This window comes from Microtus oregoni, unplaced genomic scaffold, assembly GCF_018167655.1.
Source record: "Microtus oregoni isolate MIOR12 unplaced genomic scaffold, Mior012 000047F_ref0000412, whole genome shotgun sequence".
In the NCBI taxonomy this organism is placed as follows: domain Eukaryota; kingdom Metazoa; phylum Chordata; class Mammalia; order Rodentia; family Cricetidae; genus Microtus; species Microtus oregoni.
Genome location: NW_024543221.1, coordinates 9,414,981 through 9,487,069, shown reverse-complemented (window position 1 = coordinate 9,487,069; position 72,089 = coordinate 9,414,981).

Genomic DNA, 72,089 nt, shown 5'->3' with positions numbered 1-72,089 from the left:
ACGGACACAGTGTGTGGCTGGGAGGACTGGACCTCAAGAAACCACAACTGTGGGCAATGCAAAGTCAGGGACCTGATGAGAATCCTTCACCCAGCAGAGATCGTTAGTTGGCTTTCCATGTGGGTGTCATCATGGGGCATCTGAGATCCAGAAGTGCCATGTTGCTGTAAAACCAACAGGGTGAGAAGTCGGTGGGAAGTCAGTGGAGGGAGAGGGAGGTTCCTCAACTAATCATTTCTGAGTAAATTCTAGTCCACAGAACTTTGGTTCCAGGCTGCTTTGTCCTGTTGAGTGGGGAAACAAAGAACAAAGCAATTCAACCACCCCCATTCCAAACCACTCACTGGCTAACTGGAGAGAGAAATGGGGGGATCTGAATACCCCTGAGCCTTTCCTGTCTCTCAGGGATACACAGCCCAAGAGGACCCAGACAGACATGTAGATTATGTAGATTGACAGAAGTAATGAGCTACAGCTCAAATTCATAATCCTCCCACCTCCATTCCTTTTTTTAACATATATTTTTATGAGAGAAAGAGAGACAAGAAAGAAAGAAAGAAAGAAAGAAAGAAAGAAAAAAAGAAAAAAAGAGAGAGAAAGAACATATGTGCTGGTAACATTGGTTCTGGGAACTGAACTCAGGTCCTCTGGAAGAGCCAGCTCTCTCAAACACTGAACTTCACTCCATCCCCCTGCTTCAGCTTCCTAAATGCTAGATGCTTGTCAGCCTGTGTCACCACCCCAAACCTCCTTTTTTCCCTTACATTTTTTTCTTTTTATTGTGTTCCTTTGGTTTTCTTATTAATCTTCTTCTACAGTGAGAAATTTATAATTTTTCTTTTAAGTCGGCCTCGACTTGCCACCTTCCTCCTGTTTCCTCCCTCTTCATTTTCCCAATATTTTCAATTTGCTTTTGCTTCCCCATTTCTTGCCTTTTCCTTGCTTTTTTAATCATCTTGCATAACTTTCTGGGTTAAGATATTTCTGTCCGCATTATGCCTGCTGTCAGAGAGCTGTCCCTCAGATGGATGGCATAATGTTGCCGGTGGATGGTGTCTTCGCCAGGGTTATTATTGCTGTGATGAAACATCCTGACAGAAAGCAAGCTGGGCAGGGAAGGGTGTGTCCGGCTTACACTTCAGTTCACTGTCAAAGGAAGTCAGGTCAGGAACCCGGAGGCAGGAGCTGACGCAGAAGCCTTGGGGGGCCGCTGGCTTACTTCCCATGGTCTGCTCAGCCTGCTTTCTGACAGAACCCAAGGATGGTACTGCCCACAGTGGACAGGGCCCTCCCCCATCAATCACTAATTAAGAAAATGCTCTACAGGCTTGCCTACAGCCTGATCTGATGGGGGCATTTTCTCAACTGAGGCTCCCTCCTCTCCAATGGCTTTAGCTTGTATCAAGTGGTCATAAACTTCCCAGCACAGCTGGCTTGCACAGCTGACCCAGGAAAGAAAAAAACCCACTGTCAAAAGGGAGAGGCAGAACTGAGAAAGAATTAAATGTTAGAAAGATAACAAATGAACAGGAATCAGCTTCTAGCTTTCAACAATAACCTGCAATGTAAGTAATCCTAACCCTCCAATTTAAAAACATCTAGACTGGCTGTTCAGGGTAAAAGCATTGTTCAAGAGTTGACGCCCTGGAAGAGACACACTTCTTGGCTAAGCAATACTGAAAACAAAAGCTTGGAAAATTGCACCCTAAACAAATAGAGCCCAAGAGGAAAGGGGAGTAACGCACTCATGTTCAGAGCAGCCCTCATGTCAAAACCAGTCAGAGACGAATAAGGTCACTGCATTCGGGCAAAGGCACAAGCGCATCGAGAACACATAAATGACATAGTGCCATTGTATTCCTGGTTCAGGAACTTAGTTCAGCAATATATCTGGCTCGGAAGGGAATAGGACATAGCATGAGGGGAGGGAAGAGTGAGGGGCAGAGGACTTTAACCGGGAAGGGGAGGGAAGGTAGTACAGGAGAACGATGAGAACACTAAGGATGTGCGGAAAAGCCATGGAAGAATAACAGAAAAAAATCCTGTTTTTATAAGCTTACTTTAAAATATATACATATAACATACATATGTGCATATGTACATACACATAGCTCAAATAAAGTTACACTACTCAGGGTGATAATGCTGCCCTCGAGAGCCATATGGCTTCCTAACAAAAACCCTAGTTCTCAGCCTGGGAAACCTACCTTTGAGATGCTGGCCAAGGGGTCCACGAGGTCTCCAAAACAATACAGACTATTGCCATTTCCCTTGGTCACCTTCCAGAACTTAAACTATTGTTGAAGACACCACATACTTGACACCTGGGACTTGGAAGAACTGAGCTTGAATTGACCTAGAAGTCTCTTCCCTAGGCTAGCTCTCACAGAAACAGAAGGAACTATGTAAGCTGTCAAGGGAGAAAAAAAGCAATCAATAGTCCCATCCAGCTGTAAAACTTATGAATAAAATGATGGCAGACCCAATGGTCCAATGGTGGCACTTCTGTCTCGGGGGTAACCAACAGCTGTCCAGTTGGACCTAAAGCCCAACCAATAGGAGGAAATGCATATCTGGTATGACAAACCTAGCTACCAGTGACTGTTAAAGTCACAGACTCGAGAGGAGAGTCTACTATGCCATTTTCCTAACCAATATAATTTTTAACTATATCCTAGATGCTATCCTCATCCCCATGGGCAAGTGGCTCTCACCCTTATCAAAGAAGCTTCTTTTACAGCAGATGGGGTCCAGTAGAGATCCACAGTTGGTTAAAATTCAGAATAAGGAACCATGAGGTGCCCAGCTCCTACCCCTAAGTCTCAGGGAACATCACAGGAGGAGTGGAAAGATTTTCAAGAGCCGAAGGATCAGGACACCGATTTTATAGTCTTTTCTAGACATGACAGAAAGCTACACCCATGAAATTTCAACAAATGGTTGCCTACACAATACCTACATAATGGCAATACCAGTAGACGTGTTGATTTCAATGGGGAAATTTCACAAGGCCCTACCCTTAGATCAAAGCTACTGGCAGTCATGGGCACTTGGAAGGGGAAAATCAGTTTTCTCCAGAGATGAGCACCCCCTCCCACTGGTTACCTAATCCCAAGAGGTCAGCTCTAAGTACATGTACATACAAGCAATGCTAAATAGACTCAGTAGGCTATGTGTGTGTGTGTGTATGCACTCACATAGATATATCTATATATGCATATATAGAGATATATATCTATACATGTGTGCACATATAGCAATAGTAATTAAAAAATAAGAGGTCATGAATTTGAGGGGAAGACTGGTAGGTAGGAATGACGTAGATGTAGAACTCATGTATGAAATTCTCAAAAAAAAATTAAAAAAGTAAAGAGGGTAACCATGGTCGAAGTACATTAAATAGCTATAGGATGATGTCATAATAAAACCCATTACTTTATACAGATATTTTAAAAGTCTGTTTTTAAAAGGATATAACTCTACGTATATTTCACAGCTCTAGAGGCAGTAGGAGAATAGAGTCAACAAATGAGACGGACTAAAGGCTTATACAATAACCAGATTTACATCAGTTTATAGAGCATTCTACAACATAACACATCTTAGACCATAAATCAAATCTCGGAGCGGAAGAACTGGGGCTGGAGAGATGGGTTAGATGGTAAGAGGCACTTGTTGCTCTTTCAGGGGACCCGGGATTGCTTCCCAGCACCCAGCTCACCCAGCTCACAGCCATCTATGTTATCTTTCTGATATGTTATCTGACCTTCTTTGGTATCAGGCATAGACACACATGCAGGCAAAACATCCACACACATAAAATAGAAATAAATTTTAAACTTTTTTCTAATTGAAGTAATGTCTTGCATCTTATGATATTACAATGGAATGAAACTAAAAATCAATGCCGAGAGGGACCCTCCAAACAATAAAGCCACAGGACATTGAACAATGCATTTTCAGGTAAGTGAGTCACTGGAGAAACGGAAGGGGGAAAATTCATTTAATCAATCAAAAATGAAAATGCAATATATCAGAGACTGTGGGATATAGCAAAGACAGTTCTAAGGAAAATGTATAACTATGATTGTAAAAAGTAGGGGTTGTGAGAAGGCTCACTGGGAAAGAGCACTGGCTTGCTGCTAAGCCTGACACCCTGAGTTCAATCCCCAGGACCCATATGTGGAAAGAGAACAGATTCTTGGAAGTTGTTTTCTAACTACCATCCATAGATCACATACGCATGTGCACACACACACATACACACACACACACACACACACACACTCACACTCACAAGCACGTGAACATTAAATAAATCTAAGAATATAATCACAGAGATCTTAAATGAGAAAAATAATGATGTTATAGGTTTTAGAAAAGCAAGACAAATCCAAAATAAAGAAAAATATAAGAGCTGAGAATCTAAAAGAACAGTGCAAAGGACCCGCAAGACAAAGCTAGTTCCCAGAAGACAAAGCATGGTGGGCTTGGTGTGCACACCTTTAATCCCTGAACTTGAGGGGCAGTGGCAGGCTGGTCTCTGTGAGCCTAAGGCTAGCCTGTTCTATATAGTGAGTTTCAGGTCAGCCAAGGATACATAGTAAGATGCTGTCTCAAAAAAAAAAAAAAAAACAAGAAGAAGAAGAAGAAAAAAATAAACAAGATTGATACAGACTTAGCCAAATCAACCAAAAGAAAGTGAAATACAATCTAAATCAACAGAATCAGAGGAAATTACAACAGAAGCCTCTGTAGTACAGAGGGTTCATTATGGGATATTTTGATATCTTACCCTCCAATAATAAAACCTAAAAGAAATTGATAGATTTCTAGACATAAATAACTTAATAAAATTGATCTAAAAATACACTTCAAAAAAGGCAAATAGATAAATAACAAGTTATGAGGTTGATGTGGTAACATGAAATGTTTTCCCAATAAAGAAAAACCCAGGATTGGTGGGACTGACTGATGAATTTTTCTCAAATAATAAAGAATAGCTAACACAATAGTTCCTGAAACTATTCCATAAAAGAGAAAGAAAGTTTCCAAACACATCCTTCCTTGTAAACCAGTATTGCCCTAATCCCAAAGCCAGATATAGGCACAACCAGATCAAGTCCTCTGATGAACATAGATACAAAAGTTCTCAACAAAATATTTGAAAGCTGAACTCAATGATACATTTAAAAGATCATAATCAAGTTGGCATCATTCCTGGAATGCAGGAATGGGTTAGCCTATATAGCTCAATAAATGTAATACAGCCTATAAACAGAATCACATGGTCATCTCAACTGATGCAGAAAGAGTACTGGCAAAATTAAATATCCTGCCATTTAAAAGGCCCTAAGGAAATCAGACAACGCACTTCGATATAATAAAGGCTGTATAAGACAAACTCGCTGTCAACATCAAACTAAAGAGAAAACCCTGCAAGAATTTCCTCTAAAATTGAGAACAAGATAAGGACGTACACTCTTGGGGCTCTTATTCAACATAAAACTCCAATATCATATTTCAGCCATATTACTTACTCAACAGAAAGAAAGCAAAATGGGGAAATAATTCAAATTCTCCCTATTGGCTGACAATACAATCCTATGTTAACTAGACAGTAACTACCAGGAAAGTCTTAGGTCTGATACCTTCAGTCAGGTATGTGGGATATGACATAAATATGCAGGAATCGTCAGTTCCCTGGGACTTGGCAACAAAACTGCTAAGACAACAAGAAAACCAATACATTCATGACTGTATCAAAAAGAGAAAACTCTAGGGAGAAAGCCTAAAAGAAAGAAGTGAGACACTTACACAGAGAAATGGAAGAAGACACTAGAAGATGGAGATACTGCCCACGGTCATGGGTTGTCAAAATTAAGACTGTGCAAGTAGCTGTATTATCTAAAGCAATGACCTATACACTCAGTACAATCCCCGTCAAAATCCCGCTGACATTCCTAAGAGAATTATAAAAGCTATCTACAATTTACATGGAAGCATCAAGAATCTTGACTAGCCAAAGCAATGACTAGAACATTATGGCTAAGGAGCAATGCTGGGGTTATTACTGATTCAAATTATACTACGGAGCCATCGTAGCCAAGACAGCATGATACTGGCACAAAAATACATATGTAGACAGAAACCCACACAGCTAAATACATGTTTTTCAAAAAATGGTACTGAGACAGATGGGTATGCATTTGCAAAGAAAGATATGAGAGAGGGAAGGGAGGAGAAAAAAAGCAAAAATATACTACATCCCTGCTTCCTTGGTCCAAGCTACAATAAAGTAGAGGCAGCCACCCCTCTGTGGTGTTCTCTCTCTCTCTCTCTCTCTCTCTCTCTCTCTCTCTCTCTCTCAACCTACCTAAGCACTGACAAGTTGGTATGCACCTCTTTACCCTCTCTTCTCACATCCCAGGAACTCCAAAGCTTCATCTTCCACATAAGATATCTGCAGAACACAACTAGACTGGATCAGTAAGGCATCCTGAGAAAAGAAGCTGGATTAGAAAAACTGCAAGATCATGGCTGTCTTTGTGCAAAGAGAAACAAATCTGAATTTGGTAGAAGTGAAGATTTCCTGGCTTGTTACTGCAGCAAAGATCTTTTGTCTTGATTCCAATCTCATGGATTCCTTAAACAGTTACTTATAGTGTACTATATCCCACGTAATATTTTTATGTAGGCTATAAAACAGTGAAAAGGAAGTCTGTATGGGACATAATACATACTAGTGGGAAACAATTTACCTGCCATAAAAGAAAGGCCGGAATTCTAAGAGGTTGATTTACCCTAGAAGGGGATCATGTGGTATATGTAAGGTAGGGCTATGAGAACGGGAAAGGGCAAGCTTGGGAACGAGGAAGTGAGTCTGCACTTGGCACCCAAATGTGAAGACCAAAGTTCAGAGCCCCAGAACCCATCTGAATGTTAGGTGGTCCAACTATAATTTCAGGCCCAGGAGGTGCAGACGGGATCCTCAGAGCAAGCTGGACAGCAAGAATAACCATACAGGAGGATCTGGGTTTTCTCGTAAGAGCCTGCCTCATTGCAAGACCAACAGAGCATGACCCTCAGCTTCAATTCTGGACTTCAACATTCATGTGCATGCACACACACACACACACACACACACACACACACACACACGTACTCACACACAAGTGCACCACACATATGCAAAAACATGCATATGCACACGTGGGTTCATCACACACAGACATACACCACAAAAACATAAACTGGAAGAAGGAAAAAGTCAAGCTTCTCTTGAGTTCCTCGGTAGCCTCGCAAGTCCTGAGCTCCAGCTAGTGGCTCTGTTTTGGAAAATTGTGGAACCTTTAGGATTCAGATGCTCCCTGGATGAAGTGGGTCCTTGGGGAAGCAGGTCTCAAGGTTTTATTTCCTGGCCCTATGTTCTGCCTGCTGTGCTTGTTATCAGCACACAGTGTGATCGGCCACTTTGTGCTTCTGCCACAATCCCTTCTTTGCAATGGGCTGTGTCACCCAAACTATAAGCTAAGGTAAACACTCACCTCCCCTGGGGCTTCTTGTCGGGTATTTGGGCACAGCAATGAGAAAAGTATCTAAACACCCATTATGAGCCAGGGCATCTGTGAGGTCCAGGGATTGAGAAATAATTAGCAATATTTCAGACCTGGGCCAGCTGAGCTCAAAGCAAGGGGAGATAGTTGTTAACCAAATATAAAATCCTTGGTGGCTGCTAAATGTCTTATTAAACCTTAAACTCAGCTTGACCCGGGGTAGATGCCCAATAAGTGTCTACAAAATATACTAGGAGCCGCACTGCATCATTGCCCTCCACTTGCCAGGAAAGCCAAGAGACCAGCTCACATGTCCATACAGCCCCGCTCTCACCATCTGAGCCCTCGCTTAGCGAGGCCTGGCCTCTGACTTTCTGCAGCAATCCCAGAACATGGGGCTCCCCGAAAGCCACCAACGAAAAACTGTTCTCTTGTAGTGTGGGCATCAAAGCCCAAGCTGGGACTGAACCTGCACGCCAGGTCGAACATCTCACGAAGGGCAGGGCTAGCGGCCCTAGGGTTAAAACGCAGTTGGCAGCCTCCATTGGAAACGCAGCCAGTCTACAGTGTTTGCCACAAGTCCCTGCAGCTTATTGCAAGGAGGCCTGAGGACTCGACTTTAAGGCCTCTAACACTGTCTTCACCCTGGAGGGATGACACTGAACCAGACACATCTGGAAGAAAGGTCACACCAACGCATCTGTTAAGGGTTGGCATTTCCTGTGGCTGTACCCTCACCTTAGCGCTCTTGTGCCCATCTCACCCTGACCCTTGGCACTGTTCCACCAATCCTGATGCCTCTCCCCTGCTGGGACTCTTGGTTTCCGGTGGAGCAGAACCTATAAAGAGTGGCCGGCAAATTCTACTGTTAGGAACTAAGAAATGGAGTTGAGATGACAGCTAGCTTACCAGCACAGCCTAGAGTGAGGCTGACCCTCACACACACACCCATGGCCTCCAACTTTCCTAGGTAGTGTAGGAAGCTCTGGGTGTGTTCTAGCCCCAAAATTGTCCATCCTGAGATCTGTTGGGGAGATAGAGTTCTGACTTCCCCCATTAGACCATGCGTCTACTACTAATTGATCTTTAGAGCCTTCTCCCCACGCGCCCCTGCTGTCACTGCTCTGCCTCCCTTTTTCCTTGGCTTGTCAGTAGCCAATTAAAATAGATTCCAGGGGTCTGGAGAGATGGGTCAGTGGTTAAGAGCACTGGCTGCTCTTCCAGAGGACTTGTGCTGGATTCCCAACATCCACATGGCAGCTCACAACAGCTGATAACTCCAATCCCAGCGGACCCAATGCCCTCTTCTGACCTCTGCAGACACTGCACAAATGTGATATATAGACATACATTCAGACAAAACACTTGTACACATTAAATAAATAATAAATAAATAAATAAGTGCCAAGCATTGCATGGTGGTGCCCACCTATAATCCCAGCACTCTGGGTGCAGGAGGGTCAGAAGTTCAAAGTCATTTTTGGAATTCAAGACCAGTTTATTTCTTTTTAAATATTTTAAAAGGCAATAGATGGTATTCAGCTGGGCATGGTGATCCATGCCTGCAGTCACATCAACTGGGAGATTGTGGCAGGAACATGACAAGTTCAAGACCCGCCTGGACTCTGTAGTGAGTATGCGCACACATGCAAACACACATGCACGTGTATTTAAAATGACCACTGTGAGCTACCAGACACACACACACACCCTTATCCTTGGGCAAATTCTTTTTACTTAGCTAATAGCTTTGGCCAGAAAACAGCCGTATGAAACCTAACACAAGGCACCACGAGGTATAGCAATCTTTTTCTGTTAGATGTATAGCTTGCCCCGTTCCTCACCCCAGCAGTTGGAGGTGGGTATTAACTGACCCTCAGATAAGCATCAGGAACCAGTTGCTTCTCACCACTAATCTATTTTTGGAGCTAACTGCAAAAGAAACACGGGCTCAGTCATGACTCCCTTTAAAACAACATCTGTGGGGCCTCCATCTCCACCACCCCCATCCCTTGCTTGTTTCTTTCTTGCTCACCAACTCCCACCCTGCCTTTCACTTTAGCCCTAAAAAGAAACCGGCTTGTTTTTCTTTTCTTCATCCCTTCCCCACCCCAAATCGTAGCACAACAAACCGCATCTTACCTATGTGGAAAGCTCAGGAATGTTTTCCTTTTGATATTAAAACGTCCTCCCCCTAATTAAGTAAACACTAGCCATGCCACAGAGCCCGTTTGTTATTATAGAGCCCAGAGGAGCACAAACCCAAGGTATTTCCAGGTTGTTTCGCAAAGGAACCCCAGGCTCTGGCTCCACACCAGGAAGAGATGTAAACACAGTTGGGTGTGCCAGGATGCGAACCATGGAGGCACGCTTACTGGGCAGCCGCAGCACGGAAAGGTTTCACGAAACTGCAGATCTTTCCACAAGTGGCCATGGGATTTTCCATCGTCGCCTCCCCCACAGGACCCGAGATCAAACATGGTGTCCCTAACAGTTCTAGCCACAACAGACAGGCTTTTGAAGTTGCCTCAACAAGGGCACGAAATTACAATGGTGAAAGGGCCGTTCACCTGAATACACACCTCACCCATGTTCTTCAAGAGCTGTGACATTCTCGGGCTCAGCTCCACAACAAGGCGGAAACAGGGACAATACACACGATTGCTTTCAGATGCATTTCTTTTCCTTGATATGTGTGGGTGTTCCCATGCAAATGCATTCGGCTGCACACACAGGTGCACATGAATGCGGCTGCACATAGCCAGACGCAGCCTCGAACATCCTTCTGCAGGAGCCAGCCACCCTGTTTTCTAAAGCAGGGTCCCTCTTTTGCCTAGAGCCTGTAGTGCTGGAAGCTTGCTGGTCTGTGAGCCCCAGAGTCATGCCTGTCTCTACCTCCTTGGAACTGGGATGACAAGCATGCACCTCCGTGTCCGACTTTTTTCCATGGGCTCAAGGAGTCAAGATTGAGCCCTCGATGTTTGTATTACTGACTGGGGTTTCTTCCCAACTCTCATCCAGGTTTCAATACAGACAGGTGATGTGATGGTCCAAGATGAACTTGCAGCCTGCAGAACATGCATCCTTGGGTAAAGCCATTTCGTTTTTGTTTTCAGATGGGTCAAAAGCAATATGCATGCGGTACTACTGTGTGTGTGATTTGTTTAATGGCAAAGGGAGAGCTCTTTCACTTCTTTCTCCATTCCCCTAGAAAGAGAGAGAAAAAGAGAGGGGGAGAAAGAGAGAGAGAGAGAAATTTTCTTAATCTTTAAGAGTATCCAAGAGGACTAAGAAACAAGAAGGTCCCCCTGGGAGAATCTCCTGTGGTACCCATCATGATTTAGTCAATCATTAATGAAAACAACAGAAACTCCCCCAAGGCTTCCATCCTTCCCTGGGTTCTGAGTTACTTCTGTCCATGGCATCCAAGGGCAAGTTAATTTTATTAAGAACATTTTTAGAAAGCTAGAATGTCAGAACCTGACACTACTCCCTTTCCCGTCCTCTATTCTTGGTAACATCATTAAATATTGGCCGGGCCCAAAGGCAGGTTGCATCTTTTTTCAATCTAACAGCCATCCCGTGGATAGCATTTGTTTTTCATTGCTGCCAAGGAGGCAATCTGGCTCTCGTTTCCTTTGAAGAAGAGCCCGTTAGGATGAGTCAGGTCTACATGAGGAATAATTAGGTCAAATAAATGAGCCCTTCCAGCTGCCTATGGCATCACTCAACACCCCCACGGTGAGATGAAGGAGGCGATGCTGGAGCAAACACATAGCTTATCTACTGTGAGGTATTCTCAACATGTTCTCAAGACTGTTGCGGCCCCTCTCTCTGCATCTGGAAAAGTGAAAACCGATCCATAAAAATCTTGAGGCATTCCCATCGCCTCCCTATGCTATAAGAGAAAGTTTCTCTCTCTTGAGGAAATACAAACCGGTTGACAGACCTAGGGCAGCCTTCTGCCTTCTGCACCCTGTTCTCCATGGATTCCCAGATGCCTTAACCTGAACTGTCATGTCCACTGGCCACGGAAAAAGGAAATTTGAGGATGTCGTGGTTGCATGCCAGCTCTCATCGGTATTCCACTCAATCTGATGGCTGTAGCTCATTTCTCAGGCCAGCATCTGCCCTGCTGCTACTCAGGGAGTCCCAGACTCTCAGGGAGCTCACCAGACCACTGTCACACAGATTAAAAAATTAAAGACCTCCCCTTCCCAAATGCGGGGAAGAGGAAATGGAAAGACCATTTCATTCACTTGTATATTCTCTCTCTCTCTCTCTCTCTCTCTCTCTCTCTCTCTCTCTCCCCCCTCAAAATTCTGCATGGTATTATGCAGTATGTGTGTTCGCTGGAATTAGAAGGTGTTTTAGGACAAGTCTTCAAAATAACACACACACCCCATACCTGGGGCCCATGTCCCTCCACGGGCTTCAGGCTGGAGTGAGTAATACTGTTAGCAGCTCCCCCACCCACGCCCCCACCATTTGTACCCTCTAACGCTCCTTTACCCGACAACTGACGGATAAATTTTCTTTTGTAAGATAAGAATACTTGACCTTTTCCCTCCTAAATCTACCCTTGGTCAAGAAAAAAAAAGGGGGGGGTGACATCTCTGTGCCTTTGCAACATGGGAAAATAGTATCTAAAGTTTGACAACTGCCCTCCGACTGCTTTGAAAATCACTCAGCATGTGCTGGTCCACCCCAAACAGATAGACAAGTTGCACCACAATGGGAATGCCTTTCCTCAGTCTTTGACCAGACACAGAAGTGATTCCCCTCGTAAATGTATTCATGCTGCTTGTCCTACTCCTGAGCAGTTTCCAAAGAATTATCCGGTGAGCTCAGTTGCCTAGGAGAATGTATCGCGTGCATTCAGATAGATAGTTGCACCCTTGCAAACCATTAGGTAAACTTAAAGAACAAATTAGACCCCATATCCCACTCCCACACCCGTCTCCTATGCACCACTGCAGCCATGGGATTTTTCCCAGTGGGGTTGAAGCCCGGCTTTCAGAGCAGAGCCCCACTGCCACCACCAAGGCCTGGGTGTATAACTCATAAGAACAATCAGTGACGTTTGTTTTTCAGTTACTTGCATCTGGTGGCTACCTTGTGAATGCCGAGCCAGCAGCAGGAAGGGTGAGGGTCTGGGTAAGTACATGGGGGGGGGGGGGGGGGAACTAAGATGAAAGAGCTGATGGGCCAAAAGGAATCAAAGGCCTCCCAGGAGCTGAGTGCCAGGCAAGGGCTGGGAATCTCTTAGCAACTACTGTCTGTCTGTCTGTCTGTGTGTATGTCTCTCTCTCTCTCTTTCTCTCTCTCTTCTCTCTCCATTTCTGCTCCTCTCGGTACTTTGCAAATGCTGATAGCTTTTAAACAGTCCACCTCTTATCAGAATCAGAGCAAATTCTCCTTGACTTCAATTTTTTCCATTGGGCATTAGATTTAGAGCAAAATTGAGAAGTAAATTTATTTCCCACTTGCTCTGGGCTCTTAAACACGAGCCTCTCGCACTATCAGTGTGCTCTGGGCAAGGCTACACTGATGCTTCATTGTCACCAGGGTTCATAGACCAGAGTTCACTCTTGCTGCTGTGTGGTCTATGGGTTCCTAGGCATTTGTTTTCCCAGTCCTGGGGATTTAACTCCTTTCCATATGTTAGGTAAACTCTCTACCTCTCAACCACATCCCAAGCCCCCATTTTTGTAGGACTTGACAAATGTAGGATGATATACAGGTGCTGCTGTATCCTGGAGAATTTCCATCAGCCGAAAATTGTTGGGGTGTGTTTGGCATTATACAGACTTGAACATCCTAGCAGCATAATACATGGGGGAGGTGTGGACAATGGAGCCGGCAGTGAGAATCACCTATAGGTGAAGGTCAGTAGGTCAGTCACCCTCTGAGTTTCTCTTTTCCCCTCTGTCAAGCCAGGATAATTGCACTTATCTCAGATAACTTGAGTATGAACAATGTTTTTAGAAAGGAGACAGCAAAAGTTAGCACAGTGGGCAGAGTATCTGTCACAATAAACACCAGCTTGTTCCCTCCGTCCTCAATGTATATACAGTCATAAGATCAATACATCTTGAACTAGTCGAGATATCACTACTCATCTTACTGTGTGTGTGTTCATGCACACACAGACACAATACATGAGCGGTACGTGTGGAGGTCAGAGGTCAAAAACGAGAGCCTTCCCCTATCATTTCCCACCTTATCTTTTTAAAACAGAATTTTTCTCACTGAACTTGGAGCTGACTCGGCCACACTGGCTGGCCGGTAACCCAGGGATCCCTCTGTCGCTACTCCCCAAGGCTGGGGTAACAAATGCAGGCCACTATGCCCAGCTCTTATGGGGGTGCTGGAGATTAAGTTCATTTCTTTATTGTAGTGATATTTCCTTTGTATTTTAATAAATAAAGCTTGCCTGAAGATCAGAGAGTAAAACAGCCACCCTGGTCAGTCTTACAGACCAGGCAGTGGCAACACGCGTTTTTAATCCCAGTAGCCACACTAGTTTGCCATAGAAACCAGGTAGTAGTGCTCACCTTTAGTCCCAGTACTGAAGAGGAATATAAGATGTGAGGAGACAGCTCTAAGACACAGACTCGTTCTGAGATTCCTGGAGGCAGGATCGCCATTTGCAACTGAGGTAGAAGTAAGAGCCAGCGGATGGCTGCTTTGCTTTTCTGACCTTCAGGTTGAACCCCAATATCTACCTCTGGGTTTTTAATTAATTGTGCTACACTTCATACTTACACACCAAGCACTCTTCTGACTGAGCCATTTCCTTGTCTCTGTCTTGTGTTATTTATCTATACATGTTAAACAATACCAACTACAAGCCCAGCTACTCACAAGTATATTTAGACACCAAACACCAAAGCAATAATATGTCAATTATAAAGATAAGTATTCCGCAAAATACGACCCAAGTTTAGGAGGTTACTCAGGGAACATAACAATGAGATGATTTCTAATGGCATATTGCTATACTCTTAGATCAGAGCCTCACTCAACCCTCACCATAGAAGCTTCTTCTTGCAGTTGAAGAGAATTAACACAGAGGCCCACAACGGAAGGTGGGTGAGAGACTTTGAAACACTCAATGGGATGTCTTTATCACCCCCGCCCCATCTCCTCATTGCTCAATACTCATCCTACATGGGATGTCTTTATCACCCCCGCCCCCATCTCCTCATTGCTCAATACTCATCCTACATGGGATGTCTTTATCACCCCCGCCCCCATCTCCTCAGGGCTCAATACTCATCCTACATGGGATGTCTTTATCACCCCCGCCCCATCTCCTCATTGCTCAATACTCATCCTACATGGGATGTCTTTATCACCCCCGCCCCCATCTCCTCAGGGCTCAATACTCATCCTACATGGGGTGTCTTTATCACCCCCGCCCCCATCTCCTCATTGCTCAATACTCATCCTACATGGGATGTCTTTATCACCCCCGCCCCCATCTCCTCATTGCTCAATACTCATCCTACATGGGATGTCTTTATCACCCCCGCCCCCATCTCCTCAGGGCTCAATACTCATCCTACATGGGATGTCTTTATCACCCCCGCCCCCATCTCCTCATTGCTCAATACTCATCCTACATGGGATGTCTTTATAACCCCCGCCCCATCTCCTCAGGGCTCAATACTCATCCTACATAGGATGTCTTTATCACCCCCGCCCCCATCTCCTCATTGCTCAATACTCATCCTAAATGGGACGTCTTTATCACCCCCGCCCCCATCTCCTCATTGCTCAATACTCATCCTACATGGGATGTCTTTATCACCCCCGCCCCCATCTCCTCATTGCTCAATACTCATCCTACATGGGGTGTCTTTATCACCCCCGCCCCCATCTCCTCAGGGCTCAATACTCATCCTACATGGGATGTCTTTATCACCCCCGCCCCATCTCCTCATTGCTCAATACTCATCCTACATGGGATGTCTTTATCACCCCCGCCCCATCTCCTCAGGGCTCAATACTCATCCTACATGGGGTATCTTTATCACCCCCGCCCCCATCTCCTCATTGCTCAATACTCATCCTACATGGGATGTCTTTATCACCCCCGCCCCCATCTCCTCATTGCTCAATACTCATCCTACATGGGATGTCTTTATCACCCCCGCCCCATCTCCTCAGGGCTCAATACTCATCCTACATGGGATGTCTTTATCACCCCCGCCCCCATCTCCTCATTGCTCAATACTCATCCTACATGGGATGTCTTTATCACCCCCGCCCCCATCTCCTCATTGCTCAATACTCATCCTACATGGGATGTCTTTATCACCCCCGCCCCATCTCCTCAGGGCTCAATACTCATCCTACATGGGATGTCTTTATCACCCCCGCCCCCATCTCCTCATTGCTCAATACTCATCCTACATGGGATGTCTTTATCACCCCCACCCCCATCTCCTCAGGGCTCAATACTCATCCTACATGGGATGTCTTTATCACCCCCGCCCCCATCTCCTCATTGCTCAATACTCATCCTACATGGGATGTCTTTATCACCCCCGCCCCATCTCCTCAGGGCTCAATACTCATCCTACATAGGATGTCTTTATCACCCCCGCCCCCATCTCCTCAGGGCTCAATACTCATCCTAAATGGGACGTCTTTATCACCCCCGCCCCCATCTCCTCATTGCTCAATACTCATCCTACATGGGATGTCTTTATCACCCCCGCCCCCATCTCCTCAGGGCTCAATACTCATCCTAAATGGGACGTCTTTATCACCCCCGCCCCCATCTCCTCAGGGCTCAGTGATCTATGAGAAAGAAAAGGCAGAAATATTATAAGAGACAGAGGTGGTGGCTCCAAAGAAAACAGTGTCTTCCAACATGAGAGGACTTATGCAGGTATGAAATCACAGAGACTGTGTGTGACTGCACACACAAGACCAGCACAGATTCAAGTCAGACGAGGTCCCAGCACTGAGACAAGGAAGCAGACACGGGCTCCCATCCCTAACTAAGAAGTTATCTGTAATTGATGCCTGCTGGCAAAAGGAAATCAGTTTTCTCCAGTGGAGTGTCACTGGGTATTTATCAACCCACTCCAGGGCAGGCCCCATGCCCAGGAGAAGTTAGCCAACACAAATGAACTTTATGGGCTGTTTTAGGTTTTGGTTGTTGTTGTTGGGGTGGCAGGGGGACTTCGGAGGGCTTTTTAGCTTTTTTGTCTTACTGGTCTTTTGTGATTTTTTTAATTTAATTTTTGATTTTGTGTTTCAGGATTGGTTTTGTTGTTGTTGCTTGATTCTTTGTTTTAGAAATAGAGAAAGAGAAAGAACAAAGTTGAGTGTGTAGTGGGGTGGGAAGAAGCTGGAAGAACCTGGGGAAGGAGAAAACCTGATCAAAATATATTGCAGAGAAAACATTTTTAGATAAAACAAAAATATTGGAACATTAGAAATGATGGAGGGAGATTTTCCCCAGAGAACCCTCCCCATTCGTATGCAAATGCCAGCTAGTTCCCTCCCCATCCCTGTGGGGGTCTCTGCGGGGTCTACAGTCTATGGTAACCCTTCAAAAGGGTTGAGTTGGAAGTAATTTACAAATCCAAAGCGAAGAGTTGCTCAATAGTAGACCAAGGCAGCTAAGGAGTGATGTCCTCATAAAAGGACAAAGCACCGCCAGTCCCTCAGGTCCAGCATTCCCCAGTGTGGGCCATGCCACAGTCAGCAGTATCCAAATCCTCACACAATGGGTAGTTCTGCTGTAGATATCAAAAATGCAGACCCCAGCCGGGCGGTGGTGGCGCAGGCCTTTAATCCCAGCACTCAGGAGGCAGAGGCAGGTGGATCTCTGTGAGTTCGAGGCCAGCCTGGTCTAGAAGAGCTAGTTCCAGGACAGGAACCAAAAAGCTATGGAGAAACCCCGTCTCGAGGAAAAAAAAAATGCAGACCCTTAGACTCCATCCCAGAAGTTTGTTTTGATTTTTTTCTTGTTGTTTTTGAGACAAAGTCTTATCATGTATCCTATACTGTCTTTTAATTTGCTATGTTTCCCAATCTGCCCTCAAATTCAAAATCAACTTCCTTCATCCTCAAAAGTGCCAGGAGTGTTGACATATACCACACCCAGATCATCCAAGGACTTCCAGAAGAAATCTTTGAAGATGGCCTTTAAAATAGCATCTTCACATCCTATTTTAAAGAAGATGGAACTAGCAAGACGGCCCAGTGGTTAAGAGCACTTGCCACACAACCATAATAACCTGAGTCTGGATCCTAGGACATTCATGGTAACAAGCCAGGTTTTAGCTCACAAAAGTAACCTCAGTGGTGCAGGGAGTAGAGACAAGCTGGTGATTGCTGGCTGCCAACCATTCTGAAAAACATGAGCTCCAGGTACAGGAAGAGACCCTGCCTCAGAGACATAAGGTAGAGAGCACTAAAGACTCCAGATGCCCTACTCTGACTTCCACATGTGTGCATTTTACACACACATGTGCCTACATCACACGCATTCACACACAAAAGAGGAACTGAGCCTGGCAGAGCTGTGGAAGAGAGACAGAAATAGGAACAAAGTATCTATCAACATGCGACAATGAAATCATTACTTTTCTGAGTTAAAAAGTGAACTTACAAAACTATGAAATTCAAACAGCATTTTTGTCACCACAAATATACACCTTAACAGATTTGTAGAACCAGAATTATAAAACAAAATGAAGTTTAAAAGAAAAAGACAAAGCATTATATCCTTCATTAAAAAGAGACAAGACAGATAATGTGTTAATGGGGATGGGTGGCAGAAGAAAGGGAGGAAGGGATGGAAAGAAGACAGATTTCATGAAAAATATTTTTGAAAGTGTTCTGACAAAAAAGTATGAAGTTTTATAAAAAAAAATGACCAACAAAGGATATTCAAAAAAGAGAAAAAGCAAATCGAATTTGAAGGGTGAAAATGCAGTCGTCCCTTGATGGGCGTGTGCCTCCATGTTCCCCCTGTGTTCATGTGTCTCCTGCTGCCCCTTCTGGCCTCCTTCAGTCTTCCTGATCTTTGCCTTCCACACAAATCTCTTTCCTGTTAGCCTAATTTGTGTCCACAGTCGCTTTTCTCATTGTTGAAACCTTCAGAGAGCTCCCATTTAGCACTCTTTGTCTTAGACTCTTTACTTAGTAGTTGAATGTAGCCTAGGAACAGGATGGACCCCTGTGCCCACCTAAATCCTCACTCCCAAGTCAGCGTTCCAAGCTGTGATCTCAGTGTTTGGTTTCAGGATGGTCCTCCATGCAGATCGATGCAGGTTACGTGACAAGCAAAGACTTAAGTAACAATGAGGAACAAATTGAAAAAAAAGAAATAAAAGAACAAATCACAAATGGCCTTTCAGAGCTCGGTGCCACAGGACGGTAGAGCAAGCTACATGAATCTGAAAATCTTGGAGGCAAAAATAGAGCAAAGTATAAAAATAACCAATGTAGAAAGTTCTCTAGGGGAAACCAGATGGTAAATGACAGGGCAGTTTCTAAGGGACTTGAGGTGACCACGAACAGTGTTTGGCAATTGTGACAGAAGAAGGTGGCAGTAGTGGCAGCTTTGTACATTACAGGAGATTGTAAGGAAGGGGACTTAGTCCTTGGGTCCCTTGCCCAAAAGTTGCACTAAAAATAAAAGATGTTCATTCAGAAACAAGGAAAGTAAAGAATAAGTCAAGGCTCCTTACCAAGCCACAAATCTTCAAAGCATTTATGAGAATCTCTTTGAACAGAAACTTAATTCAGCAAATTTTCGGGAAGGAGAGAAAAATATTAATTAAATATAAACTTATTTGTGCGTTTGTTTGTTCCCCCAAAGTGTCCCACAAAGAATCTAAGGCATCCACAAAGCATTGCAGGCTGGATAAAGGCCACCACATCACAGAATGTGAGCTGGACCGCCTTAGCCACCAGGCTAAAGACCCAAGCAAGTAGATGGTAAACAAAGGCGTGCGGCACCAGGCTCTTACACAGAAGGAGAAAAACCGTGGAGGACCGTGATGAGAAGGGCAGGTCCGGCCGGTGTACCTGCGTGCCCAACTGCTTCCCACCACATCAAAAGCCACGGGCACAGTCCCCTTCCAACCGCTGAAACATTTTAACATCTGGGAATTAAAATAAGCTGTCAGCCAACTCAAAAAGATTTTTTAATTCAAAATAAATCAAGCTAACAACCTGCAGATGTTTGGAAAGAAACGGTCTCGGTGGCGCGTTTTCAAGAGCCAATTCCCTAGTGTCGCCAGTTCGGGCATGGGGATGGTTGCTGCCTGCTCTTCTGTTTCAGATCAGAAGACAAGCTGTGTTGCTGGCTCGCTGGCACTCTCACAGGTCCTCTGTGTCGTCGAAGGATCGTAGACTCTATCCAGCAATGTGAACTAAACTTAGGCATCAAAAGCAGAACGTGAAGGGCTGGGGAGTTGGCTCCCTCAGTGAAGTTTTATCCCCGCAAACGTGACGGCCGGAGTCCGGATTCCCAGCATCCATATTGAGAACCGGATACTGCAGCGTGCCTCTGTAATCCCAGCACTGAGGAGGCAGAGACAGGAAGATTTCTGGGATTCACTGGGAAGCCTGTCTTGCCAAATCAGTGTGCTCCAAAGACACTGAGAAACTCTGCTTCAAAAAGAGAAGGCAGAGAGCAATTGAGCAAGACACCCGACACGGCCCTCTTAGGCATATACAGAAAGAAAGAGCGAGGTCACACAGAGGGGTTACTCAGGTGAGTGAGTGTTGTTGGATCCCAGAGAGGGAGAGAACCAAACTCACTCAGGGACCTTCCTACTTAGGTTTGCACTGATCCTTACACACATCCTCGGAGTAACTAGAGATGACCTCAGCTTGCGCTTAAACAATAGGCCAGAAACAAGGTGAGGATCAAGGGAAAGACAACACCGCAGGGAGAATGAGTCACATCCTAAATTCAAGGTAACAGCCAAAGACAGATTAGTACCAGAGTGCCTAGACCCAGGACAAGCATGGGAGGTGCATGCATTTTGGCCGACGAACACCAGCAGAAGAAAAGGCACAGCAGCAGCTCCTCCACCTGAGAGCCATCTCTGCCAATTAGGACGTGGGCTCTTGCAGCTGGCGTATATGAAACAGGTCATAACACTCCAGGCAGTGCTGACTCCGGCTGTAAAAGCTGGAGAACTGCTGGGTGATCAAAGTGATGCTGTGGAGAACTGAGAGTACGCTGGTGGGGAAGGCAGCTTACCGGTCCCTTCTTGCCCAGCAGATGTCCATACACCTCCTGGGAGGCAGTCCCTTCCTCATCGCCATCGTCCCCCAGAAGCCAGCGGAGGCCTCCATTTTCTGCTTCTTTAAGCATCCAAGACTTTTCTATCCTCCCACCCCCGCCAGGGTCTCAAATACAGCAAATACAAAAGTAATTTGCACACAAGTCTGTCTCCACGACGCCTCCTTGTGAGAGCTGTCTTACCACCCTGGGTCCTCAGCACACAACTCAAGTTCAGGCTTCTCAGTGATTATTAGTAACTGTTTGCTGACTGAGTTTGTTAATGAGAACATCACTGTTTGTGTGTGCCCACTGGTATGCATGTGTGTATATAAAAGGTATACACAGATGTGTTTGGTGCATGTGCACCTGAGTGCATAACATAGCACGGCGGTCAGAGGTCAGTATCCCGTGGCCTCCTCTACAGCCCTCTGAATTAATGATGTTTTCCTGTCGCTATGATAGAATGGCAATTTAAGGAAGAAAGGGTTTATTTTGGCTTATACTTCCAGAGGGTTAAAGTTCATAATGGTGGGGAAGGCGTGGGAGCAGGTGCAGGAAGCTAGCTGGTCACATTTTGATCAACACACAGGAAGCAGAGAGAGCAGGAAATGAGGCAAGGTTATAGACCTTCAGAGTCTGTCCCCAGCGACATACATCCCTCCAGCAAGGTTTCACCTTCTAAAGTTTCCATAACGTCCCCAAATACTACCGACAACTGAGAAGAAAATGCTCGATTACATGAGTGTTGTGACATTTCTCAGTCAAACCATAACAGCATCCACTGAGCTTTCGAGACCACTTGCCAGACCTAGAGCTGGCCAGTTGACTGTACTGGCCTAGAGCTGGCCAGTTGGCTGTACTGGCCTAGAGCTGGCCAGTTGACTGTACGGGCCTAGAGCTGGCCAACTGGCTGTACAAATGCCCAAGCTGCACCCAGCCACCCCTTCCACTCCGGGGTCCCAGGTATGCTCTGCCACACCCAGCTTTTCCGTGGACTCTCGGGGTGTGACCTCTGGTCCCCACACCTGCGCAGGAAGCAAGTGTGCACTGAGCCATCTCTCCATTCCTTGTTTTCTCTAAGGGAGTAAAATTCCCTTTAAAACCCAAAGATCTCAAAAGTTCTCTAGAAAGAAAGTTAACACCTCAAAATTTTCATGAGCTTCCCTTGATCAAAGTGACTGTTGTTCTCTTTTTAAATTGTTGCTGACTTTATTATTTTATTTTTATTGATTTTTATTTAGCTCTACAATTTTCTCTGCTCCCCTCCCTGCCTCTCCCCTCCCCTTCAACTCTCTCCCAAGGTCCCCTTGCTCCCAATTTACTCAGGAGATCTTGTCTTTTTCTACTTCCCATGTAGATTAGATCTATGCATGTCTCTCTTAGTGTCCTCATTGTTGTCTAAGTTCTCTGGGATTGTGATTTGTGAGCTGGTTTTCTTTGCTTTATGTTTAAAAACCACTTATAAGTGAGTACATGTGATAATTATCTTTCTGCATCTGGGTTACCTCACTCAGAATAATGTTTTCTAGCTCCATCCATTTTCCTGCAAAATTCAAGATGTCGTTCATTTATACAATGGAGTACTACACAGAAGAAAAAAATAACATCTTGTTTCTTCTGTTTAATCCACAACTGTCCAAATCAGCAATTGCAACTCCGCTGCTATCAGCAGTGGTTAGGCCTCAAAACCACAGCCTGAGGGAATTCTGGTCCCTCAGGCACCAACTCTTACAACAGCAAGCAGCTCACCTCCTCAGTCTCCAAAGGAATACTACTACTGCTTTGCCTCACCCTCCTCAAAAACCCTACCTGGCTCCTCCCTACCACTTCCTGTCAGCTAGTTGCTTACTCAACCTCCTGACTGCAGGCGAATTTTTTTTTTATTTTTTAAATTTATTTATTTATTTATTAAGGATTTCTGCCTCGTCCCCACAACCGCTTCCCATTTCCCTCCCCCTCCCCCGATCAAGTCCCCCCCCCCTCATCTGCTCGAAGAGCAATCAGGGTTCCCTGACCTGTGGGAAGCCCAAGGACTGCCCACCTCTATCCAGGTCTCGTAAGGTGAGCATTCAAATTGCCTAGGCTCCCACAAAGCCAGTACGTGCAGTAGGATCAAAAACCCACTGCAATTGTTCTTGAATTCTCAGTATTCCTCATTGTCCGCTATGTTCAGCTAGTCCGGATTTATCCCATGCTTTTTCAGACCTAGGCCAGCTGGCCTTGGTGAGATCCCAATAGAACATCCCCATTGTCTCAGTGTGTGGGTGCACCCCTCGTGGTCCTGAGTTCCTTGCTCGTGCTCCGTCTCCTTCTGCTCCTGATTTGGACCTTGAGATTTCTGTCCGGTGCTCCCGTGTGGGCCTCTGTCTCTGTCTCCTTTCATCGCCTGATGAAGGTTAATATTCCTGAGGATGCCTATGTGTGAGGATGCCTATGTGCAGGCGAATTTTATTTAATCAAACACATCTTTGCATCATTAAATAAATGTTCCAGAGCATAAACAGAAGTAACACACCTTAAAATAATCTTCTACAAGTGACTCTTAAGACCAGAAACTAAAATAAAACAGAATATGTTTGACTGGAAGTCTCCTCACCTGACTTGGGGGCAGCCAACCACAAGCCCAGGGGCTTGGAATTCCCCAAGTCTAATTAACTCACATTAACGACTCTTTGCTTTTGCCTTGGATACGATCTCATGGTGAAGTTTTGGGGATGTGTACTTTGGGCATAATAATCTGCCGTCAACTAGCCCATCTCATGAGAATCAACAGATCTGATAGAGAAGAATCACTTGACTATGGAAACTGCTTCCCTTCCCTGCAAGGAGCAGTTGGTGTGAACTGAACTCGAGGCTCTCCTGTATGGTACCTGTAAACTCCCTTTGCTTTTTATTCCTTCAAACCCTGATAATCGAAATCAAGCATCTTTGTGCTTGGAACCATTGCATACTGGTCATGTCACCCTGAGGAAGTCCTATCATTTTTATTAGTAAGTAAAAATCACATATGTCCTTCATGTGTGCCAGGCAGCATTCCAGACACTGGTAATACATCTGGGTGGATGAACAAACCCAGTCTGACTTCCCCAGCCTTAACTCCCCTTTCTGGTAAATGGGCTTCTTGTACAAGGGGTTCTAATTAGGAATAAATGAAATAATAGATGTCAGATATTAAACACAGTACCTGCTAAATAATACGGTTCAATACATAAAAGACAATCTGAGTTTTGTTTGTTCGTTTTGACACAGAATTTCACCCTGTAACCCAGTCTGACCTAGAACTCACTCTGTAGTCCAGGCTGGCCTCAAACTCACAGAGATCTTCTGCTCCATCCTTCCAAGTTTTGGGATTATAAACATAAGCCAGTTCATATGCATAAAAGATGTCATTCTAATGATTAATCAAGTGTACTTTTTGAAGTACAAATTGGACTCGGTGGATTTGTTGTTATTGGTGGTGGTGGTGGTGTGTGTGTGAGTGCCTACGTGTGTGTGTGTGCATATGTGTGTGTGTGTGTGTGTGTGTGTGTGTGTGTCTGTGAGGGAAGGCAGTGAAGAAGAGAGAAAGCTCACAAGAGAGGAAGATTCAGCTTTCCTTTCGTTGTTCTAACCAGAATCACTGAAGAGAAGATGGTATCTGTCGGACACCTTGGGTTGGTCATCCCTGCCATCTGTCAAAGGCAACAGTCCTTGCCACTCTTGGAGTAGCTCTGCCCTGTGCCATGGTGGCCAGGTGAGCAGTTTTGGAAGTCTTCCCACCCTCTGCTTTCAGGATCAGGCCCATTGTTTGGTTAATAAAGCACAAGATACTACAAGGTACCAACAGAGTCCCCCAACCTTGTTTGATTTTGTTTCATATTGGACAAATTATTTGATCTACTTAGGGGTAATTCTCCTCATCTGTGAGCCAGTCCCCCATAATGTCACCTGATGAACAGCATTAATTGTCAACTTGACAGAAGCTGGAATCATCTGGGAGATGGACATCTGAGCACTCCAGTGAGGGATTATCCTGGTCAGTTGAGCTTTGTGGGAAGACCCATTGTAACTGTGGGCCCATTATTTGAGGACCCCTGACCATATGAAGTGGAGAGCACAGGCGAGCAGCCTCAGCACACATCCGCCCACACCCCTGTCTCTGGATCCTGGTTATGCTCTGTGTGACCAGCTTCTCCGAGTTCCTCCTGTTCTGATATCCCCACCAGGATAGTCTGTAGCCTGAAACGGTGAACCAGAAAAAAAAAAACCCTTTCTCCATTAAGTAGCTTCTGTCTGAGTTTCTGCTCACAGCCATAGGGGAGCAAGCAAAGATGTAAGTTTCAGAATAGAAGGAGTTAATACTTGAAAAATATTTGGCAGATGAAAAATATTGGGCACACAGAGATCTCAGCTACGGTTTCTTGATCAAGTCACAGGCTCTACTTCTAGCCCCCCCCATCACTCTTTTTTTTTTTTTTTTTGTCTCTCTATTTGTCCTAGGTTTCTAGATTCGGGTGATTGTCTTGCTTAGTCTGTGAGTACCTGGGACTACAGGCATGCACCACGCCTGGTTTCAGCTTCAGCTTCATAAATTATAAAGTGACAGGTACAGTTGTATAAGCTGTTTGCCAAAGTTTCTGGTAGCCTTCAAAACTTGAAAATGTGTATACTGTGCCTACAATGTCTGTGTGATATAAACAGACTATATATGTGTGTGTGTGTATGTGTGTGTATGTATGTACATATATATCATATATAACCAAATGTCTGTTTAACTAATTAATTAGTGGTGTTGGGAACTGGAACCAGGGCCCCACACCTGCCAACCACATGCTCTACCACGGAGTTGGCCTCTGTTGGTTTTCTGTCACTCACGGAGTCTCACACATGGCCATGCGTACAACAGTTAATCATGCGCTTGTTAAATGCTGGTTGAATTCTCGATAGATTGTAACATCATTGTCTGTGTGTCTAGCATGATTTATTTTGCATGTAAGAAGTCGATGAGGGTAATATATTCTGTTTTTCCTCTCCTATTCCCTCACTTAAAAATAATCTTTTAAATGAGCATTTATGGGCTATTACTGCACCCTGGGAATTGAGCTGAAGGTCAGTAAGGGGAGAAAGCTGATGTGCACCCTAATTCTGGTTTCCAGTGGTGAGGAGAGAGACAAATGGCAGATGACACCACAGCACCATGGTGGCCTGTCTCCATGAGGCAAAGGGGGTGGGCTTGTCCTTCTGACCGCTGCACGTCATGTGGTGCAGCTGGGCACAGGGAGGGCCTGTAGGGGCCGGTAGGGAGTCCGCCTGCTTAAACATATTTTCTAGAATCTAGACGATGCATAGCCAGGCTTGGCAGTACACCTTGAACCTAAGGCAGGATGGTCAGAAGTGAGAAGGTTTGGAACCCAAGTCCGAACAACCACATTCTAGTTCTTGTATATATAACATTTTGCCTTTAATAGCAGGGGCTGTTGCCTTCGGTAGCTAGCAAGGGGCAACCAACCCAGGGTGACCAACCCAAGGTGTCCAACAGATACCATCTTCTCTTCAGTGATTCTGGTTAAGTCAATAAAAGGAAAGCTGAAGCTTCCTCTCTTGTGAGCTTTCTCTCTTTCTCACTTCACACACACACACACACACACACACACACACATTCTTTCTTGGAAACAAAAGTAAAGGAAGAAAGAAGTTGGATGGCAGGCGCCTTAGACTCTTCCCAAGCCCCATAATCAGTCAGTTCACCGCAGCAGGACATCCGCGTCAATGGGTCCATTGTCGGTACCTGACATCACTCTCCCTAAATCCCTGCCCCCAGAAGTCATAAAAGTCCAAGATCAAAACTTAAATTCCTCTACAAGTCACTTCCACCTCCTAGTGCGAAGCAACCTAGACAGACCAATCTGGATTGTGCCAGTTACTTCTATACTGCAGGGATAAAACACCTTGACCCATGCAACTACAGAAGGAACTTCGGGTTCCAGAGGGCTATGGAGTGGAATCACGGCAGCAGGCAGCATTGTGCGGGCAGAAATACCTGAATGTTCACTCTTTGAATGGCAAGCAGGAAGCAGGGAGAGCAAACTAGGCATGGCACAAGTCTTTAAACTCTCAAAGCCTGCCCTCGGTGCCATATTTCCTCCAACATGGCCATACCTAAGTATTATCCCTAAACAGTACCACCAGCTAGAGACCAACATCTAAGTCTATAGGGGAGACTCTATTCAAATCACCGCAGGTCGATAGAAGGAAAACAAATGAACCTGAAAATTACAAACTATTTTCAATCAAACCCCAAACTATTTTATAAACTACAAAACAATAGCGCATTCATGGGTCAAGGGCAGCAAATTAAGGCCTTGATTATGAGCCCTGCCAAAGATTTTTGGGGGTGAAAGAATGTACCCTTGCACACATTCCGCCCTTGTTTTAGATCAGAATCACACGTACCAATGATGAAAACATTTCTTAAACTCGGTTACCGTTCCATTGAGATGTTTACATCTGCTATGAAGCCCTTCCTCCTCTCAGACCCCAGTGCGGAAAAGGCTAGCCTGAGACACGAGGGAGGTCTTTTTTCAGTTCCCAGCTGCTTTTGTCATTGTTACTGCTGTCAGCGTTGCTGTGGTAACAGAGTATCATTTGATCATGTTTTCAGAAACGTTCTGACAATCAACATCCGTGCCATGTGATGGCCCAGCTCGTGCCTCTCACTGCAGGCTGGAGACATATGCCGTGGTTGTAAGGAACTGACCCACACGGAGGCCTGAGGAGATCGTAAGCACCAGCTATCTGGTTATATGGCTTTACTCCTAGGGAGCGGGACCAAGACAAGACGCATGGACAGAAAAGAGAATTCAGACCTTTGATTTCTGGAAGACTTTGGCCTGAGGATGTGCCATAGTTCCAAAGACTTGTTTTCTTCAACAACCAACCAGGAAAGAGGTGAAGTAAAGTTCTCTAGTGGAAATTAAACAGCCACGCAAGCCCTGTACTACTGTGAATCAAATATATATATATATATTCCACATATGTAAGTATGTATATATACATACGTCTATATTTACACGTGCACATGCTCCATATGTGTGGCAAGCAGAGTAACTCATACATACAAGCCCAATTGAGAAGGTGAATTCAGAGAGATTCCAAGCAGAGAGGAATTAAACACAGTCTGAAAATGGATGCCTGTAATTCCAGCATTTGAGAGACTGAGGCAGGAAACTGTAAGTTCTAGGCCAGCCTGGGCCATATCAGAAGACTCAGAAGAGAGAGAGGGGGAGGGGAAGGAGGAAGAAAGGAGAAAGGAATAGAAGAGAAGAAAGGAGGAAGGGAGGGACTGGACAGGGTAAAAAACAGGGCTGAGGAAATAGCTCAGTCGGTGAAGGCTTTGCTGGGCAAGCATGAAGGCCATGTTTGAGTCATAGAATCCATATTTCAAAGGTCAGGTGTGGTGGCTGGGCCTGGTACTCCCCGTGCTGAGGAGGCAGAGACAAGCACATCCCGAGACTAACTTGCCTGTCATTGTAGCTTAATCAGTGACAAGCTCCAGGCCAGTGAGACCCAGTCTCTGAAAGCAAGGTGGATACCTTCCTGAGGAATGGCACCAAAGGTTGACCTTGGTCTCCATATGCACACACACACACACATGTTCACACAAGTAAATATACACAGAAAAAAATTAATAGCAGCTGACTATACCCCAACACCTGCTCCCCAAATGCACACAGGCACATGCCTACAAGTAGAATATCTTGCAATCCTCATTCCTCAAACTCTCTAATGCAGGAGCAAGAGCGTTGGGGAGAAGAGCATCCAGAAAGCAGGGGGCAGTGTGATTAGACTCACAAGCTGGCATATTGAATGACCATGGGGGTGGGAGGCAAGCATGAGAAATGCCTCTTCAGGCCCAGCAAGGGAACGCAGTTACATCATAGGAGGGAAAACCACTTCAAAGCCGAGATATTGGCAGCCTGAATCCCACAAAGGACTGAGCTGAAACACTACCTATTTCACCAGCCTGGAGCTGAGAGCTAAACAACTTAATTCCTCCACTGAGCCCCGGTTAACGATCCCGGCCTGGATATCCCAGCCCACCCGGAGCAGGCCGTCTTTGTGTGCAGGTCTCGTGCTTTGGAAAGCTGTTATGAGATGATGGAAAGGCACAAATTAAAGGCATGTTTTTATAGGAGAAAAAAGGGGGCATAATTTTTCTTTTTTTTTTTCAGTCCTGCCACCTGCAAAGCCCTTGCAGAACCCTCAACTGATGGAGAACTGTTAGATGAGAAAGAGGGGAGAAGCAGGGCTGCCCTGTAGGACCAGGAATGTTCTGAGGATTCGCCTCTAGACACAGAGACCTCAAGTGGCTATCACTTTTCAGAGGAAAGTTGCATGTGTGTGTATTCATGTGTGCATGTGTTGGAGGAGGCCGATTGTTTGTTCCCGGCTGCTCAGCCCCAAAATAATCACCCAGACACTGTATTAATTAAATCACTGCCTGGCCCATTAGCTCTACCTTCTTATTGGCTAGCTCTTACATCTTAATTTAACCCGTCTCCATTAATCTGTGCATCACCACGAGGCTGTGGCCTACCAGCATAATTTCAGCACGTCTGTCTCTGGCGGCGGCTTCATGGCTTGCCCTCACTCCTGCTCTTTTTTCTCCCAGCATTCAGTTTAGTTTTCCCCACCTACCTATATTCCCTGTGCAGGCCCAAGACAGTTTCTTTATTAGCCAATGGTATTCACAGCATACAGAGGGAAATCCCACATCATGCATGTGTGCTATGTGATGTGTGCAGCTGCACATATATGGTATGGGGGGTGTACGTGTGTAGTATGAATGTAGAGGCCAGAGGACAACCTTAGGTGTCATTCCTCAGATCCTGTTTGTATCTGCATATATGTATGTATGTATACATATATATTATATGTACATACATATATATACATTTATGTGCATATATGTGAGATAGAGTCTCTCACTGGCCTGAAAGTGATCACATAGGCTTATCTGACAAACCAGTGAGCCTCACAGACTCCCCTGCATCTGCCTCTCAAGGACTGGGATTGCAAGCACACGCAACTACACCTGGCCTTTTTCCTACATGAGTTCTGGGAACTCAAACTCGGGCCCTCATACTTCAAAGGCATCTGCTTCACCAGCTGAACCATCACTCCAGCGTTCACACAAGAATTGTTTTTAAATATTCTTACTGTATCCCAACGGTTTTAGATCGAGACTGCCAAAGATCTCCAAAACTCTAGACCCGCAGTTTGTCTTAAAAGAATCTGAAGTATTAAGTTTTAATTTAAAGGCTAAAAGCAAACAGAAGTTATCACTATGTCAAATGTCTAAGAAAGATGCATCTTAAAAACATGCCGAAGTCACCACTGTACTGAAGTGCTTACAGCAGCAGCAGCTGCATGGATGGGTGGAGACGGACAAATGGGGGCTCAGTCCTTTCTGCTCAACATGCTAAAAACCTGTTTAAAAAAATTAAGTCTGTCTTTTAAGTTTTAAAAAGGCATGACAATCTTCCTGTGTGTCTCTAGTATTCCTATCCCTCCTGTCTCTCTGTTTTCATCTCTCTATTCTTTGTGGTCTTTTATACCTTCTGTGTTACTATTCTTTCCAGCTTTAGAATGTGGTTCCTTTAGCCTGCCTACTGGAAAAGCCCACTTGCATGCCTAACACCTATGAGATAAAAAAGAAAATTCTGCAAGTTGCATCGGTTGCTCAGGCCGTTTTCCAAAGGCCTGCAGGGTTTGTAGACATCTGTCATGGACCAGAGGCCTAGCGGCTCATGTATTGATTCTACTTCCAAGAAAACAGCTCTTTAAGAGTTTACTTATTATGTTCTAGGTCTCCACCATCAGCTAGTTAGTGAAATGGCATAGTAGATACTGCATGACCATTTAAGGGTTGACTTCAGGTTGTACATAAACTACAGTGTTAGTCTGAACTTGACTTTTTACCCCAGAGGTCCCAAGATACAGCCAGGGTGGGTTGTGCATAGAAAAATATGTCCCCTTCCTCTTTACAAAAATCTAGAGTAACCACCAGCAATCAAGTACAGCACAGTTCCCAATCGTGTGGAAACTTCAGCCTCAAAGATCTCACAGAGGTGAGTGTCACACCCACGTCAAGAAGCCCATGGTGACACTTCTACCTGGCTTCTTTCATGCCAAGAAAGCCAGTGAGCCTCACAGGGCATGTGTACCACACAAAGTACCACGAGACTAGCCTTCTGAGGTTCACCTAAACTTTTGCCATCCTAAGCAAAGACCCTTGCAAAGTCTTGAACGCACAGTGAGCAATGGCGGTGGTTACTTCTACGAGCCAGCCGTGTTGCCGAACACAGAGGGTGACTGCTGCCTGCTGCTTCCCCATCTCTTGTGACCCTACAGTCATCAGGAAAGCAGGAAGCAGTCTCACAGGCTCTTCGCCCCTCTGATAAATAAATTGAAAGGTTGTACTCTCACAGTGAAATTGGGAATTTGTCAACTGTTTGTTCTGGATGTTGTGAAACAGGATCCTGCTATGCAACTCAGGCTAGCCTTGAACTCTCCACCCTGCAGCCTCAGCCTCCCGAGTACAGATGTCACAGGAGAGCATTCCACCTTACACAGCTTCTTAGGAGTTTGTAACCGAAGTTTGGCTGTGAGGAGGGCGGCACGAGACCTCCGGAGCGAGAAAGCTGGAGCACACTGTGACTGTACTCTCACTCTCGGACTGGAAAAGCGACCGCTGGACTGGGCTCAGAGGTATAGCGGCAAGTGCCCGACACAAATACTGTCGCTATTTTGCCAGAGAATCTGTCACCATTCCTGAGATTGTTGGGCCTCTCTTCTACAGTTCACCCTCACTATGGGATGTTAGTAAAGGAGAAAGAACACACACACACACACACACACACACACACACGGCATTATCTCAGGGAAGATTACTGTATCCCTGAGTATCCTTACAAACCAGTCATTGTCCTTTACCTTCGCCCAACCATCTGCATGCCATCTGTGTAGAACACATGTGAACCTGATTGATGCCTGAGGAGGCCATAAGATGGCATCCGATCCCCTACAGCTGGAGTTACAAACAGCTGTGAGCTGGCATGGGGGCACTGGGAATTGAACCTAGGTCCTGCAGAAGAGCAGTCAGTGTTTTTAACCACTGAACCATCTTTCTATGTCAGTAAGAGGTCTATTTTTTAATTTCCCCCTACACCATGTACCGCTTGTTTGATTTTGCAAGTATGATTATTTATCAGATGACTCTCATGTATGTTGACCCCACCATGTATGGGGGTGGGGAGTGGTTGCCCAGTTAAGACAGGTTCTGTTGCCCAGCTGACCTGGAACTCCACGGTTCAAGCCAGTAGCTGGGCCTACGGGTGCGTGTTATCACATCCAACTCATGCTACAAGTTTAACCAAAACATGACTTAATCTGTAAACTCATGCAAACAGGGGCCATGCCCCCCCCCCATGTCTACACCCATGCTTGGCTCAAGAACCTCTACAAACAAAGGGAAGTATGGCTTTTGATTCCTCCTCTGCCTAGACTCCAGGGCAGAGATACCCAGGGACCGTCCTCTGAAAGTGCCTGTCCAGTGTGGGTGATGTACGGGGAAACATAAGAACACAGTAATCAGAGGCAGAGAAGGGGACCCAGGTCCACTAAGAGGAATCTCTGTCCACAGCAAGAGAGGGGTGATGCCGGGCAGCAAAACCAAGCACAGGGGACACTGGACACGGGGCAGGTGTTATTCTGTCGAAGCCCCCCAGTATGCTTAGGTGATGGAGCCCACTTTTACAGACAGAAAGCCCAGATTTGGAGATGCGAACAGACTTGCCAGGGATCACAGCTTGTAAATCTTGGCCTCAGAAGTCCGCTGCCTTCCTGGGCAGTCTGGCTACCCGGAGCCACTTTACCCACAACATGCCTCTATTGTTCTAGAGGGTCTGCACATCACGCCCATGGCTTGGCCTCCAGCGAACAAAGAGCAGTTTGTTTTCCTGGCTGACCCAGTGGAGGTTTGGGGGGTGTTTTGGTGTATAGTTGTTTTAATCATTCTTTAGACTCTCCTGCCCTCTAGTGGTTTGCTAGTGCTTACCACAAGGGCAATTTTCCTACATCAGACTAAATTGCTGATTGCTGACTGCTAGGTTAAAGAGTCTGACTCCTTCCTTACAAAAAAATAAATTAAATTAAAAAGTATACACACATACACACAATAAAAACAGATAAATGTCTTTAGAATCAAAATACCTCTTAGTCTAAGAGTACTTTTCAAAGCTACTTGTCAAAAATTAGCTCACCTCATATATTTATCCAGCTCGAGTAGGAAGAAGACTAAAGGAGGAGTTTGAGTGTGCCAACCTCTATCGTACACATCGAGGTCAAAGTGCACGTGCAGGGGACTGGGATGTCAACACAGGTCCTAAAGCGTAAGGCGGAGGACAGACCGTAAAGGAGCCCTGGATAAAGCCACTGCTTAGCTGTGGCCCCTATAAGCTGTCCGCCTGGCTACAGTCTTGCTGGGTGGGATTAATGTCTCATCCAGTCACAAAACACACACTTGACTGTCTCCTGAGGGGACATCTGAGTGAAGGCTACAGGCACGTGGGTCCCAGACCTCTACCTTGGTCTCAAAGCAAGTATATGAGCAATGGCGACATACAGCAGTAACTATGACCATTGCGTTTCATCCTTCAGAGTCCTAACTTCAGATGATGGCAAATGAGAAATGGGTGTGTGTGTGTGTGTGTGTGTGTGTGTGTGTGTGTGTGTCCACTGCAGCAGAGGAAAAGAACTACTAGCAACAAAGGACTACTTGCTGCCAGGGAAACTAGCCAACGCTCATCACTCTAAGCGGAGATGGGAGGAAACTGAGATGCACGTGTCCTGAGTGGAGACAGAAGGCAAGGGAGAAACTTCATGGGGAGCTGATGTCCACGTGTGTGTTGCAAAGAAAATTCAACTTAGAATCTAGAAGACCAGACTGAGTTCCTTCTGTGTGCTAAACTAGCAGTGTAATCTTGAGACGATCTCATTGTCAGGCAAGAGCCCAGTGCCCTCAACTGCAGAGTACCACACTTAGTTTCTCGCTGGATGCTGTCCTTTGGGTAGAAAGCATCTCAAACTGTTTCCGTCCGCTTGGACGTGGCAAAATGAGATGACCTCTTCAGGTGTCCTTCTCTCTCAGGTTTGAGAACAGTTTTGGATCTTCCACCAACTTGCCTGTCCTTTCATGCATATCGCTGATGTCAGAAAATTCAGTTGCAAAATAAACTACACAACATTTCAAAACCTCGCCATTCAAACGCTCTCTGCAGGTCTAGCTACCTTCTCTCCCACTCGGTACCTACTAACCATAACCCCAAGTCCCAATCTCGGGGTTCAAGAGAATGCATCTAACACCTCGTTAGTGTAAAGGCTTTTCAAATATTGAAAAGCATTTATTGATTCCTGGGCATCCAGTATTCACAGCTGCCTTCAGGCCAGGCTTGTCCAGTTTGGGTTTTGTGACTTTCACCAGCCAGAGAATTCTCTTCTGTCGCAACCTCGTGTGTGTGTGTGTGAGAGAGAGAGAGAGAGAGAGAGAGAGAGAGAGAGAGAGAACAGAGCAATTAGAGGAAACAGTCAAGGGTATAGATGCTGAGGTCAGACCACTTACATTTAAATCTGAACACTCCTTGTTAGAATTGCGTGACTTTGAACAAATGATGTCACCTTGGACAGGAACTCATAGCTTCTTCCTTCTCTCATCATCAAATTTGGATTAACTGAGTTAATGATAAATTTAAAACATATTAAAATAGCATCGAGCCCAATGAAAGTGTTCATGGAATTATAGCTATCATTAGGATGGCTGTAATACAGCTTTGCAAAAATATAGTAAGGCCATCGCCTCCCTCATCCTCAACATTCTGTGTCTGTTAATGCACTGTGAGAGTGTCCAGTTTGTGTATCTATGGTGTCCGTGATGCATGAACGGAAACTCAATAAACTTCCATGGACTGGATCAACCACTGGCTCAAATTCTCAAGTTGTTTTCATCTCTCCAACTTCTAAATCCACTTCTTTCATATTGTATTTACATGAGCTGACCCAAGCTTATATTCAGGTGTATTCTATTTCTTTATCAGAACCATGCCCTTCCCACCGGTTAAGATGGCTTACAGTTTTTGTGATCTCACACATTTGACACTGCTTGCAGTTTCGAGGCACCTGCAAATTCCATAGCCTTGTGGAGTAGCCGAGTCCCGATGAGCCAGCAAAGCTGAGTAATTTGAAGAAAACAGAAACCCGACAGGGAAGTAAGACTCCAAAAACAATGTCTGATATTCTCAGAGGAAGGAAAAACATTGCCTCTCTGAAAGAGGAGCTGTGCCCTTTAAATGAAGAAAATGTGGAGAAAAATGGGGAAAGGATTCTCAGAAGCTGACCTAGGGTAGCTGAGGTAATACTTGAAGGATGAGGAAAGAAGTTCATGGTCAGAGCAATGGCTCAGCAGTTAAGAGGACTCGCTGCTCTTTCAGAAGACCCAGACTCAGCACGCAGCGTCCAGTATCCATGGCTCCAGGATCACATGCTCTCTTCTGAGCTCCACGGACACCAGGCACATGTGTGGTACACATCCACACATGCAAGTATCCATGGCTCCAGGATCACATGCTCTCTTCTGAGTTCCACGGACACCAGGCACATGTGTGGTACACATCCACACATGCAAGTATCCATGGCTCCAGGATCACATGCTCTCTTCTGAGCTCCACGGACACACCAGGCACACGTGTGGTACACATCCACACATGCAAGTTAAACTCTCACACAAATAAAAGTAAATTGTTTTTTAATTGTTTTTTTTTTCAAAAGAAGCTAGAGCTCTTCCAGAGGAAATAGGTCCAAAGGCCAGAGCCAAGGAAAAGAGAGAAAAATACAATGGAAACCTTGAAATCCCATCAGAGGGCTTTGGTATCCAAACAAAGTCAATTCAGAGAGGACACAGAAAACAGAGGGCAAGAAACCAAGCCATAGTCACCTGAACAAAAAGGCAAGAGGCCTCCATGTTAGAAGAAAAGCATTTCAGACTCAAATGCCATTTCCATCAGGTGTCCTTAACAAGAGAGGACAAGCTCGCCAAACCTAGGCACATCTGTGTGAAATTTCAAAATACTAAATATTAAAACATGTCCTTAAGGCCTTCAAAGGGAAGAAGATACATGTAAAAACCCAAGAATCTTATGATCTTAGAATCCCATTAGTCGCACCGGAGACCAGAAGGTAATGGAATGATACATCTACCCTTCTAAAGGAAAAGTGATCTTCATTGCAGAATTTTCTACCCAACCAAACTATCAACTGACAAGGCAAAGTCTTAAGTGACTTTTTCTAGAAAATAAGATGCCATAAAGCTTAGGTGGCTTTAAAAAATTGTAATTTCTGTACATTCCAAGGATCAGCTAAGTGGCTCTGCTAGTCTGATCTGGTTTGTCAAACTCTATAGTCAGGTAATCTTGGGCTAAGTGGCATAGGCCGACCCCACACACACTCCAGAAGGCAGGTTAGTCTAATGTGAAAAAGGGGTGGCCCTGTATTACTATCACTTATCTCTGTTCCACGTGGTCTCTTACTTACCAGCAAACTAACCTTTCTCCTGTGGTGTTTAGGCCTTTCCAAAAGCAGCATGAAATGGTGCGCCTCGGTGGGTAAGCATTTTCAAATACTATTTCTTTTATGTTTAATGCATTGTTATTAGCCATAATCAGTCACTATGGTTAAGAACCACATAATGAAAAGGAAAGTAGTGCAACTATTTTGTGAACAAACTACAAATAAATCAAAAACATATTTAGAATTTATGACCTTGAAAATAAGCAGCCCACCACAACCGGGCAGTGGTGGTGCACGCCTTTAATCCCAGCACTCGGGAGGCAGAGGCAGGCGGATCTCTGTGAGTTCGAGACCAGCCTGGTCTACAAGAGCTAGTTCCAGGACAGGCTCCAAAGCCAGAGCGAAACCCTGTCTCAAAAAACCAAAAAGGAGGAAAGGAAGGAAGGAAGGGAGGGAGGGAGGGAAGGAGGGAGGGAGGGAGGGAAAGAAAGAAAGAAAGACCCATTTTCAACCTTTTCCAGAAAGTTCTGTAAAAAGTGCCCCACCAAAACAAGATAGTAAAGCAGGGGTGGGGTAAGACCTAGATCTAGAACCTAAAGAACAGGGAATCCATCACAAAGGGGAGTTTCCAGAAATAAAATTTTTGGAGCAAACAAAAGATGATGGCTGCCCAGAGGCAAGCAGTTCAAACCCGAGCTGGCTAGAGAAAGTCAACGGAGACTTCTTCAAAAAGGTCCTCCGGTGGACGGGAAGGAGAGATTTTGGACATTTGGGGATAAACGGTTGTGGTTGCATTAGTAAGACATAAATAGAAACTCAAGCAAACCAACATTTAGACGATTTCATTAAGTCTAGGAAAAACAAAGCATTGTGTAAGAAAGGAGAAGCATTCATATGTGCTACCATGCCAGGTCCAGTCCTTCTGGTTTGCATTTCCCACTGTGCTGGGGAAATAGAATTTCAAATCAGTGAGAAACAAACTCTTTTAAATTATTGTTTTCATTCCATCTGTCAGAACTTCCTCTCTGCCCAGTAGTAAATTCTTTTGCACCCCGGGTCAACACCCCTACTTTCCCATTGTCAGTTACTGAGACTCCGACTCAGCCTCTAATAGCCCCAGGCTCACACCAGACTCCAAACTCATTCTCCCCACTCCTGTTTCACTCTCTGTGCTCACAAGGCCTATGGCTGGAGGGACTTGGAACAAAAAGGAAAACACATTCTCATTGCAACATTACTCTTTCCCATTGTCTTGGGTTCTGATGCCTTAGGAGTAGGAATAAGAAAAGGAGATGAAGGTATTGATGGACGGTATCCATTTCTATATTTAACTGGAGTTGTTGTAATGCTTTTTCTAGACAACTGTGAATGGCCACAAAGATAAGGTGTGTTGCCAGTGTTCAATGGTGACCTTTGACTCATGAGCGTTGACGATTCATGAGCATGGTACCTAGAGTACATGACAAAGACCTACTCAACACATTTAGTTGATGTAAGAAATCCTACCCTGGTTATAGCTCTTCATATTTCTATCACATATTCTTCATCCCTTATAACCTCTTAGTAATGGAGGGTCCCTCACCCTGTAGGCAACGCTGTAGTTCATGTGTGGTCTATCCTTCTTAACCTCTTTGTAGTGGTATTTCATTTATATTTTAAGAAATAAAGCTGACCTGAAGATCAGGGAGTAAAACCAGCCACACTGATCAGTCTTACAGACAAGGCAGTGGTAACACACACCTTTAATCCCAGTAGCCACACTAGTTTGCCATAGAAACCAGGCGGTAATGGTGCGCACTTTTAATCCCAGCCCCAGAGAGGACTATAAAATGGGAGGAGACAGCTCTCAGTCATAGTCTCATTCTGAGATTCCTGGAGGCAGGATCACCATTTGTGACTGAGGTAGAATAAGAGCCAGTGGCTGGCTGTTTTGATTTTCTCACCTTCAGGTTGAACCCCAATTTCTGTCTCTGGATTTTTATTAATCATGCTACACCTCCTGATGATGGAGAGTCCTTCACCTGGTAGGCAGCTCTTTAGGTCACAGATGGTTCATCCCTCTTAACCTCTTGATGATGGAGAGCCCCTCATCCTGCAGGCAGCTCTCTAGGTGAAGTATCTACCAAAGGTTGAGCCCAGTCTCCTTCTTCAGGTTATGGACTACTCAGTAGAGATTCTCTGATCCTTCAGACTAACTGGTGTTCTCACAGGGCTTCTTTGGACCCTGAGATTTTCCTCTCATCCCTCTCCCTTTCTCAGATTCGGGGAGATCAACAAACCCAATCCCTAGGGATTAAGTTATTCTTTTTACCCAGTGGGTATACCAAGTCTGCACAGTTGACTGACTGGAGGATCCCTTTGTTTGGTGTCATGGAAGCAAAAGATACTTCTACATCTAGGGAGATTGGACAGACTCTTCTTGCCATGTGCTCTGCCCGCCCACAGGACAGTAACTCAAAAGCTTCCCCATGTCCCCTTCTCATTCCGCAAACGTCTGACATAGATTATTGCCACTCTCCCTTCTGCCTTTCCATCACATGTTGGTGTGGCAGCAGGTAGCAACAGGGAGGGCCTCCCTCTCCTATACTGCCCTGAGTAGAAGTATCTGGCTCCTGTTGGCCTCATCTTAATGCAAGATTCTTTGAACTTCTTTCCTTTAGCCTCATACCTTTGGGGCTTTATACCGCTACATAGTATATAAGACAGACAGACAGATATAGATGATAGATAGATAGATAGATAGATAGATAGATAGATAGACAGGTAGATAGATAGATGATAGACAGATGATAGATAGATAGATAGATAGATAGATAGATAGATAGATCATGCATGCATGCATACATACATACATACATACACTGACAGACTTTCCAGCATCCACTGATATTTATAAAGAACCACAGGTTGGTCTTCTGTGTTCACTGTAATCTAAGACACCTAGGGCAAAACACTAAATTTCCCTGAGAAGCCACTGTAAAACTGCTTTATGCTTTGTTTCAGAAAAACTCTATCATTCTTTTTCCTTCTCATTTTTTCCAGATTCACTGACTTCAGAAGCAATAGCACATGCATTATTATACTGAGAAAAAGAAATAAATGAGATTTAGTAGTGTAATGGAGACTGCAGTTTAGTTTCCCAGCTACACAGACCTGATTAATCACACAAAACTATATTAATTACAACACTGTTTTGGCCAGTGGCTCAGGCATATTCCTAGCTACCTCTTACATCTTAAATTAACCCATTTCTATTAATCTGTGTATCACCACAAGGCTGTGGCCTACCGGTAAGGTTCCAGTGTCTTTCTCCTTTGGCAGCTACATGGCATCTGCCTAACTCCATCTTCTTTCTCCCTGCATTTAATTTAGTTTTCCCCCTAATTCTATTCTGCCCTGCAATAGGCCAAAGCAGTTACTTTATTAACCAATGGTAATCAAACATATCCACAGCATACAGAGGGGAATCCCACATCATCTCCCCTTTTCTGTCTAAATAAAAAGAAAGGTTTTGACTTTAACACAGTAAAATTACATATAACAAAATAGGTATCAAGCAAGAATTACAGTTACAATATTTAGTCTATTTGTATTAGGCAAAAATTAAAGAAAATATTTTATTATCTATCTTATCTTTGTGAGTCTAAAGTTTTGTATCTAATTTATCTTTTGTTATAACTATGAAAACTATAACTATCTGTCTTCAACTCCATCAAAGACCTGAGAAGGGAAATATTACGTGGGTAAACAGGAAGTGCAATCAAGCAACTTCCAAAAACCTGCAAGAAATGGAAGAGACAACCATGTCAGGTGGCTCACAGCCTCTTGTAACTCCAGCTCCAGAGGATCCAGTGCCCTCTCAGGCCTCTCTAAACTCCTGCACTGGTGTGCCCATTCCCACACACAAATAAAAGCCAGGTGGACTGGTGCACATCTTTAACCCTAGCCCTTGGGACACAAAAGCAGGCAGGTCTCTGTGCGTTCCGAGCCAGCTTGGTCTACACAGTGAGTTCCAGGTCAGTCAGAGATACATAGTAAAACTGTTTTTAAAAAATTAAATAGAAAGTAAAATAAAATCTTTATTTTTAAAACATCTATCTCTGGAAGCTTGAAGCCAATTTCAGGGCTATCTGGTGAGACCCTGTCCAAAAAAAAAAAAAATGGTTAGGTTTTTTTTTGTTTGTTTGGTTTTGGTTTTTTTTTTTTTTTTTTTGTATACTTGATACAAGCATGAGTCATTTGAGAAGTAGGGACCACAACTGAAAAAATGTCCCCATCAAATAGGCCTGTAGGCAAACCTGTGGTGCATTTTCTTGATTGATGGTTGATGTGGAGGACCGAGAACATGATAAATGGTACCAACCCTGGTCGTGTAGTCCTGGGTGCTATAAAAAAGCAGGCTGAGCAAGCTGTGAGGAACACACCGGCATGTGTGTGCTCACACTGAAAACCACAAACACTCCCAACACATCACATGCACATACATAAAACACTTCCTAAGAGGTACATTGGTTATACATAAATAGCTTCCTGGGTATTCTCTCCTCTTATTATTTATTCTCCAAAACTACTGATACTAACACCACTCTGTAATTAGCCTTTATATTACGCAGTTATAATTAAGTTGTTTAAGGGAAAGAACATAATGTTTGCTTTTGGTTTTAACATTTCCCAGCTCTTTGCCTCTTTTTTTTTCCTCACTCCTTTATACACCTTAATAAAAAGAATTTTTAAAAAATGAAGGGAGAGGGGAGGCTGGTTGTATCATATTGGCAGCCTCCAGGTTTCTCTCATTAAGAAACTCTTAACTTTTTACTACAACTTCTTCTAACCAAAGAATGAGACCTCAGCAAATCTATGACCTGACGTCATTCCCTCCCGAGCAGTGTTTGCTCCTCATTGCCTGTGTCCTGGACATGGCGCTGAGTGCCAGCCCTTGCTTTTCAAACTCTGGGCCACGACCCTCTGGTGCATTATAAAGCTAACGCAGTGGGTCATGACCAGAGTGCTTTTAATGTGAAAGAAAACTGGACCAAACACATCACAGCATACCACACATAATAAGCGGGATTTCGTAAAATGTTTATTGAAGCTATACGTGCCTCTGTGTGGATGTTAAGTAGCAATGGAAATAATATTTTTATTGCAGATTATGGTTTTTCAAAAGAAAGCAGGTGCTTAGGGTACTTAGACTGCTTTGCTTTTCTGATTTTCGGGTTGAACCCCAACTTCTGTCTCGGGATTTTTATGCTTGCTTCAACCCATTTTCACTTGGTGAGACTGACCTAGGCTGAGATACAGGCACCCAAATGCCCGTAAAATCATAAACCTGGGGTTCCGATCTCAGTCTGTTGTCTCTGGTCTCTGCTCTGAGCAACACTGTTTCTCCTTCACGAAACTGAGGCACAAGAGAGCATATTCAACACCATCTCTTTGCGTTTTGAGAAATGCTCCCCGACAGGCAATGGTGGCGCACACCTTTAATCCCAGCACTCGGGAGGCAGAGGCAGGCAGATCTCTGTGAGTTCTAGACCAGCCTGGTCTACAGAGCTAGTTCTAGGACAGGCTCCCAAAGCCACAGAGAAACCCTGTTTCGAAAAACTTAAAAAAAAAAAAAAAAGAAAAAAAGAAAAATGCTCCCATACAAGGAAAATGTGAATTTTCTGGCTAGAATCTTGTCTTCATGGACCAGTGTACTTCCTATCCACTCCAAACCACATCACACACAATCATGATTAGGACAAAAGCTAGATGGCAATGTTGATTTTTCTGTTATCTTTTGGCTCCAAATCCTTAACGGGTAGCTGGGCTGAAGTTTGGTTGGCACAGTCATCACCTAGAATATACCAAGCCCCACAGTCCCCGGTGTCATGTAAACGTGGCATCATGGTGAACACCTGTAATCCTAGGACCTGGGAGGTCGAATCTGGAGGATCACAAGTTCAAGGTCATCTTTAGCTACATAGCAAGTTTGAGGCTAGCCTAAACTATAAGAGACTCTGGACCACAACCACCAACAAAAGGCTTTAGCTGAACTTGGATATTCAGAAATAATACCAAAGTCAATCATTTTCCCATCATCTCTCCATGCTCTCCATGGAGTTAATGCCCAGATCAACAAGTATTTGGGCTTTTCCATCAACCGACACTTCATCTACCCAACACTGATTTCCTCAGACCCTACGTTCCCCCCAGGTCACTGCTCCAACCCAGCTGAAGGCAGCTCAGCAGCCTTTGTCACCACACAGCTGTCTTCCAGCGGTCAACCACCAGCGTTCACAGACCCCACTCCGCTCAGGCATACGCACAGCAGTGCAAAGAGAGAGGCAACTGTCTAAAAGCCTTGGCGCTAGACTGTGCATTTTACAGACAGCCTTAGACATGGCAGGAGGTTCTCTACTATTCTTCTCCATGTCGTGTCAAGTGTCTGAGCCCTAATTTGTTTCCAGCAAGCTGAGTTCTGAGGACATTGGGGAGCAAATCCTACATGTGGGATGAATCGCCGTATCATTTTGGTTCTTCCCCATCACTTATACCGCCAGTATTAGAAACCTTGCTAGAGGCCTAAGGAGCTGAACCAGTCAGAAAAGGGTTTGCCTTGGAACCACAAAGATGTGAGTTTGAGTCCCAGAACCCATACAGGAAAAAAATCAGGCATGGAGACACAGGCTCAGAATTGCTACACTGGAGACATGGAAACACGAGAGCCCTAAAGCGTCTGGCCAAACACCATAGCCTCACTTGGCTAGTTCCAGGCCAATGAGAGACCCTGTGACAAAAAATTAAAAAAAGTAGATGGTGCCAAAGGAATGGCATTGAAGACTGCCTCCTCACACACACACACACACACACACACACACACACACATTTGTACATGAGCATCATGCAAGGCCACACATGTGCATGCACATGCAAAACGAACATGTAGAGAAAAGACTTTAAAGAAAGGCACTGTGTTCTCTACGGTATTATTTTCCTTCCTACTCTTTTTCTAGAAACGGGAGCCTATCACAAAGAAACTTCCGAGAACAGAGTGAAATTTTCTAGTCTCAACTGACGCATTAGAGGATGTTTTTCCCCTCCTGTAGTAACCCCAGATCTTCTCACGCCATGTGGCACGGTGTGCTTAGCTTTTCAAGTGATTGTGCAGATCTGACAAAATCACATCAATGAGGATAAAAATATCCGGTCCCCTCCCACAGCAACACTTGACTCCTGCCACCTTGCAGCAATTTAAGAAAAACCAAAATCTCACCTAAAATTCAACTGTGACTTGCAATCAAGGTGAGGCTACTCCACCCCGACAGTGATGTCTGTTGGAAACCTGCACGATAAGAAATTTAAGGCTTTTCATTTAGGAAGCTGAGTTGTTGCATAGCTAAACTAAAAAAGTGTATTTCTTTAATTATACGTTTAATTATACGATGTTAAATAAGGCCTTGATTCCTCTGACCCTTCCCCAGGGGGCAACATAGGACAAGCAAACTCCTTTGGTGTAAATGAAAAGTCTTTGCTCTTAGCTAGAGACAGACTGCACTCCACTGTGCAGCCTCACCTGCTTGCTGGTCCTGTCAGTCAACACGGACATCAGAGTCCCTCAGCTCCGTGGCGTCCCTCACCTCCCTATTCCTCCTGAGTTTCAGGGGTGCTTTGAGCTGTTCACCTTAATAAAGCACTCGAAGCCCCACAGGCTCCCTTCTTGAGCAGAGTAAACTCACAGCAAGCCCCAAGAGTGCCACCCCGGTGAGGGTGGAGGACAGGATTTTCTGGGGCTCTGAGTTTTCAACCAAAGTCCCTCAGTGATGTCAACCAAAATCCCTCTGTGGCTCTGTGATGGCCAGTGATGCCTTCCAATAGAAACTTTCAATCATTTTGACTGCTTTGCCAATTAGGAACCAACCAGCTCTGATTGGTATTCAGTTTGGAGAGTAAGCACAACCAAACTACTTGGTGGCAGCCACACCTCCTTGGTAAAATTCTGAATAACAACTTTTCCTGATGCAGAATGAGGGCCAGACATTCGCAGATGGCGAAGCACTTGCCGCAGAAGCATGGGGACTTACACCGGATGCCCAGAACTCACATAAAAGGTCAGGTGCAGCAGGGTACACCTGGAATTCCAGTAGCGCAAGAGGCAGAGACAGTAAAGCCCCTGGAGTCCATGGCCCAGCCTATCTAGTTGGATCAGTGGGCTTCAAGTTCAGTGAGAGACCCTACTTCAAAAATTGAGGAGAGCAGCTGAGGAGTACTCCTGATGTTAACCTCTGACCTCTACACAGACACAAACCCTACCAGGATGTTTCTGGGCATCAGTGTCCATAACCACTAATCTCAGAAGAATGGTGGCTTCAGCTGCCACAGCCAGGGGATCCCACTGACCACACATTTCAGGGAACTATCACCCCCCAAAGTACTGGCTGTGCTCTGACCTCACCCTTAAGCAGTCTGGGCTGTTCTGCCTGTTATAAATACCCCAGAACTGTCTGGATTTCGGAAACAGCAGCTTAATTGTAGCCAGTTTGATGTCATAGAAGCAGCCAACAAATCAGGCAACACGGATTCCAGTCCAGCTAGCCAGCTAACTAGAAGAGCCTTGAGCCTCCTATGGGACTGGGGGACATGCTCACAGGCCTCAGGGGAACCACCCAACAGCTTTGCAACATCAGAAATCACCCTACCAACTGTGTCTGAGGGTCTCTGTGGTCACGTGATGTGTGCATGCAAACAAGAGACCACCCTTTCCTAAAGGCAGGACTAACACTCCAGCCTTACCCAGCACCCATCAGAGCTCCACGGCTCCAACCCTCCCAGCAATAAGGCACGAGAGTTGAGTCTCCCCAGCAGACAACCTTGGCAACATGGGAAAGTTTGGCTTTCCCACTGATCCGATCGCCACTATTTGAATAATTACCTGAGATAATCACCACAAGCAAAATTCCCCTTCATAATGGATGCCCTCCCATCCCTAGCTTTAGTGTGATCCCCCTTCTTCCAAGTAAATATTATTTCCCAATGCCTGGCAAGTTCCAACTTTGCTCAAAATTTATATATAACTTTTCCATTATCTCAGGGCAGCAATAATAATAACAATAACGGTTATAACATCTTCCTTCTAGAAGAGTCCTGGTTGCTTCTTACACTTCTCTGGTTTAGAATTCTCTGATGGGCTTTTTTTTTTTCTCCTTCGTTGTCCTCCTTCTCCTTAGTGGAAAATGTTACTTCTAACCGCTGGATTTAATTTAATTTAATTTAATTACAGCATTTTCCACACATGCCCACGGGCTCTTGGTAATAGTTGCATTTTTAATAAATCTAATATATAATAATGACTTTGTTTTTAATTTTCCACTGAGAGTTGGATCCTGAGCTGAATACAAAGCTCCAGACAGGGGCGTCTGGTTCACTCCATACGACTTGGTTTCAGAAAAACCAACAGGCTGCTAATTGGGAAATGGCTACACTCTTACCCTCTGTCCCCACACACCTGTGTTTAATGTCCTGAGCCAGCATTCCATGGGGCATGAAATGACCAGTTGTTCCAATAGGAAGGATCAAGGCGATTGTCCAGGCTCCTAGGGCTGGACCCTGAGAGCTCAAGGAAGGTGCTACGTGGTCAGGTGCCAGCATTGTCACACAAAGAGACTCGTGGCAACCCTCCTTGGTCATGATCTGTACCCAGTGACCCATCACTCTGACCTATAGCCACAAGGCAGTGGATCAACTCTGAGCTGTGATTAGAGCCCAGTCAGGACCTGAATCTTCATGCCTGCTCTCTTTCTTCTGTGAAGACCACTGTCAACGTTCTTTGGCATTCTACTTTATGATCACATGTCCATGTTCGGTTGGCTCAGTTGTATGGTAAAGGAACCATGTTGTTCAAGACATTTTCTGTCCCCACCTGCATCAAGTGCTCAGCAGAGAACTCAGCTCTATCCTGTGTTCTCAAAAACACTTACAGCTGCTTTATTGGTTATACATGTGTCAGGACCACCCTAAGCAAGTTACCACACCGCTTCATGAAGGCTTCCCATGTGCCTACCCCTGAGTTAGTGAATTGTTTTTTCTATCACAAAGTTCCTGATAAACACCACTTGAAGAGGTAAGGGGGTTGAGGGGGGGCTCATAGTTTGAGCTTACAGTCCATCATGAAAAGGAAGGCATAGCCAAAAGAACAGGAGGCAGCTGGTTACACTGCATCAGATGTCAGTATGGAACGTGCACGCAGGAGGAGGGGCCAGGCTAGCAAACCTCAAAACTTCCAGTGACTCACTTCCACCAACACATCTTCCCTTCAGACAGCTCCTTAACCTTCCAGCACTGCACCACCAGCATGAGACCAAGGATTCCAGCACGCGAGCCTACAAGGGGCTTGCCACGTTCACACTATATCAGTCACCAGTCTAGAGATGGGGAAACCTATAGGTGTTTGATCACTTCCTTAGGTTCACCCTGTTGAGGAACGCCCAACTGTAGTCTGAGCTCTTCACCATTAGGTTGAGCTTGCCGGCTAATACACTGCCTGGCAGTTTTCCCAACGCACTCAAAACGGTTCCACTACCACAAGAAACTGGGTACCCGCGGGGGCCAACCGGAACAAGCCCCAAGATGCCTGAATAGGCCTAACATGTGCCCATCTGATGCCCAGCAACCATGAGAAATTCAGGTAAGACAGATCAGGGCCCTCAGAATGAAAGAAGAGAGAGAGAGGAGACTCATGCTCACACAGAGGCCATGCAGGCAAAAGCTTGAACAAGGATCTTCTAAGTCCTCATGGATCTCTTATGACTCTCCCAGAAACTGAGAGAAAAGGAACTTTGCCAGGAACACGATGAAGCCATTCACCTACTCCTGGCAACTAGGAGACTATCAATGTCTCCATCACTTCCAGGGTTCTGATAAGGGATACGGCACCTTGTCTGCCCTATTCAAAGCAAAGATGCAGACTATAAACCCACCGAGCTGCAGTTTAGAAGTGAGTCCTCCACAGGGGACTCCCAACCCTCTGTGTAATCTTTATTGTTCTGGTTATGTGGGCTACAGACCACAGCACAAAAGTGCTTGGGTGCTTGGCTAGTTTTCTTTTTTCTTTTGGAACTCAGTTCTGTAGCCCAGGCTGACCTTGAACTCACAGAGATTTATCTACCTCTGCCTCCCTAGTGCTAGAATTAAAGGCCTGTGCTACCACCACCTTGCTAGGCTGGTTTTGTTTTGCTGTTCATGTAAGGAGTAAGGGTCTGACTCCAAGAGTGGAGTGTCCCTCTTTCCTAGCTGAATTAGTCGAGTCTTGGCCTTCCACTGTGCCTTGTGAGCTTTTGACAAACTGTCCTAGAGAGCTGGTCACCTCCTCAAACAGTACAATAAAAATCAACCAAAAAATGCTTTAATAACAGCTATCTCAGTGCAACCGACAGTGTAAGACCGGGCAAACGGATACAAAAAAGCACGTGCATATGTGTGTGTGCATGTGTATGTGAGACACACACATGCACACACACATACACACATGGGGTTATATCAAAAGAATCTGGCTGAGGAAGTAGCTCACTTGGCAGAGCGCTTGCATAGTGGGTTTGAGGCCCATGTTTAATCTCCAGCACCACATAAACTATTTATGGTGTTACACACCTACGATCCCAATGCTGGGGGAGGGTGGGCAGAGAAAAAAGAATCAGAAGTTCTTGGTCATTCTTGGCTGCAAAGCAAGTTCAAGGATGGTCTGGGCTACAAGAGACCCTGTCTTCAAAGGAAACAGAAAAGCACCCAGGAGAGAACCAGAACAGCCACTAACAGGAGTGTCCCCCTCTCATTAAGCAAGCTATTGGCAATTTCAGAAAATAAATGCAAATGCATTCCACTTAACAAAATTAATATTTATTGCCTATAAACAAATCCAACAGAATTCTCGGTGGACACGTTTCCACATCTGAATTTACAATGAAGCATGAGTTCTGCATTTCAAAATCGGTGGGAATCCAAATGTGGAGATGTGTTTGTGGATGGATCCCATTTACTCATCAGATCCACACAAGCCAGAACGAGAAAAAGAGAGCAGGGAATTCCCAGTTCCATGGAAGGGCTTGAGAAAGGACCATTCCAGTCACCAAACACACTGATGGCCAATGTTCAGCTACTTGTGGTCAAGAAATACATGGACAAGGAGTAACACTAACTATGCCACAGCTCATTTTAAACTAATTTTCGTGACTCAAGAATCATAAAACAAAGGAAAATGCATAGTTAATAAATAATCTAGCTATCACAAAATGCTGGGAATATAAGAAATGTAGCAGAGGCCGTCTCACCCTCGAGCCCCAGACGTTCACGGACCATACGCAAAAACAGAACAGAATAACAGCCTTAAGGATAAGGGGAGAAACCAGTGGGGTATCACATTGTCAGGGGCAGGTAGAGAGCGTCTGTCTAAGGGTCACATTTCCACTCGAATAGTGCGGGAAGTGTCTTTCCCCTTCGCCAGCTAGACCCGCGGCTATAAATCCCAGCTGTAATTAGTTCCAGGAACATCATACACAAAGGAGAAATAAAAACCACCTCCTTCTGCAAACCATAAATGTCTTTGAACTGCCCCAGTCTCGATGGGATGGACACACACATACACACACACACACCACTGCAAAAGCATCAGCCTTCCCAGCTGGGTGCTAGAGCCCTTTGTTAAAGATGATGTCATATATGAACTAGTCTTCAGTATATTCTTTACAGTGTCTTTCCTACATGTCTTTCCTCTTAAAAACATAGAGTCTACTCTGTACTCATCAGAAAGACTTCCCGTGGGGGAATCTGAATGAAGAAGGCCAGAGTGGTGGAAACAAGCAGGCAGATGCAGGTGCCTTAATAGTGGCCCCCAACTTGAGAGGCACACTGGCAGCCCTTAACAAACATCTCCCTTCAATCTTACGGGTATACACTTTATTACTTCCATTTGGCAATTAAGAAGCTGAGGTCTGGGCTGGAGAGATAGCTCAGTGGTTCGGAGTTCATATTGCTCTTGGAGAGGACTGGAATTCCATTCCCAGCACCCGTGTGGAGTCTCACAGTTCCCTGTAACTGCAGCTCCAGATGCTCTGACATCTGCTTCATTGTGGGTGCTGAACTCACCCATTCAAGCCCACACTCAGGCACATACATACACACAATTTTTTTAAAAGAAATTTGTTTTTTAAAGAAGATGAGGCTTAAGCCATGGGGTCAATGGTATGAAATCAGAGCACTTCCTGCAGCTTCACAGAAGAAGGGCAGAAAGAATGTAAGAGTCACTAGATGAGCTGGGAAGATTCACCCTGTATTATTGGCACTATCCATGGATAGAGTAAAAAGAAAGTGAGCAGGGATTTGGTTTCTGTTTTGTGGAGTGTCTTTCCCTGTGTGTTCTATGTGTGCTTTCTTCAAGCTAATGAAAGCATTTTTTTAGAAGATAAGGAAGCAAGCAAGCTGAGTTCTTTTTTTATTCTTCTCTGCTTCCTGACTGTGGATGATCAGCTGCAGCACAGTCATTTGGCTGCGACTTCCCCATCATGACAGACAGCACCCTTGAACTGTGAGTCAGGATAACCCCTTTCTTATCTAAGTTGTTTATATCATGGTTTGTTACAGCAACAGGTAGCTAAGACAAGTCTGCTGTCACACAGGCCTCCTGATGCTAGGGCTCTCTCCTTCCCATGGCAGTAAGAGCATCACAGGCTTGGCAAAGTGTTTCTAAAGGAGCTGTGTTAGTCAAATACTATACAAACTCACCTCATTTTTCAAATGGAAAAGCTGAGGCTTTTTGTCCCAACACCTTGTTGAAAATTGCAGAAGAGAGAGTACACCAAAAGGAAAATAATAAAGTGAGCAGAACAAGTCAATGGCAGCAATAATAAAAATCTCAGGCTGTGGAGATGGCTCAGGGGTAAGGCACTTACTACACAAGCCTGAGGCTATGAGTTTGGATCCCCAGAACCCACATAAAATGGGATATAATTGAGTATATCTGTAAGCCCAGCACTCTGTAGAGAGATGGGAGATGGAGACAGGACATTCCCTGGAAACTCACAAGCCAACTAGCCTGGCATACACAGCAGTAATCAATAAGAAACCCTATCTCAAACAAGATAGAAGGTGAGGACCAATACTTGAGGATATCCTCTGACTTCCACACACTTACCATGACGCGTGTTCCTTCGCGCGCGCACACACACACACACACACACACACACACACACACACAGAGAGAGAGAGAGAGAGAGAGAAAGAGAGAGAGAGAGAGAGATTTTTTTAAAAAATCTTACTAGCAATTGGCTCTATGTATCAAGACAGATACCAGCGCTACTGAGCAGAGTCCTACTGTGCACACAGTTTTATGATTCTGTACTGTCGTTGCTGGCTTATTCTCTGTCTTTACCTTGGGCCACAGAGCCACTTGAGGACAAGTTCTACATTGGCTTTAGCAGTCTATCAAAAATTATTAAGCACATCACATATTTAAAAAAAAAAAACTCTGGGATAAACATAAATGAAATATGCCCCTGCCCTCAAAGAGTTTACAAAGTAATTTTAGCAGGTGGATAAGAGAAAACATGAAACAAACAGAATTTTCAAAATACAAGAGCAAAAGTAGCAATAGTAGCATGTCCAAGGTCATATGAAAAATCTAAGAGACAGCCAAACAGGTAGGGGTACCTTGCAGAAAAGTTTGACCTTTCTCTTAAAAGACTTTTTTTAGGTATTTCCTGTGAATTTAAACATTCCCTTCCAAGTTTTTTCTTCATCGTAGGAATCAGAAATCAAATGAAACTCACAAGTCTCAGGAAGTTCCTGAAACTTATAAAATGTATGGGGTATCTCCCCAAGGTTATCTAAGTAGTAAAGTTTTTGAGAAGAATCCCACTGACATGGCTGTAGACAACCCCAATAGGAAGCTCCGTGGATGTGGTTTTCTTGAGTCATCCATCAGACATGCTGAGGTGAGCTTCTCAGTGATGCAGCTGCCTTTGAGTAACTTTTGCTCCTGGAAGTTACCCCTGATGAACTCACTAGTTTACTGAGATAGACCTAGAAGGAACTGTTTCTTTGGCCTGTTCACTGGTGACTATCAGGGATGAATCAGTGATTGTATCTCCCCAGGAAAAGTGACAAAAATAAAGGAAAATAAATAGTCCATAGATAACAAGAGAGAGAAAAAAGGTCAGAGGATGCCAAAGATAAGGCCTACACCAAGCACATAGCCAGGCTCCCAGAACTGTCAATCACTAGATAAGCCTAGAGGGTCAAGTTCAAGTCAAGAATCAAAGGGACCTAAGCTGAAGAGGAAATCTATGGTTAGGTTGATCACATTGAAGGGCTTCAACCTACGTACACTGTGGTGAGTAGGGAATTATCAACATGCTGGGATATGAAACTGTCTTAGTCACTGTTCTATACCACAACCAAGGCAACTCTTATAAAAGGTACCATTTAATTGAGGTCTTGCTTACAGTTTAAGAGGATGAATAGTGGAGAACATGGTGGCAAGATTGGTGCTGGAGAAGTTGCTAAGAGCTGCATCCTGATCTGCAGGCACAGAGAGAGAGAGAGAGAGAGAGAGAGAGAGAGAGAGAGAGAGAGAGAGAGAAACAGGGCCTCACATAGGCTTTTGATACCCCAAAGCTCATCCCCAGTGACACTTCCATCAAGGCCATGTCTCCTCATCCTTCCAATCCTTTCAAAGAGTTCCACTCCCTGATGACTAAACATTCAAATACCACCATGGATACTGCTGTAATTAGGGTCTCTGTTCTTGTGATAAACACCATGACAAAAGCAGCCTGGTGAGGAAAGTGTTTATTTTAACTAACAGTTCCACATCATAGCTCATCACTGAAGGAATCAGGGCAGGAACCTGGAGGCAGAAGCCATGGTACAATACTGTTTACATACTTTTCAAGGCTAGCTGAGCCAGCTTTCTTCTAGCACCCAGGACCCCCGGCACAATGGTGGTAGCACCCACGGTGAGTGACCCTCACACGTCAATCAGCCGTCAAGAAAATGTGTCACTGGCTTGTCCACAGGCCAATCTCTCAATCTCAATTGTGCCCTCTTCTGCAATGATGTTGGCTTATGTCAAGTTGACATAAAACTAACCTGCACAAATACAGAAAGGCGTCCATGTGCTCAGGAAGGGACAAGAGCTGGGTAGAGGGTCTGAGGAAAGTGCTAATGACGGCCCATGCATGTCCTGGCAGTCTGTGCTTCTCTGGCAAGTTAAATTCCAAATCTTCACCCCAGTTAACTCCACAAATTCTCACATGTGCTAAACTGAATTCAGGGTGGGAGTCAGTCCTAAATCAAGATGATCTTTTTTTTTTTTTAAGGAAAAAAAAAGTGTTGAGGGGTATTAAAAGATTTTAAGCATGGGCATTAAAGGAGACAAAGAAGGGAACACAGAGGATATGGAGGAGGGGGAGACTGACTTTAGGAACAGGACAGTGGGGGCCGATGAGATGGCTTAGTGGGTAAAAGATTGGAAGTTCTGACAACCAGAGATCGAACCCCAGGACCCAGATGGTGTAAGCTGTTTCCTCAAGTGTCCTCCAAGCTCCACGACAGGGTCATGACACACCACCATTTTTAAATAAAGCAGACACAACTGTAGGCCACACTTCTTAAGAGTGCTGTGCATAAGTATAAAGATGATTTTTGATGGGTCAGACCAACTCATTGCTCCAGCAATGCCTCATATGTTGGAATTATTATTCTTTCTTTAATAATTTGTTCAATTTTATTTTATGTGCACTGGTGTTTTGCTTGCATTTATATGTATGTGAGGGTATCAGATCCTCTGGAACTGGAGTTACAGACAGTTGTAGCTGTCATGAGGGTGCTGGGAATGGGACCCCGGTCTTCTGGAAGAGCAGTCAGTGCTCTTATATACTGAGCCATCTCTCCAGCCTGAGATTATTCTTACTAATAGCTGTAGACCAAAACAGAACCAAGAAGGCAAGCACATTACTGGACCTAGAACATGGAAGATCCTTTCTGTACTATATAATAAAAACAAAATTATTTTAGTTACTTGCTAAGTACTATCTCTCCCTTCTCAACACATAACAGTTAGCTAAGACACGGGATCAGCAGAGGCAGAGGCGCCATCGATGCATGGGATGACTGGATAATGAAAAGTTGGCTGCTACGTGATGTGGCATCACTCGGTCATAAAGAAAAGGAAAATCCTACCGTCTATAGCAAAGAGAATGAAAGAGAAAAGCAAAACAAGCTGGGCAAGCATCACATATTCATACTCATATGAAAACTCAGAACTGAAACAAAAAAGTTTGCCTAAAAAGAAAGGTGAGCAAAAGAGGGGGATCTTAGAGAATTGGAAGGACACAGGAAGGCTCGGGGGGGGGGGGGGGGGGGGGGGGCTGGGGTAGACTTGTAGATAGACATGTTTAGTGTAGGCTTGGAAATGTCACAGTGAGTCATTTAACTTTTATAATTCAGGTGCTAATAATAATAATCATAAATGGAAAATATAAGAGGGCCAGCAAGATGGCTCAGCCAGTAAAGCTGCCTGTTGCCAAGCCTGATAGCCTAAGACCTATACGGTAGATGGAAACAACTGCCCCCTACTAGTGATGTCCTTGACCCCACACTCATGCCTTGCACACATACACCCACCCATATGCATGCACATGCACACACACATAAATTAAATGTAATTTTAAAATACATATGTTATATAGAACATACACACAGGCACACAAATAAAGTTTATGTATATATCATACATAAGACACACACTGATTTAATTCAAAAAGTTCTATCTAGTTGACATTTATTTCATCATATTTCATAGGAACGGATTTAAGTCATAATTTTACTCAGTGGTACAAAAAAGAACTATTTTTAAGTGCGCAAGTCCAAAAATTCCAACCCCAGAGCCAACGGGCCATTGTTTTATAGCGTGCACATGTCTTAGCGCGAGTCCCTGTGGGGAGCTTTCCCCTCTCTCACTTTGAATTGGTCCTCGGGCACTTTTAAACTTCAAATCAGAAGTTTCCTTTTAGTAAAGGTCAGCCCTGGAAAATCTCTCCTTACTCTGCAAACAAACTCCCTTTCGGGATTCCTAAACTGAAGCTAATTTCCTGAGTTTACGAAACGCCCTTTCCCATTACAGCTTCACGTGTCTAACTGAGGGAAGGCCCCTTTTCAGCCGCCTAACTGCTCCCAGTAGGACCCCAGCACTGCTGTGTGAGAAGCATGCCAGGAGAGTTACTGCTGCGTGTTCCAGAATGTTCTTATTCCTGCCAGCTGAGGTGGGGGACTTCGCCATCATCATCCCCTCCCTCACCCATATTTACTTATTCCCAGGACACAGCAGGGGCCAACAGCAATAAGTGATCTCCTGAGGAGCTCAGTTCCTGCAATTGACTTATCACTTCTCATTGGTGGAAAATTCCACTTCCATGGGGCTCCCTCTGTCTTTGGGAGCGTTATAGAAGGACCGGAAGCAGCCACAGCCACCCGCGTGTTAAAGAGATCAGAGCTTCTCCCACAGTATTTCCATCATCACAAGACTGTTGTGATCTTAGCCTATCTCTACAGCAAACTTTGTGCTTAGAAACCCAAACAAAAGCCCCCCCAGGGGGAATAAAATAACTTATCTAGAGCCAATGAAATGGTTCAGTGGGGTAAAGGCACTCTCTGCCACGCCTGAGGATTTGAGTTCGATTCCTTCGACCTATGTATTAAGAGAGCAAGAACCAGCTCCTCAGGGTCTTCTCTCGCCTTCATACTCATGCTGTGGTGTGCAGGCACACACAAAATAAATGTGATAAAAAAATTAAATAACAAAAATGCATTCAAGACCATAAAGCAAGAAAGAACAAACTATGAATCTAGTTTTCTGGTCTCGAGGACACTGGCCCCACATCCAGGGCCCTTCCTCAGAGATGAGGAAGTCAAAACCTGAGAATAGATTCACGATTACACAAAGTACAGGGATTTTTAGTTTATTTTTATTTTGCATGTAGGAGCGTTTTGCCTCTGTGTGTGTGGGTATGCATGTATGTATTATGTATGTATTATTACATGTATGTGCACTGCATGCATAAAATGCCTGTAGAAGCCATAAGAGGACATCAGAGCCAATGGAACTGAACTTATAGCTGTTGTGTGGAAGTTAGGATCCAAACCCAGGCCCTCTGACAGAACAGCAAGGGCTCTCAACTGCTGAGTCATCTCTCCAGCCCCAAAACACAACTTTAAAAACTAATAATATAAAAACCAGTTGTGACAGCCCTCTCAGCCAGAATAACTTTAGAATGTATACTTCTGGATCTCTAAACAAACACTTTCCAAACCAAAATGTCATGCTTTTACAGCATTAATTCTCTATTCAAATTATTTCAATACTTTTCTATCATTAAATACTCAAGATCAGAGTCTGTGGCAGGCAGGTACTTAAGCCATTCATTTTTAAACAGGGATCCATTATCCAAGATTCTCATGAGTTCTGGACCACTAGGTTGTGACAGACTACAGTGGAGCTATGAAACCTTCACCCTGGACTTGAGACAGGTGGTGCCCTCCTCTCATTGGTCCCAAAACACACATTTTTTAGTTTGTCCACTGGAGGTTAGATTACTGTTGACCCTTAACTGATGTCCACTGTTATTTTAGTTTTTTTGAGACAGAGTTTCTCTGTATAGCAGCCCTGGCTGTCCTGGAACTTGCTTTGTAGATCAGCTGGACTTGACTTCACAGAGATCCACCTCCGTCTCCCGAGTCCTGGGATTAAAGGCCTGTATCACCACACCTGGACCTAAACTGTTCTTTAATTCCTTTTTACAAGGTGGAAGTTTAACTGGGTGGGGTCTTGCCCTGAGGTCACCACTCCCTTTATTCCAGCTAACATGAGGCTTTCCTTTAATCTGTTTAGCTCTTTGAACACAGGATTTAGTTCTATTCTACTTCCTGCTGCTCCTTTTCTCCTCAAACTGTAGTGTATTTTGTGTTTTTTCCTTGCTCAGCTTGCTGCTTTTCATTATAGATCTTCATAAGAGTGAACACTAATAACCGCACAACAGAGTCTATGATGTGGCATTCCTCTCTGTATGATATGAATACCACTGGCTAATAAAGAAACTGGTTTGGCCTGATAGGGTAGATAGGTGGGAAAACTAAACTGAATGCTGGGAGAAGAAAGGTGGAATTTAGGAGGTAAGCCATGTAGTCCCACCAGAGACAGATGCTGGAATTTTAGCCAGTAAGTCACAGCTACATGGCGATATGCAGATTAATAGAAATGGGATAAATTAATATGTAAGAGTTAGCCAATAAGAAACCTAAGCTAATGGGCCAAGCCATGATTTAATTAATACTGTTTCTGTGTGATTATTTCAAGGCTAAGCAGTTGGGAACCAACAAGTGGTCTCCTCACAATTGACACCCATGTGACCAACTAAAATCCACTTAAAACTTGAGAGGGCTTGCAAAGGAATTCTAGACACTAAAAAACAAATTTTAGCCACATATTTTTTCCAAATGGGCTTTGCTTGCTGGTGTCATGCTGTGGCTTCTTTAAGAGAGGTTTTCCTGATTCAGTGGTAGCAGGAAAAAAGCCATGCCACTTTGAAATGCCAGCTTTCTGGGCCATGCTGACAACACAACCTCTGGCTCTTTCAGGATACCCAGCATTTAAATGGGGTTTGTGAGCAATGTGCTACAGCTTGCTTGCTGGCAACATGAACCAGTTGTGTGCCTAGAGATGGGGCATTGTGCATGGCTCTTGGGGGCAAGCAGCTTCACCATGCTGGGCTGGGTGAGGCAAGCAGGAAGTGCCATATTTCTCCTAGCAATGGTGCAGCTTAAGTTTTCAAGAAGCGCTTAGCATTTTAAGAAGCACTCCTGGACAGTAAAGAATTACAGATACACAATAAGAAAGATTCAGACATAAAAGACTCTAAATGGGTCACAGAGTTGGATAAATGTACATAGGCTTGGAAGAGAGAAGATAAAAAGAAGTAAACGTTTTTTTTGTTTTAAAAAAAAGGTAAAGTCTTTAAAAAGACAGAGTACAAACAGTCATAGATTAAAAGGAGTAAAGAAAGAATAAGCCATGTAAAGATGGAGAATACACAGACAGTCTGGATTATGTATATTATTGTGTTTCCTTTGAATTTTTTGACTGTGAAGGAGCTAAGTACAGAGAGACATTTCATTGTATGGGCTGCTAAGCTAAACCAGCATGTATATTATAAAGGTATCTTGACTTCAAAATATGGGTCTAAGGATATGTTGCTTTGGAAAAGAGGTTCTTATTTGGTTTCTACAGAAGATGAGAACCTGTAGATTGATTACAGACTAATATGGTTTGTTGCATCAAGATCCCCTGAAAGGTCACTGTGAACACCCCCAAAAAAATTACTTCACCCAGCTGCTGACTGAGATGAATGTAGCACATAGGACACACCTGATTAACAGTGCTCCCAAGCAGCAGGAAGTAGTCTAGAGAACTATACCCATATACCCAAGTATTGTTTATAAATGTTTCTTTACATTTAAAGGGGAATATGCTATAGAGATTTGCATTGGTATGGGTCTTAGTTTATTGATACAAATTTAAGGTCAATTCTGTTATATATATATTTCTGCTCTTGATTAAGGTATTATTGTGTGTGTAGCTCATTTAAAAATGTAATGTATAATTAGGAAATATAGGTTAATAGATAATCATCTATAATATTCAAGCTTGTAGTCATATTAGTTAGGTTTTCTAGATATATAGAGATATATTTCAGTTAGGTTGTTCTTCAAATCTTTCAGAGATCTTCAAAATATGGCATTTAAAATGTTTAAGAACTTAGAACTTTTCATGACAGTGAGAAACATCTTTTACTGGAAGCACCAATTACTTCAAGAGGAAGATGGGCATCAAAGGGGCTCCATTTGGGCAAGAAACTGCTCTTGCCTGGACTGTTTAACTGGACATGCAGGACCCACAGAGAAATGACTGCTGAATTTGCCTAAAGGTGAGACTATCCTTCAAGGTTCCTGCTTCATGAAAGAGTCTGCCATACATTCTGCAGGGATACACAAGAAAGTGACTGACAAACTGCCAATATAAACAAAACTGTCTTTGAAATTTCCTGCTTCATGGAAAAGTCTGCTGGATACTATGGGCCTGTAGGCTGAAGATGGATGCCCCAATGTTACAGAAGAACTTTGGGTTACTATTCAGGTAGTGAAATGTCTCTGTCATTTCTAGAGTTTTGGAAGTTGCTTACAATGCATTTCCTGTTTACTTAGGTAACATTATATCCTTCTGGAGTCTTTGATGGAGTTGAAGAATTTATAGATATAGTTATAGTTTTCCTTAGTTATGGTAAAAGATAAAGTAGATATAAATACTGTAACTTAATTCTTGCTTGATATGTAATTTTGCTATGTTAAAATTAAAACCTTCCTTTTTATTTAAACAGAAAAGGGGAAGTGATGTGAGATTCCCCTCTGTATGCTGTGAATAAAGAAACTGGCTTGGCCTGATAGGGTAGATAGGTGGATAAAACTAAACTGAATGAAGGAAGATGGAGTTTAAGAAAGAAGCCATGTAGCCCTGCTGCAGACAGATGCCAGAACTTTAGCCGGTAAGCTACAGCCACGTGGCAATACACAGATTAATAGAAATGGGTTAAATTAATATGTAATAGTTAGCCAATAAGAAGCTAGAACTAATGGACCAAGCAGTGATTTAATTAATACAGTTTCTGTGTGATTATTTCAGGGCTAAGAGGCTGGGACCCAACAAGTGGCTCTCTCCTCCAACAAGTCTATATGAGGATATTTTGAGATTTCCTCTGCCAATGGAATTAATCCAAAACTTTTCACTTTAGCTCCAGGAAGACTTTTCAGACAAGGGCAAAAGGCAACCACATTCTTCACAAAATATCACAAGACTAGTCTCTAGACCACATACTAACATTTTTCTCCTCTGAAACCTTTTAAGCCAGGCCCCCACAATTCAAATCACCCTCAGTACCATTGTCTACCATGTTCCTACCAGGATAGCCCATTAAGCCCCCACTTAAAGTATTCAACTGCTTTTCTAATCTGAAGTCCCAAAGTCCAAATTCCTCCAAACAAATCATGGTCAGGCCTATGACAGCAATATCCCAATCCCTGGTACCAACTTCTGTTTTAGTTTTAGTTTTTCTATTGCTGTGAAGAGACACCATGAACGTGGCAACTCCTAGAAAACATTCAACTGGACTGGTTTACAGTTTCAGAGGGTTAGTCCATTATCATCATGGTGGGACATGGCAGCACACAGGCAGACAGGGTTCTGGAGAAGGAGTTTAGAATTCTACATCTTGGTCCACAGGCAGCAGAAAGTGACTATGTTACCAGACCTAGCTTGAGCATATAAGACCTCAAAGTCTGCCTTTACAGTGATACACTTCCTCCAACAAGGCCACACTCCCTAAAGGGCTCAAACATGTGAGTCTATGGGATCCATACGTATTCGATCCAACCACCACAGAGAGGAAAGGTTTTATTTCATCTTACACTTCCAGGTAACAGTCCATCGCTAAGGGGAATCAGGGCAGAAACATGGAGGCAGAAATTGAAACAGAGATCAAGGGGAAATGTTTCTTACTGACCTGTTCCTCACAGATAGCTCTGCCTCCTTTCTTAAATAGCCAAAGACCACCTGCCCAGGAGAGGTGCTGTCCACAGTGTGATGGGGGACTCTTCCACATCAGCCATTAATAATAAAAAAAAAAAAACACCCCACAGACTTGCCCACAGGGCAATCTGATAGAAGCAATTCCTCAGTTTAAGATTTCGGTTTTCCAGCTGAATTTAGTTTATGTCAAGTTGGCAAAAATTAACCAATACAATTGACCCCTTGAAACATGACGCATAAACACATCACTACTAAACTATAGCCTCCTTTCTTGTTTATCCCCAAGATTTCATGTTACTGACATAATATAAAACATAGTATAACTTTGAAAGTCCCAGTCTTTAAAGAATTCAGACACTTTAAAAGCTTTTTTTATTTTTTTCTAAGCCTCCTTAATACAACTAAAAGTCTCTTAACTGTGAGTTCCTATAAAATAAAAAATAAGGTAAATACTTTATTACTCCAAGAAGAAATAGGCAGGGCACTATTATAATCAGATTGAAGCAAATCTGAAACCTAGCAGTGAAAAGCTCAATGCCCAATGTCTTGAACTCATTCAAGTCTTCTGGGCTCCAATGGTATTGAAAAGACCCATTCATCCAGCTTTGCCATCCACAACACACACACACAAAATGAATCTTGTCCCGCAGATTCGGGCAGCTCTACTCTGCATCTTCCACTGTCCTTGTAGATATCTCATGGTCCTGTTGTCTTCCATATGCTGGGGGCTCAAAGGAAACTGAGGCTGCACCTTTGCCAATGGCCTGCCTCTTGGTCTGTCTACAAGGTCTCCTACCCTGCCACTTAAAGAAAAACCTCAGTTTCTCTCCATGACTCCTTCAGTCCCGGGGCTTCCACTGCAATGAACATTTCTCCTTCACTAATGGCCCCTCCTAGTGAAGCCTCATCTGCTCTCCATAGCCCCTTCCATCCTGTAGATTTCCATACCAACGAAACCAGTACCACAAAGAAGATTCTTTCAAAAGCTTGGCTGCCAACTTGAGATGCATCCCTTGCCCACTTTGGACAACAGCTTCTGTGTGCTAAATCCAGATGATTTTGTGTCAACAATGCTAGTCTGAGACTAATCACACTGATTATTTACTCCCAACTAACCAGCATCAATTGTCCCAACAAAGGTTTCATTTATACAGAGTTATTAATCCAAAATACCACATAAAACAACCCTGATAGCCTTTTCACCCTCTGAAATTTCACAAAGAAAGTATTAATTCTGATAGAAATTTTCTATGAGGGCTCCAAGCTCTTGGCCCAACTGAGGGAAATTTAAGATAGTTTCTGGGGTACCTCCAGATGGTGCCAACTTTGTTCTGACAGAAGTGCAGTAGTGGAGAAGAATCCACGTAAACAAAGGTGTGTTCACCTGAAGCTATGTGTGTTTGTCTGTGGAGTGGTGTGCGGAAGGTACATGACATTCATTGACCTGTTCATGCATATCCCTGAATCATTCATCAAACATTTCCTGATATCAGCTCTGCATGCAGACGCTGACTGTAGGGCCCATGTGAGGTTAATTATCTGCAGCTCTCATGACTTTCAAGTTCCCACAGAACACTCCTTTTTATCTCTAAGCACTCAATACTCAATGGCTTTTCCAGCTCAATTTTCTGAATATGGTCGCAATCTTCCCCCAAAAACAACATGGCCATGGCTATCACAGCAGTCTTGCTCTCGGGTACCAATTTTTACACTACTATGTTTTTTCTGTTGTTGTGATAGACACCAGGACCAAAAGCAACCAGTGGAGGAAAGATTGTTTCATCTTACCCTTCCAGGGAACAACACTCCATCAATGAGGAAAGTCAGGGCAGGAGTTCAAAGCAGGAAAATGGAAGCAGGAACTGAAGTAGAGACCAAGAAGGACATTGCTTACTGGCTTGTTCTCCATGGCTTTCTCAACTTGTTTCCTTCCTTTCACAACCCAGGAAGCTTCTTCAACCATAAATAAACCAGCTTTTCCCTTGCAGAGAGTGAGACTGCAAACACTTTCCATCAATTTTCAGTAACTGCCTTTTAGCATTTATTGATGATCTTACAAATTCTTTATTCCATATATATTTATAAATTTCCAATATAATTTAAAGAGGAATATTTCATCTCTCCAATTTATTGATTTGTTCAATCATTTACATTAATACAAACTCATAAATTTCAGTGAGATTTACTGGATTATAGCTCAATTAACCCTAAAAATCAGCCTAGTTTTGGTTCCAGAGTATGGATTCAAGCTGTCTCTGATGTCTGTTTTAATTGATAAATGTCACCTCCTGATAGAGTGTTATGACTGGAATGTTCAGTGTCCCCAATAGGCTTCTTTGAGCTCTTGGTCCCCAGTTGGAATATAGAGAGCCTATGAAACCTTTGGGATGTGAAGCCTGACTCAACATGGGTTGCAAGGGATAGTATCTTGGCTGACTGGTTGCTTGGTTGGTTGCTTGGTTGGTTGGTTTGTTGGTTGGCTGACTGGCTGACTAACTGACTGACTAGTTGATTGTTTGGTTAGTTGGTTGGTTGGTTGGTTGATTGGTTGGATGTATAGCTGATTGATTGGTTGGTTGATTGGCCTGTTTGTTGGGTGGTTAGTGGTTGTTGGAGGCCACTTGTACATTCCCAGCTTCCCAAATCCAAAATAATCACTCAGAAACTATATCATCTAAATCACTGCTTAGCCTATTTATTGCCTCTAGCTTCTTATTGGTTAACTCTTACATCTTAATTTAACCCATTTCTATTAATCTGTGTATTGCCACTTGGCTGTGGCTTACTGGATAAAGTTCCATCCAGCATCTGTCTCTGGCAGGGCTACATGGCATCTCCCTTGCTCCACCCTTCTTTCTCCCAGCACTCAGTTTAGTTTTCTCTGTCTACCTGTATTTTGCCCTGCACAGACCTAAGACAGCTTCTTTATTTATTAACCAATAAAAGCAACACATACACAGAAAGACTTCCTACAACAGTTGGTTGATTGGTTGTTTAGTTGCTTGCTTGCTTAGTTGGCTGGCTGGTTGGTTGGCTTGTTGGTTAGTTGGTTAGCCTATTGGTTGGTTGGTTGGTTGGTTGGTTGGTTGGTTGGTTGGTTAGCCTGTTGGTTGGTTGGTTTGCCTGTTGGTTGGTTGGTTGGTTGGTTGGTTGATTTGCCTGATGGTTGGTTGGGTTGGGTTGGTTGGTTGGTTGGTTGGTTGATTTGTTGGTTGGTTGGTCAATCAGTTGACTGACTGGTTGACTAGCTAGTTAATTGACTTTGAGACAGTACCAAGCATTTTAATTAATGACATTCAACCTCAGCCTCCCAGGTGCTGGTATTATAGATCTGCCTGAGCCCACCTAGTTCACTGTCTGTTTTTCGATCTCAAGGCAACAGTGAAAATGAGGTATAAATGTACACAACTGTTTGCCATTCATACTTTACATTTGGAACTGCTCTGTGTGCAGAGAAAAAGAATTCTTGGATAAAAAGTGCAAAGCAATAACCCAAATTGATTTGGAATTTTCCATTGTTCGCCAGTACTCCCTGGTAATCGTTTAGTACATTGTAAAAGGAACTGAGCCCAGAATCTGGGTGGATCCTCACTTTTAAGTCAGTTCTGTGGGGCTGGAAGATGGCTCAGTGAATAGAGCACTTGCCACATAAGTGTGAAGGTTTGGATCCCAGCAGCCATGTGAAAAGAGTTCTGGGGGTGGGGTGGAGACAGAGAGAGCCCAGGGTTAAATGACCTGCCAGCCAGCCTCAGCAGCAAGTTCCGGTATCAGTAAACAAGGAGGAGAGCACTGGAAGATGAGAGAAATCAGCCTGTGCCCTCCACACACACGTGCCTGAACAAGTACCCTCACACACAGATACACACACCTTCACTCTCACACACATACACACTCTTTCATGCACACTCATACACTGATTCACACACACATATACACATTCATACACACACTCATTCACTCACACACTCATTCACTCACACACATATACATATACACACTCATTCATACACAGTCATTCACTCTTACACACATACATATACACACTCATTCACTCACACACTCATTCACACACACACACACACACACACACTTTAAGAAAACAGTGCTTACTCTAGGAATTGTCATCCTAGAAAACATTCAATTACAAAAAGAACCACTCTGGTTTGTGGCTGTTTGATAATTAAATAGCTGGAAATACTTCGAGCAGAAGGGCCTCTGGTTTCCTTCAAACTAAGCTTTTCCAAGCGGGGTGACCTAAGTGCAAACCAAGCCGAGGCGCCACTTTCATATTTCCAGGAAAGCCTCCTGCCAGATTCAGACTTCAGAAAAGGAACAAGCCCTCATTAGAGCTCCCAGAAGTAGGAACTGAAACCAGAAAAGAAAGCATTCTTACCACTCAAGTGTTTAGCACGATGACTGCAAAAAGAGGTCTCAGTGGAGGCAGAGGGTGTGTGATGAGGGCCCCCAGCTCCTGAGCCCCTTTTCCACATCCTGCTGATGGAGGCCAGAAAGTAGGCATGAAACCATGCCTGCCCGAGCAGCCCCTTTGTCTGGCATCCCAAGAGGCCAGAACTACAGGTCACAGTCAAATGAGGCAAAACCTGGGGGAATCAATCTGTGGTTTTAAAGTCAAGTCCCTTCCCCCCCACAGCCTGTTTCCTTTGCCTCCAATAGTCCCTGCCTTGACCACTATCACTAATGGCTAGTCTCAGGATCACTTATGAAGTCTTTTATTTATTTACTCATTTATTTATTTATTTATTTATTTAACTTTTTTCCTTTATTTTACATACCAACCACAGTTTCCCCTCCCCCTCTCCTCCTGTTCCATCCTCCCAACTCTCATCTGCCATCTCCCAATCCATCCACTCCTCCAGAAAGGGGCAAGCCTCCCATGGGCTTGAACGAAGCATGGCACATCAAGTTGAGGCAGGACCGAACTCCTCCCCTGTATAAAGCCTGGGCAAGGTAATCCAGCATAGGAAACAGGTTCCCAAAACCCAGATAAACCCCAAGGACAGGTCCTGATCTCACTGCTAGGAGACTTACAAACAGACCAAGCTACACAACTGTCACACACACATGCAAAAGGCCTACATTGGTACCATGCAAGCTCCCTAACTGTTGGTCCAGAGTCCATGATCCCCCATGAGCTCAGGCCAACTGTTTCTGTGGGTTCCCCCTTCATGACCTTGACCCCTGTGGCTTGTACAATCCCTCTGCTCTTTTTTCAGGACTCCTAGAGGTCAGCCCAGTGCTTGGCTGTGGATCTCTGCATCTGCTTCCATCAGTTCACAGATAAAGGCTCTGTGATGACCATTAGGGTCGTCACCAATCTGATTAGAGTAAATGGCCAGTTCAGGCACCCTCTCCACTCTTGCTAGGGGTCTCAGCTGGGGTCATCCTTGAGAATTCTGGAGACGTCTTTCCCCATTGCATGAGTGTTATGGTTCAAATGTAAAAGTCCCCCAGAGACTCTTGTCTGTGAACACCTGCCCCCTGTTGGTGATATTGTTCAGAAGGTTGTGAGATCTTAGGAGATCGGGCCCCACTGGAGGAGGTGGCAGAGTAAAGCATGGATCTAAACAGACCATGCTCCCTTAAGTTGCTTCCTTGGGTATTGACAGTGACAGCAGGTCCCTCACAGTCAGAGCTGGCATAGCCGAAAGAGGTCGTGGTTGCCTGTTTTTCCCTGATGGCGACTCTGCTAGTGTTCTTGTTCTTCCAGGGGACCCAAGTTTGGTTCCCAGCACCCATGTCAGGTGGCTCACAACTCCCATAACTGTAGCTCTGAGGACTCCAGTACCCTCTTCCAGCCTCTGGAACACATGTACATAGATTCCATGCATTTACACAGACACATACACATAAATAAAAATAAACTTTTACAAAAAATCGTTCTATGAATTTTGGTTTCATATTCGAATCCCTTGCTAGTTTCTATTTTGTCAACTTGACACAAGCGTAGATGTATCTGGGAAGAGCGGATCTCAGCAGAGGCGTTGCCTCCATCAAACTGACCTATGGAGAAGTCTGTGGGAGGGATTTCTTTATTTACGATTGATGAGAAGGACCCAGGCCACGGTGGCCAGAGCTACCCCTGAGCAGGTTGTCCTGGGGTGTGCGAGAAAGCAAACTGAGCGAGCATGGGAAGAGCCAAGACTCAGCGTTTCCACACGCTTTCTGTTTCAGGTCCTGCCCTGATTGGAGTGGACTGTGACCTGGGAGCTGTAAAAAGGAATCAACCTTTCCTCTGCTTACTGCTCTTCTTCATAGCAACAGAAAAGCAAACCAAAACAAATCTCTGACAATTTCTGAAATGGCCCTGAACATAATCCTGCCTTTTGTACTATATTTTTATGCAAAGTAGAATTCTCAGCTTTGACGACGATAAAACCAAAATGCCAGTCAACTCCAGCAAATGCTGAAGATGCCCGACATCCTGCAGTAAATGATTCAGTGAAGATTTAACTTTTTGACTTAATTATTTTATGTGTATGAGTGTATGGGCGGTTTTGAGGTAGGTCAGGAATCTGTGTTGCAGGTTCTCCAAGAGACTTAGGACATGCAATGTAGCAACTATAATTAATAATATCTCCAGTACCCCACAGTGCCACGTGATCTCATCAGAAAGAAACAAGCAGTGCAGTGTAGTACATTTGGTAGCATGGCCTGATCATTCCATGGTATAGACACACTCCATCGCATACAGCACCACGCTGCATGCATTAACAATTATTGTATGTAAAAGTACACATTTTTTAAAAAGTTGTACCTAATACATGAGTGTGCATACATAAAGGTCCATAGTTTCTCCATACCATCAAAAGGTATCTTGCTTTTAAGCTTTGTGTAAGGTTACTTGAATGTATGGTTGATTTTACAAACTAAAGATAGAGTTCTCCAAGCTAAACTAAAGCTTAAGTTCTCCAAGTTTAGAATGCTAATGCCCAACATTGCGTAGACAAAACTTCTCCAGTAGGTGGTGCTCTTCTCTCTGAAACTGGACCTAGGACTCTGCAGCGTGACTACGGCTTTTCCTGAAATGAACACCCAGAACCAGAGACGTGGCTCTCCGTTGAGCATTTGCCTGCCATGCAGGAAGCTATGGACTCATCTCAGAACCCCACAACACGGGCCATGCAGGCACAGTCCAGCAATGCCAGCACCCAAGAGGGGAGACGGCACAGTCAGAAGTTCAAGGTCACCCTTAGTTACCCGTCAAGTTTAAGGCTAGCCTTGGCTACTTTCGAGAGCCCTCCCCCCCATCTCAAAGCAAACCAACCGAAGAATCAGAGACATGTGGGCTTAGCATCTAATGTGTGAGTTCAGGAAGAAATGATGAAAAGAAAAGGCGTCTGTTGGAAAAGTGGCTTGGGTAGCAAGCCAAAGAATCCATTGTGGTAAACAGGGATTTGTTCAAGAGAAAAATGACTCCTTCCTCGGGATTCCAGTGTCTACAGCAAAGAGAAAAATCTAGAAATAACAATTGAAATAATGTTCACTTAGTAATTTAAAGATAATTCTTTTTCCCTGTGACGCTGTTGTCCGCACTCTGCATGGAATCTGCTGCTGTCATTCCTCCCACAAAGTGATGAAGGAGGAAGCATTACTGTATCCTCCACTTCCCATTACTGAAACAAAACACCCAAGACTCAGTTATAAAGAGGAAATGTTGGCTAAAGCTCATGGTTTTTGCAGGTTTTAGTCTATGTCCAGTTGCCCACGTGGAGATGTCAGCCCCAGCACGTGTGTTCTGAGCATCCACAGTTAGACACCTTCGTGTTCTCCAGCCCTGGTGAACACAATAATAGCCTGGGGTCAAGTGGGTAACTGTGAGAGCTGCAACTAGAAGAGGAGGTGCTCACCTGACATTTTCCACACTCAATGGATCTTGAGGTTAGTAAGTCCATCACCTAAACCCTTGTGTCACGTGGCCCATTCGCTGTCGGACTCAATGCAGGAATACCTTTTATGGTTTTACTGAGTGTTTTATTATCAACTTGGAACCAGAAGAGAAGCTGCCAAGTCTCCTGAAAGCACACTTCTTCCTCATGGCTGGACTGGTCAGTGTTCATCAGAGCAAAAGACAAAGGTCTAAGGCTTTTGCTTCCTCCCAGTGAAAGAGGGGGCGTGAGCTTGCCTCCCTCCAACCCCACCCACTCACTTTATCCCTGCCTCTCCCCAACCCCCCACCTACTTTAATCCTTCCCTCCTTCCACCACCACCCCCACCCCTGCCCACCAATTTTTAATCCCTGCTTCCCCTACACCCCCACTTTATCCCTGCCTTCCCCTACCCACTTTATCTCTCCCTTCCCCCCACTCCCAAGGACGAAGGAGGTGAGGGGCGGAGTAGGGCAGGCAGGCTCTAGTAGCTTCTTCTGTCAACAGCACACCCTCCCATACCACCACCTGCTTAACTGTTTGCAGATCAGAACTAAGACACATCTAGCCTCTGCCTCAGTTTCCTTCTCTGTATAATACAAGTGTCCCTTGCAAGAGAGTCAAAGATAGACGATTCAATATGTGTAAGGCAGTTAGAACTATGCCACGGATATAGTAAAAGGGCGATCGATTCTGGCTCTAAAGGGTGGGGGCATAACTCAGGGCACCCAGCTGATATGCACCGTGGATTCCTCTATCGGCACCACAAAGATGTTCCATTTCTATCATTTAATGTCCGAGTTGAGTCACTTATGCATGGAGAGTAATCTTTTCATTCAAAATTACATCCCAAAATGATGACGCGTAAGTAGACATAGATCAATAGACGATAGCTATGGGCTGACTGATAGATGATAGGTGTAGACACACCTATAATGGAGAGGTATTCAGCCATACAGCATTATGAAATCCTGCCATTTGTGGCAGCACAGATGAACCTGGAGGACACAGCTTAAGGTGAAACATGCCATGAACAGAAAACAGCTGACATGTGACCTCACATGGGAAATTTGACAGAACATGGGGAATGAAGGGATATGAACATGCTGGCCATTGGACATGTTATATTTAGAGAAAAAATACATTCTGGTTGCTACTGCATGGTAGGATGATGGTGGTCTAAAATGTATTCTATGTTTGCAAAGAGCTTAAAGAGAAGATTTTGGACAACCCTGTACAATAAAGGAACTTCTGGAAGCATCACAATCCCTGACTTCAAACTCTACTACAGATCTACAGTACTGAAAACAGCCTGGTATTGGCATAAAAACAGACAGAAGGACCAATGGAACTGAATCAAAGACCCAGATATCAATCCACACATCTATGAACACTTGATTTTTGATAAAGAAGTAAAAAATATCAAATGGAAAAAAGCATATTTAACAAATGGTGCTAGCATAACTGGATATCAACATGTAGAAGAATGAAAATAGATTCCTATCTATCGCCATGCACAAAAGTCAAGTCCAAATGGATCAAAGACCTCAACATAAAGTCAGCCACACTGAACCTTATAGAAGAGAAAGTGGAAGTACACTTGAACACATTGGCATAGGGAACCACTTCCTAAACATAACCCCAGTAGCACAGACACTGAGAGAAACAATTAATAAACAGGACTTCCTGAAACTGAAATGCTTCTGTAAAGCAAAGGACAAGGTCAACAAGACAAAACAACAGCCTACAGAAAGGGAAAAGATCTTCACTAACCCCACATCAGACAGAGGGATGATCTCCAAAATATACAAGGAACTCAAGAAATTGATCATCAAAAGAACAAATAATCCAATGGAAAAAAAATGGAGTGCAGACCTAAACAGAGAACTCTCAAGAAAGGAATCTTAAATGACCGAAAGACACATAAAGAAATGCTCAACATCCTTAGTCATCAGAGTCATGCAAATCAAAACATCTCTGGGATTCCACCTTACACCTGTAAGAATGGCCAAGATCAAAAACACTGATGACAACTTATGCTAGAGAGGTTGTGGGGTAAAGGGAACACTCCTGCATTGCTGGTGGGAATGCAAGCTGGTACAACCACTTTGGATGTCAGTATGGCGATTTCTCAGAAAATTAGGAAACAACCTTCCTCAAGACCCAGTAATACCACTTTTGGGTATATATCCAAAGAATGATCAATTGTTCCACAAGGATATGTGCTCAGCTGTATTCATAGCAGCATTGTTTGTCATAGCCAGAACCTGGAAACAACCTAAATGCCGCTCCACTGAAGAATGGATAAGGAAAATGTGGCACATTTACACAATGGAGTACTACACAGCAGAAAAAATAATGACATCTTGAATTTTGCAGGCAAATGGATGGATCTAGAAGACATTGTATTGAGTGAGGTAACTCAGACCCAGAAAGACAAATATTAGATGTACTCACTCATAAGTGGCCTTTATATATAAAGCAATGAAAACCAGCCTACAATTCACAATCCTAGAGAACCTAGACAACAAAGAGGGCCCTAAGAGAGACACACATGGATCTAATGTACATGGGAAGTAAAAAAAATACAAGATCTCCTGAGTAAATTGGGAGCATGAGGACCATGGGAGAGGGCTGAAGGGGAGGGTAAAGGAAGGAAGGGAAGCAGAGAAAAATGTATAGCTCAATAAAAATCAATTAAAAAAAAATAAAAAAGAGAAGGTTTTAGATTTGCACACCACAAAGAAAATAGCTGTTTATGGTGATGGTTCTGCCTGTTGCCATTGATTGGATCGTGACACATATACGCATATATCAAAGCATCGTTTGTGAGCAGGAAAGGTGCTCGGTGGGTGAAGTCCTTGCTGCAAGAGCATAAGGACCTGCCCACATTCACAGAAACGAAAGCTAGGCATGGCGGCACACATCTGTAACCCCAGAGCTCCAGAGAGGAAGAATACAGGAAGTGGAGAACCACAGGCCAGACAGCCTAGTCGAAATGGTGAATTCCAGGCTCAGTGAGAAGCCAGTCTCAAAACAGAGAATACCCAAGGAAGACGTCTGACAGTGACCTCTGACCTCCACACGTGCATTCATGCCATATAAACTGACACACAGCCCACACAAAGAGCGTCACACTGTAACTCAGAGTTACATATCACTATTGTGTATGACTCACAAATGTGAAACTTTTCAAGAATTAAAATAAAACAATAGCTGAACATACGTGTATTGATCTGATTTCAAGACTTCTCACAGTTTGAAGATTATGAATCAGTTATTACAATGTTCATGCGCCTAAGACTGCAATTTTACAATCACACACATATTTGGAAGTTTGTTTAAGTTCTGTGAGAACAAAAGATGGCCATATCTTCATATGAAGTTATTTAAAGTCATTGAGACTAAACTTTTCCAAAATAATCATTTCAACAAACATAGAAATCTCTTGATAGGTTTCTTTTTAAAGAATGAAAATGACACTTATAGGAACCAAAAAGAGGGTTCTTGGGATAAAAGAGCTTACTTCATAAGCCTAGAGACCTACATTTGATCCTCAGAACCCACATAAAAATGGAAGGAAGGAACAGGCTGATAAGATTGTCCTGTGAGCTACATATGTGGCCTATGACATGTGCATTATATACACACAAATGCAAAATTTAAAACTCAGATATGTTTTCTAAGTTTCATGAGTAAATGGTGAGATTTGTTAGGTACCCAGGGAATGCAGTTTGATGAAAGTCTTTCAATTTAAACTTACTTTTTAAAAATTTTTTAATTGATTTTTATTGAGCTCTACATTTTTCTATGCTCCCCTCCCTGCCTCCCCTTCAACCCTGTCCCAAGGTCCCTATGCTCCCAATTTACTCAGGAGATCTTGTCTTTTTCTACTTCCCATGTAGATTAGATCTACGCATGTCTCTCTTAGGGTTTTCATTGTTGTCTACATTCTCTGGGACTGTAATTTGTGGGCTGGTTTTCTTTTTTCTTTCTTTCTTTCTTTTTGCTTTATGTTTAAAAACCACTTATGAGTGAGTACATCTGATATTTGTCTTTCTGGGTCTGGGTTACCTTATTAATACAATCTTTTCTAGTTCCATCCATTGGCCTGC